This window comes from Artemia franciscana, chromosome 4, assembly GCF_032884065.1.
Source record: "Artemia franciscana chromosome 4, ASM3288406v1, whole genome shotgun sequence".
NCBI lineage: Eukaryota > Metazoa > Arthropoda > Branchiopoda > Anostraca > Artemiidae > Artemia > Artemia franciscana.
The window spans coordinates 41,662,802-41,734,890 of NC_088866.1; the positions used below are offsets into that span (position 1 = coordinate 41,662,802).

The 72,089-nt window shown below is 34.5% G+C and overlaps 2 protein-coding genes across 2 annotated transcripts; both read right to left on the reverse strand.

The window, feature by feature from the left end:
* Positions 1 to 509: 509 nt before the first annotated feature.
* Positions 510 to 47,353, reverse strand: LOC136026444 (dentin sialophosphoprotein-like). The gene is made up of 5 exons (XM_065703038.1): positions 47,226 to 47,353; positions 41,016 to 42,486; positions 35,779 to 35,932; positions 10,516 to 10,614; positions 510 to 1,057 (listed from the first exon to the last, which is right to left on the reverse strand). Coding segments are annotated over exons 1-5 (1,845 nt in total). The 5' UTR covers positions 47,228 to 47,353; the 3' UTR covers positions 510 to 938.
* A 7,804-nt stretch (positions 47,354 to 55,157) lies between these two features.
* On the reverse strand, positions 55,158 to 60,543 carry LOC136026446 (dentin sialophosphoprotein-like). Its single transcript, XM_065703041.1, has 2 exons — positions 60,525 to 60,543; positions 55,158 to 56,685 (listed from the first exon to the last, which is right to left on the reverse strand). Exon 2 carries the CDS (start codon positions 56,586 to 56,588, stop codon positions 55,173 to 55,175), a length of 1,416 nt encoding a protein of 471 aa, XP_065559113.1. The 5' UTR covers positions 56,589 to 56,685; positions 60,525 to 60,543; the 3' UTR covers positions 55,158 to 55,172.
* Positions 60,544 to 72,089: the final 11,546 nt, after the last annotated feature.

The window sequence follows — 72,089 nt, forward strand, 5'->3', positions numbered from 1 at the left end:
CTTATCTGTTAGATACCATGATTACAGTCAACCTTTCCCCTATTACCCACATGGTAAAAATCAAGTCTGGCAGTGGCGTCTAGTCTTTAAAAAACTATACGAAAGACCTTTTTTTCCCTATAAAACACTAGAGACTTATTTTTTTTCAATTGAAAAAGCCAAAAGAAGGTTAAAGTTTAGGGTGGAGGGAATTGTAAAATACCCCCCCCCCCCTCTGCCCTCACTGGCACCACTAATTCTAGAGAAACTCCTTTTTTTGGGACCATATGCGTCCCGGACAAGAAAAAAAAAGTCCAGCAGGTTGGATTTCTCTGCAAAATATGAGACAAACGTAGAAAAAACGCTGCAAATTGCCTTCTAAGGACAGCATTTGAATTTTGTAGAAAATCACATAAAATAAAGTAGTCTCATTTAGTTTCGACTTTGGGGAAATCATTTTTCATAGTAGCAACGGATACACGTTTGCGAAATAACCTACCCTCTCAATATAAAATGGATAAGACAAACAATAATATTAAATTTTTAATCAAAGATACAATATTAAATTATAATGAAAAATCAGGTCCATTATTAAGCAAAGATTCAAATTATCATAGACAAAAGTCGTTACATAGAAGCTAAGATTAGGTATTAGAACGACTGAGGACTAAGCAATATCGGATTCTTTTTTCTTTTCATTTAGATGCGGATCTCAATCTTTTCTTTCCAAATCTATAGATATTACCAGAATTATGCGAACCACTCTAATTTTGCAACGGCATTTTGGATGTTTCAGTAGCGTGTGTCAGTCAGGAAACGGCTCTCTTACAAGAGCAGAACATTTTTTGGCTGTGTTTTTGAATTTTTCAGAAGACTGACAGAAAAAGCCGAAAATTAAAATTATTTTATACACAAGTTGGAATGGAACAACCGTGTAGATTTTGATCACTTAAAAGCTTCTAGTCAGAATCAGACTCAATAAAACCTTTGAGTCGTTTGAAACGCGACACTTGCAATGCAGAGGTCTCTTCTGAGGGGCGCTTTCCCCATGACGCAGTAGTACAGCGAAGAGATCGACCTAAAAAAAAAAAAAAATTAACTTGCAAAAGAAAGACGCTAGAGTTCAAACATGAAGTTCAAAACCCTTAAACTCAGAAACTACAGGTTCAACATTTCACTTTCCCATTCCACAAAGTTTTGAGTTCATAACATTTCACAATAGTTTTCAGCTCATAACTGATTTATATTTTACACTTCGAATCTCTATACAAGTCATGTATTTCTAATAGTGAGGGCCAAAATAATCTATTATTACAAACGGCATCGCAGAAAAGTGCCTAGAGTTCGACAATGGACAACAATATTGTTAAAAAGTACAATTGGTAGCCATGCATATTTCGTCATTTAAAAAAGAATGCAGGCCATAGTCTCGGTATATCAACAGTCGAATCAGGTTTTTTCTTGTAAATAAAATCGATATGATAATGTGTATTTTTTTGTGTAAAAAGGCTAATAAAAAGTTTATTTTTCTTTTGCGTTGCTTTGTCTATGCTCATCAACAAGTTACAAGATCGAGGGAAAAAAGATTCCAAGCACATTTCACTGCTTCTATTTGCTCTTCCAGGTATGTGCAACCATACGGCGTTTATCGTTAGTCTATGAATTAACAATGACTAAGAAAAGAGCGATGTTCTCCCTTGTATTTTTATCGATCTCCTGGTACAGAACAGATGGTTATACAAAATTACGAGGGCTCACATTCTATCACATTATAAAAGTTCTAGTGGCTTTTTTAAGAGCCAAACTCGTTCACGGCACTGCCTGATGCCCCTTCTAGGCCACATGTGACCCCAACAACTACTGAAATCCAATAAGGTGTCAGATCCATCAGATAACAAATAATTTGAAGTTTTTATCTTAAATAATCTTGAACAAATTTTCCATTTCTCGTTTAGTAACATACTAAATTTTTAGTAACAATTTAACCATTAAACAACTAGTCTTTTACCCAGTTTAAAAGCAAAAATGTCAATTAATGGGAGAGTTTGTCATTTGTTACACCAATCAGGAAAGCTACACTTTCGAGAGCCCCAGGATATTTTTGTCACTCATTTTCAGCCGATTTTTCACACAAATTTTTATTTCTAAACTCGATGCCAACTAATTGTTAAGACTGCCTACTCGCATCAAGTCTTTCAGAGGCAACGCTATAGCGTTGCTAACAATAGAGGCCATAAGGCTCCAATGTTTTATTATTTCTTTTCTCCCAGGGGCACTTCATATAGAAAGAGTGATCGTAAAGAGGTTCAGAGGTGGCTCATTCAATTGGAAACAGGAAATTCTAGTGCGCTTCTTAAAAAAAAGCGATTGGAGGGCAACTAGCCCCCCCCCACACCCTTTCTCCCCCGAATACATCCGATTCAAATTTGGAGATAACCATTTTGTTAAAAAATAGTTCAAAGATATACAACAAAAACTCCAGGGTCTACACAACCTCCTAGGTCTCGGGGGCAGGCGTTGAAAGTTATGTCCTTGGGGCATATATGGTTCTTATAAAAGGGATGCTCGTATAAACTTTAGAGAGGGCTCATTTGATTTGAGATCGAAAGTTATATTTCACTTTTTAAGAGTCAAAAGAGATTGGAGGGCAACTAGCCTTCATTCACGCCCTTTTCCCTCCGATACATCTGATTAAAAATGTGAGATATCTATTTTGTTAAAAAATAGCTCAAAGATCTTATAACAAAACTCCGGAATCGACATAAACTCCTTGTCCCAGGGGTAGGCGCAGTAAGTTATGCCCTGGGGGCATATATGGCTCATATAGAAGCGATGCTTGAATAAACTTCAGAGCAGGGATCGTTTGGTTGGAAATGGAAAGTTCTAGTTCACTTTTTAAGAGTCAAAAGAGATCAGAGGGCAACTGGCTCATCCCAAACCCATCTGATCAAAATTTCGAGATAGCCATTTTGGTAAAAAAAAAAGTTGAAAAATAAGATAATTAAAACTCCGGGGTCAACACAACCCCCCACAGCCCAGGGGAAAGTGTTTAAATGACCCGGGGGCATATAAAGTTTTTTCAGAGCCGCTTCATTTGATTGGAAATTGAAAGTTCTAGTTATCTTTTTATGATTCAAAAGGGATCGGAGGACATCTGCTCCCTCCTTTCCCCCCAAACACTCTCTATTCCCTAAATGTATCCAATCAAAATTTTGAGATTGCCAGTTTTTTTTAAATAGTCCAACGATCAGAAAACAAAAACTTTGGAGTCTACATACCCCCCCCCCCCGAGCCTGGGAGAAGGATTGTAACGTATGCCCTGGGGACTGTGAAGTTTTATGGAGGAACTGGTCTTATAAACCTCGGAGGGGACTCAAATGATTAGAAATTGAAAGTTCTGATTCCCTTTTTAAGAGTCAACAGAGATAGGAGGGCAACTAGTCCCTCCCCAAGGCCCCCCTTCCCTAAACATATCTGATCAAAATTTTGAAAAAGCCATTTTGTTCAAAATAGTTTAAAGATCAAATGACAATAACCCCCCAGAACCCGGAGTCTTGTAAGTTATGCTCCGGGGGCGGCTAAGGTTTTATGTAAGAAGTGGTCGTATTAACATCAAATGAGGTTGCTCATTTGATTGAAAATTTATATTTACCTTTATAGGAGTAATCAGAAGTGATTGGCGGGCATATACCCCCCCCCCCCTCTTTGCCCTAAATATATTTGATCAAAATTTTGAGACGGCCATTTTGTTCAAAATAGTCCAACGATCAGATGACAAAACTTCGTGGCCAATATACCCTTCCCCCACTCGAAACCCAGGGGAAGGGTTGTAACTTGTGCCCCGGGGGCATAAGAGGTTTATATGAAAGAGAAGGTCATGTAAACTTCGCAGGTGATTCGTATGATTCGAAATTGAAAGTTCTAATTCAATTCTTACTATTAAGACTTACTTTTCTAGACTCACTTCCGACTTTTTCAGAGTGAAAATTGATCCGATGGCAACCAGCCTTCCCCCACTAATTCCAAGGCCATAGGGTTCTAATTTTTTCACCAAAGGGACTTCATATGAAATGGATGACCAAAATAAACCTTGGAAAGTTCTCATTCGATTGAAATCAGAATTTATAGTGCCCTTATTAGGAGTCAAAAGCGATCGAAGAGCAAATGGCACCCCCAGCCCCTTTTCCCCAAATGCATTTAATAAAAACTTTAATCTTAGTTCAAAACTCCGGGGTGGAAAAAAACCCAAGGCCAGGCATCATAGGTTATGCCCTGTAGCTATATATGATTTTTGTAAAAGAGCTGCTCGTATAAAATTCAGAAGACGTTCACTAGATTGGAAATTGAAAGTTCTAGTTCACTTTTAAGACTCAAAAGAGATCGAAGGTCAAATAGCTCCCCGCCCACTCCCTTTTCCTCAGAGGTATCCAAGAAAAATTTTAAGATAGCTGTTTTATTGAATAGTTCAAACAACAGATAACAAAACTCCAGGGTCAACACAACGCCCCAGAACCCAGTGTTTTAAGTTGGGCCTCGGAGGCATACAAGGTTTTTATGTAAGGAGTGGTCGTATTAAGTTCAGAGATAGCTCTAAATTAATTGGAAATCAAAAAGTTCCAGTTACCCTATTTAAGAGTCAAAAGTCATCAGAGGGCATCTACTTCCTCCCCCCACACCGTCTACTCTTTTCCTTAAGTTCATCCGATGGATTTGTGATAACCATTTTCTTTGAAATAGTACAACGATCAAACAACAAAAACTTCGGGTTCAACATACTCCCCCCCAGAGCGTGGGGGGACTAAGGATTGTAACTTATACAACGGGGTATACAAGGTTTAATGGAAGAAGTAGTCGTATCAACTTTGGAGAAGGCTCAAATGATAACACAACTCTCCAGAAACCGAGGGCAAGTGTTGTAAGTTGTACTCCTGGGGCATATAAGATTTTATGGAAGGGATGATAGTGACAATTTCAGAAGGGCTCAATCGATTGAAAATCAGAATTTCTAGTGCCCTGTAAGAGTCAAAAGTGATCAGAGGGCAACTAGCCCCCCCCCTCCAAGGTCCTTTTCTCCAAATGCAACCAATCCAAATTTTGAGATATCCATTTTGTTTAAATAATTAAAAAATAAAAGAAAAAAAAAACTCAGAGTTTGGCATAGCCCCCTAGAGCCAGTAGGCAAGTGTAAGTTATGCACCAGGGGCATATAAGGTCTTTATGTAAGGGGTGGTCACATAAACTGCAGGTGACTCATTTGATAGGAAATTGAAAGTTCTAGTTACCTCTTTGAGAGCCGGAAGTGAAAGGAGGCATCTACCCCCCCCCCCCGCCCGTTACACACACCCTTTTTTCCTCAAACGCATTCAATCAACATTTTTATGTAGTCATTTTATTTGAAATAGTCCAACAATCAGATAACAAAAACTTCAGGGGGTCAACACACTCCCCTCCCAGAACCCGGGGATAAGGTTGTAAATTATGCTCGGAGACATATGAAGTTTTTATAGAAGAGGTAAACTTCAGAGGGGACTGAAATGAATAGGAATTTAAACCTTAACTTCCCTTTCTTAAAGCCCAAAGTAATCTGATGGAAACTAGCCAACCCCCCTTCCTCCACCAACCATTTTTTTCCCCAAATGCGTCCAATCAAACTTTTGAGATTTTCATTTCGTCCAAAATAGACCAAAGTTCATAAAATAAAACCCCGGGATTTACATAGCCCCCGCAAAATCCGGGGCAGGTGTTGTAAATTATGCCCCCGGTGCATATAAGGCTTTTATGGAAGAAATAGTCGTATAACGTCGCCGGGGCTTATTCTATTGGAGATTGAAAGTTCTAGTAGAATCAGGGAAGACACTTCTCACGGAGACCCAGCGAAAAGTGACACGCTCTTTGAAGATAATCGAGGTGAGCATCATAAATTTCAATTTGAAAAAGCGTCAATTGAAGAATTGACAAAAATTGTGAAGAATTTAAAGTCAAATGTGCTGGTGTTGACGGTTTGAATCTGAAAGCATTCAAAGTAGTTTCAGTGTATCCACTACCATGTCTTCTCTACCTCGTTAACCTGTCACTTGAAGTCGGCCAATTCCCTGAAGCGCTTAAGCAAGCAAAGGTCCTACCATTGTTCAAATCAGGCAATAAGCAAGATATGACGAACTATCGACCTATAAGCTTGTTACCACTATTCTCAAAGATATACGAGAAAATAGTACATCGACAGCTGTATGAATATTTAGACAAGCTCGGAATATTAAGTGAGTCACAGTTCAGTTTCAGAACTAAACATTCAACTGTTCATGCGACATACCATCTAATGGAGTGCGTTAATAGTGCCCTAGAAAGGAATCTTATCCCTCTTACTGTGTTCATAGATTATAAAAAAGCATTTGATACCGTTTATTTTAATCTTTTATTAAGTAGGCTAGCTTGTTTGGGAGTCCGTGAGAAGTGTTTGGATTGGTTTAGGTCTTACTTGCATGGTAGGTCCATCAAAGTTATGATAGATGATGTGGTAGGGAAACCCTTCAATGTGAATTATGGAGTGCCCCAAGGTTCAGTACTAGGACTTTTACTATTTCTTATATACGTGGATACAATGCGTTTTTACATTCCAGGTGCCGTAGTTACATCATTCGCAGATGACACAGCGCTTACAGTGATTGGGGAATCTGTCGAAGATCTTATAGAGATACTTAATGTAGCTTTGGAGAATTTATCTCAGTTCACAAAGCATAGTTTTCTTGCAGTGAATACCGAGAAGACTAACTATATGATATTTAGTCGTATTGGTAAAGTTGTAAATAACTGTCATAGTATCCTTTTACAAGGTGTTTCCATTAGTCAGGTTTTTCAATGTAGATATCTAGGATTTTATTTTGATGTAAATTTTAGTTGGATTCATCATTGCAAAGTTTTATCTTCAAAATTGGCTCGCGGAGTCGGTATTTTAAGAAGATTTCATAATTTTTTTCCTCTACATGTCCTGAAAGCAATTTATTATTCAATTGTCCATCCTTATTTAGTGTATGGTTGTTCATTGTATGCAAGCAATTTATCTAGTCATGTAAAAAGGGTCCAGATTATGCAGAATAAGGCAATTAGAAGTTTGGGTGAGTATCTTGCGTGTGGTAGTACTAGAGATAGTTTTAGAGATTTAGATATTTTGAATATTGATTTTATTAAATCTCAACAGATTTTAATTTTTGTATACCAGGTTTTAAATGGATTGTCTCCTCAATATCTTAGAAGTTTTTATCGATATAATTCAAATTATCACGATCATTCTACTAGGAGCTCTGATCAGCTGACTAGTGAAATCAGGCATACAACGCGATCTGGGTTTATGATTAAACATGTAGGCGTTGTTATTTGGAACTCAATTCCAGAGAGTGTTAGGTGTTCTGAAAACCTTATGTTATTTAAAGTAAGAATAAAAAATTATTCTTTGAATAAATTATAAATTATATTGGTTAAATTTTTATCCCTTTTTTTTCTTTTTTTTATGATGAGAGATGGCTGTTTAGAGATTGTGTAGTGTTTTTTTTTTTTTTTTGCGTATTTCTTTGATTTTGAATGAATAGTTATCATTTATTTGTTGTAGTTTTGCTGCTGAGCAGGGACATTTTAGGTCCCTAAATTGAGCAGTATATTATTGATTGTAAGTGCAATTTTAGTAATTTTTATTTGATGAAATAAACACATACCTACCTACCTACCTACCTAGTTACCTTTCTAAGTGACAAAAGGGAACGAAAGACAACTAGCCCCCAGATGACCCCTGGTCCTCCCTCCATACCCCCCCCCCCACCAAAAAAAATATTAACAATATTCTATTCCAAAAATCATAAGAATTCAATTTAATTTTATTAGATCTTTCCAAAACTGTTTAAGACACATGTATTTTTCAATACAAACAAGAGTATGGCTAATGCCCGTTTCCTTAACGGTAGAAGCACAAGGCCTACTTCCTATTTGGCGCTTTACTAAAACGATTTATATTACAAATATTTTCGTTTATACTTATTACAGCATTGAAGATAAAATGAAAACAGCAGTGAAACCAGACCAGGATTTATAGGCAGTGCGGCTTTCACTATTCCCAAAGTTTTGGGGATTTCCCAGAAAATCTTACGAAAACGGAGCGGCGAAAACGCTTGGTCCTAGAAGCGTCAAAGCTTTAAATCTAGCTTCGGGCGATACAAAATCTTGAGCTGGTTAGCTTTCAGCAATTAATATTAATGTAATAAAGCAGTAGGATTTAGACTTTTACAGAGAGAGAAGGAGGCAAAACCAAAACTCTTTTTTGTGGAGATTTTTGTTCGTTTCAAGCTTGATTTGCATATTCAATTGAATTTTCACTCGTTTCAAGATTTATTTACTCATTTACATTAGTACCTATTGTATGTTTGTTTGCTATGATGGTTTATTTAGTTTCTGTTCGTTTTGAGTTTCGTTTATACCTCAATAGCAAATATATTTGTTCATTTGAATTATCTCTTATTTTTAAGACAAGAGTTTGCAGTGGCATGACATCCTTGATGGTGACATATCAGTTTTTCCTTACTCTTGTGGCACCAAACTCATGGTACCAATTTTTGGCCCCTTTCATTTCCATAATGCATTTAACAGGGTATTAATACAAATTAGAAATAACTATTTGACAATCTTAATTTTTGGTCAAACCATTTTCATTCTTAAATGAGCTAAAATAGCGACGAAGACCACACTGCCTTTCCATAACAAACAAATACAACGTAGAGACAATAGGGAAAATTTTCAAGACAGTGGAAATTATTTCTGTAGATATTTCGGCCCTATGTCCAAGGGCCGTCTTCAGCACAATACAAGAATAAGAGAGAAACTATATATATATATAAAAGAACTTACATCAAATTGTGAGGATTAAAAACTGAATAATTAAAAACACTTTTAAATTTTTTTTTAAAAAATAGCCCTAGCATCCTTACTTCAACGAAGTTCAACCAGGACTGGCGAAAAGAATGAAATGAGAATATAAGCTCATTCAAACTGAAGAGAATGAAATGATTAGATGCAATTTCTTAAAGCTAATCTTGCTTGTTTAGCAGCCTGTCTCAAAGGCCTTTTCGTAGTTGGTTCAGTACTATTATAAATCGGTTTAGTAAAATATTTTGTTAGATCATTTTTAATTAAATTTGAGTATAAAGAATTTAGTGAGTATTCCCCCAAGTCCCTGTTCAAAGAAATATTATTATTTATTTTGAGATTAATTTCGATTGATTCTCGAACCACCTGTTTTATTCCCAAATCATTACTAATGAGTGAAGAGTTTTCAAAATGTATCATGTGGGACGGATTATTAAATATATGCCAACCTAAAGCAGAATCAAAGGAGTTGTTGGAACTATTTGAAATTAAGGCCTTGTCTATGTCATTTTTATGCTGTTGTAACCGTTTGTCTAGATTCTGATGGGTCCTGCCGACATAGTATTTTCCGCAATCACATGGTATTTGATAGACCCCTCTTTGGCGAGTAACTGGGGTCTTATCTTTACCCGAATTTAAGAAATTGATGATTTTAAAATTATTAGTAAAAACTACGTACAGATTATTTTTTGTGCAAATATTTTTTAATTTTGTTGTGATCTTTGTGATATACGGAAGATAGACAATATTTGAGGGCTTATCAGTAGCCTCACATTGTGAAGTATCTTCTTCGATTTTACAAGAATGTCTTTTTATTCTACGGTTAATTATTTTATTGACAAAAGGAATGGGGTATCCATTACCAAAAAGAATATCTCTGATAAAGTTTATTTCTGCATTTATATATGAATTGGAGCAAATATTCAGGGCACGATCAATGAGGGAAGTTACAACTGCTCTTTTAACTTGTGGGGGGTGATTTGAATTAAAGTGAAGATGTCTATTGTTTTGTGTTGGCTTTCGATATATAGTAAAATCCAGTTGATCAGCATTGCGAATAATTAATACATCTAAAAACGGAAGTTTATTTTCAATTTCAACTTCTAGGGTGAACTGCAAATTTCGGTCATAAGTGTTAAGATGATCTAAGAAGCCCCGAAGCTCAGCTTCCCCATAATTCCAAAGTGAAATTACGTCATCCATGTAACGACCCCAATAGACGTGTTTAAAAAAATAAGAATTCAATGCCCAATTCTCAAGATTCTCGACGTAAATATTTGCTAGTAGCCCGGATAAAGGTGCTCCCATGGGTAACCCATTTTTTTGCTGATAAAAAGAATTGCGAAATTGAAAATACATAGAAAACTTATTACAAATTTTAACAAGAGTCATTAAAACTTCACCATCAATTCCTGTCGCTGAAGTCTCGATCAAGTGGTAATTTTCTTCTATTTTGTTTTTTAATAATTCCTCTGAAATAGTTACATCTATATTAATAGTTACAAATATTCGCTCCCTGTTGCTTGAACGTAAAAAGTGATACACTACCGTTACAAAAACTACAAAAACGACAGAGACAAAAAAATCATTTTCTATCATTTTGGCACATATTTATGATACCTATTTTACCTTGGCTTTCTATAATGTTTCCAATATCTAGCTCTTCTACTTCTTTTTTCTTTTCCAGCTTCAATCTAATCTTCTTACATTTTTCTAATGTGGGCTGACCTAAAAAAAAATATGGACCAGTCAATAATCTCCTAAACACTAAAATAAATAGTATAAATATTAATTCACTACAAAAATGTCCACGCAGTTTTCAATTTTCAAACTTTAAAAAATAGGAGAGTTAAATCCCTTTGGGTTCAAAACTACAACCGGAATGGGGGATAGTTTAGGGAGAAGAAAGGTTACAAGCTCTGTTAGAAATATTAAATAATTGAGATAGTATAAGAGACTCCAAACAGAGAATAGAACGCATAATATAAAAACGTTACACCGGAATTGAAGGATTTATCAAAAGTTTACTGATCAAATAAAAATATATGCATATGTCCGATAAATTGCTTGAGAAATAAATAAAAGTGAACAATTAGAAAGGCAGATAAAATGCATCATCGCTAGTAGCATCTCGAAGACTAGTTTCTCACCAGACGACGACAGACTAGCCTCTCGATCACGTCACACACTATCAGGAATCATACTCCGTGGGTAGAAAAACCAGAAAACGCGGTTATCACCTGTTATCTAAATTGACCCTGATTTCTGCGAGTGTAACTTTGATCCTAAGCTGCTTAAAAAAAGAACCCCATACCCGCTCAAGACCAGAACATATTTGCACTTTACTAACAAAAAAAAAAAAAAAAAAAAAAAAAAAAAAAAAAAAAAAAAAAAAAAAAAAAAAAAAAAAAAGTCAGTTTAATTGGCATATACTGATGTTAATTCCTTAAAGTTTTGATAGTTTTTTATTTATGAAAGTAAGAAAACTGAAAACATGTAAAACGTATTTTGTTTTCAGTAAAGCGCAAAATTGTGTTTGATCTTGAGAAGGCACGGGGGTTATCAGGCCTACTCGTCAGTTTTTTTCTATAAGACTGAATACTTTGTTTGCTATTAGTTTGTTGAAGAAACTTTTTCAGCCATTTTTGATCCTGGTATGATACAAACAATATTTCTTTTTATTTGATTTTATAGATTCTTAAGTTGACCTGAAAAATAAAAGTTCCCAAAAGATTTTATCCATGCTCTTTGACAACCTGGATACACTTACACCCTTTTTAATTACTTGAATTGTTAGAGCAGAAGTAGTAATAGTAGCATCCCCAAAAGTTTCAACTAAATATCCCCACTCGTTCTCGATATATTGCTGAGGTATGTTATTGGCAACCATAAACCCAATGCCTTCTGATTTATTTTAAAGCAACATTTATTTTTAAACCATAAGGGGCCAATTGCATAATTTTGGGGGTTAACATGCCTAATATCCCTAAAAAACAGTTTCTGGATCGTTCTACTATGCAGAACAAAATGGCTGTCTCAAAACTTTGACTGGATGCGTTTGGAAAATGAATGTGCTTGGGAGAAGGACAGCTTGTCCTCCAATCTCTTTTTAATTTAAAAAGGAGACCAGAACATTTAATTTTGAATCAAATTAGCTCCTCTAAGAGTTTCAAAGATAATTCTAGCTATTATAGTGGTGCTGCCTATGATATTGTTAACATGCCCTTTTGAAAACCTGCATGCATACAGGACATTGCCGATATATCCTTGTGATAATCTGTATGTTCGTATACTTCTTGAAATTTTCATCTCTATACTATTAGCCCTACAATTAGTTACAATAGAAATAGTCATAATAGTAAATGTAGCAGTAACAGTAGCATTAGCAGTAGTGTGCACATATTCCCTATTGGTGAGATCATCTTCCCCTTTAAATGTTCTCTATAAGTTCCAGCTTAATACCAAAATCAATTCTTGTGATACGTTATTTTGACAATGTGCATGCACATAGCGTATTTTTATTTAGTCCAGATTTCCCCTTAATGCTGAAAATGGAGTAGTTTCGTAGTAGTAAGGGCGGTAGTTGTAGTAGTGTTGGTAACATGCAAATACTGCCTTTCTGATCTTCTCCCTTATTATTTCCTGGATTTTCCAAATTAATATACTCAGTTATACCTGTGTTGCACACTTTTGAAAATCCCTATGCACATAACGTATTTTGATTCAGTTCAACACTCCACTCAACGTTCTCTGAAAGGCTCACCTGAATATCCTTCGTCATGTTCTCAATAGCATATACTATGTGTAACAATGAGCGAATTGCCAAAAATTATAGCCCTTGTCCTGAGGACTGTGGGAAGGTTAACATCCCCAAAGACATAATTACAGGACCTTTCAACAATGCTGAACAAAATAGCTCTCTTAAATTCTCCACCGGATATGTTTTGGGGAATGATAGGCTTTAGGGGGGGGGCTAAATTACCCTCCATTCACTTTCACTTCTTAAAAAGGGCAATAGAACTTCCGACTTCCAATCAAATGAGCCCCATCTGATCAAAAGTTTGCACGACTACCCCTTCCAGAAAAACCTTATGTGCCCCGGCAACAGCATACAGCCCTTGTCCATGGGCTATGGGGGATTGTGTCCACCCTAAGGACATTGTGATATATGGCTATATCACAATTTCAATTGAATGCGTTTTCGGAAAAGAGGATGTCACGGAGGGGGGCTAGTTGCTCTCCATCCTGTTTGACTCCTAAAAGGGAGCCAGAACTATACATTTCAAGTCAAACACTTCTAAAGTCCACAGAACCACCCCTTCCATAAAAACCTATATGCCCCTGGGGCATAGCTTACAACCCTTACGCAAGACTCTGGGTGATTCTGTCCACCCAATAGGCCTTATTATTATTATTAATTTATTACCCGTCAAAAACGGAAAAGACGGAGCATAAAAAAGAAAAAGAGAGAAAAAAATTAAATACACTTCAACTACAAACATTATAAAATAACGCTAGTCCAGGGGTGGTTGGCTCTTAAAACATTGGCACTGAATTTGGAGATTCTTCTCTCTATGGCCATGGAAGGGTTGGTGACCTTGTATTTCATGGAAATGTCGCCATAGCTGTGCCACAGAGGGAGACGCAGGAGAAACTTGGCATATCTGTAGAATGCACTACAAATGGCTTTCTTTTCGGTAGCTGTGAATATTTTCCAGAAGGGAGCCAGAGGAAGCAGATGGGGGGTAGTAAAAGCATTGTATAGCCGGGCAAGGAGAGGACGGTTGAAACGATACTTATTGGCAACAAGTAATCCGTAAGACGCTCGTAGATGGGAACAGAAGTGGTTTATCAGTGCTGAGCGCATGTTCTTCAATGTAGAAGAAATAGGGAGGCCAAGATAGGTAAGCGACTCACAGGGCTTAATCAGAGTGTCGCCAATTTTAACGGAGAGGTTAATTGAAAGCTCATTTTTGGAACCATTGAAGAAAAGAAGTTCTGTTTTAGATTCGTTGAAGTAGAGTCAGATCTGCTTTTATGCCGCTGCAAGTGAATCGTAATTTTGTTGAAATAAAGATATCAAACGAGAAACATGAATAATGTCATCAGCGAAGTTCAGCAGCGATAAATTGATCCCACGGAAAAAGCACGACGGCTTTATTACTTGTTGTGCTTCGATGATAGCGTTATTAAACTGTGATGGTGAAGTTTTGCCACCTTGACGTACGCCTTTCTTGACACTCACCATTTCTTTAGAAGGAAAAGTGCCGGACGGAGAGGGGATCAGGATGACAGTCGAGAGCTTGTTGTACATACTGTAAACAGTGGAAATGATGCAAGAGGAAACACCTCGCTGAAGGGCTTTGAGCAGGATATGGCCATGGATGCCAGAATCGAAGGCTCTACTAACATCAAGTGCTCCAAAGACGAGAAGATCACCATTTTTATCTGCATCAACAAGAAGATTTGCAAGAACGCTGTGAACGTGTTCCCGTCCTGAGTGCTTTTTGAAACCGAACTGGTCGTCCGGAGTAATACATCGAAGTGCAATTTCATCAAAAATTAGGGATTCAAATAGCTTACAAAAAGTGGTTGAAACAGTGATCGGATGATATGAAGCGCACTGGTCAGCTGGTTTACCTTTTTAGAGAATAAGATGGACCAACTCAACACCAAAGCTGTCTGGAAACGAAAATCATTTGAAATAACAGAGAAAGGTGCTCTAGGAGAAGATTGCTGGCAAAGCTTAAATGGGTGCCAGATATACCATCGATGCCCCTAGATTTCTTTTTTAGCTTAACAATTTTGGAACGCATCAAAGACGGAGTGACCGGGAAGCCAATATCCTTAACTGCAAACTGGAGCTCCTTATCGAGGGCCTGGCAAAAGGTGTTTTCTAGGTAGGAATTAGGGGCTGAAAATTGGTCTCTGAAGTAGTCGCAACAGTCTTTTTCTGGCATGCAGGGTGGGTCATTGGAAGATTTGTTCTTAGCTCGAAGACGCCATGAAGCAGGAGGCAAATTATCGACAATCTCGCTGGTACGTGCATTTTCGTTAGCCTTATGCTGTGCGATGGCTTTGGAAAATTTACACTTCGTATAAATACGAACAGTATTGACTACTCAGTGGCGCGGCTTCCCACAATCTGTCCATAATTGTATCCAGAATTTTGCGGCTAGGAGATTAGGATTATTCCGCTAGTTACGCACTTCCGTGTCGTGGAGAATTTTGCGGACAGAAACTGCAGCTTTCTCAGCTATATGGATAGCATGCGTTATCTCAGAGCAGTAGATGTTTAGTAGGATGTTTTTTTCTGAGTCTACTGTCATGTTCAGACAACCCAGAAGGGCGAAAGGAATTTGGATCTTCGACATGATGGACTCACGTGAGCTCTGGTACGAATCGATGTTAGCAGCTTCCCAGTTGAGGCTGTACAACCATTTAGGTGGATAGTTTGTGGGTGAAGTTTGCGGCAAGGGCTTTATTTGAAAAGAATTAGAGATCGGCATTTGGTCGGATATGGAGTAATAAAAAAGAACCGAAGTAAGAGGAGGGTTTAATCATAGAAGAACAAAAGAAATACTCCAGCTGAGACACGGAGCCAGATTGATGGATGTACGTAAAATCGCGATCATTTCCAACACAAGTGAGACTTGGACAGCCATGGAGTAAAACTTGAAATCTATTATTTTCAGGGTAAGACAGTTCACAGTTAAAGTCACCAAACAGGAGACAACTTTGGCCTTCATTTTCATATTTTGATGCTAGCTTGGCAATAGATGTACATGTGAGCGAGAACTTCCTCTCAGATATATCATTACAGTAGTTAGTAGGAAAATAAACTACGAATATGACCACATTCGAAACTTTAACCGTAAGGAAACTGTCAGACTTAGCAACTAGATAACCAAGTAGCTCTTTCCGTATCATCAGGGCCAAACCGCCTGAAGGCCTACCGCGATTGGACTTGACATGGTGGAATAACAGATTATGTGTAGACGTGAACTCCAACAGTTGTCGACTATCGCTTGACAAGAAGTGTTCCTAGAGAGCCATCAAGTCAAACAGCAAGCAAAATTCAGACAGAAGGTGATGTTTCGGTAGAGTTTTCCCATTGATTTTCCACGATACAATTTTTAAGGTTTCTTAAGATATTGGAATTCTTTAGAAGAGACTGAGCGACAGGACACTTAAAACTGTAACATAGGTGGTCGGGGGAGTTGCAAAGAGCACACTTAAGTGCCTTGGTACAAGGATTATCTTTGGTTTTGGAGTGGCCAGCCTCGCCACACCTGTAACATTTTCGGGTACCTAAGCACGCAGATGCAAAATGACCATATGACTGGTAAGAGAAGCATTAGGGTGGCAAGCGTTGAGATACACTAATGGGGAGTCTTTCGTGCCCTATGATCGGTGGAGAGTACAACCAAAAAAAAAAAAAAAAAACGGGCTTTTTTTCTCACTTTCAATGAAGTCCTTCAAATTATTGGAGATTTCTCTCACTTTTTGAGTAACAATAGCACTCAATTCACCAGGCGTAGTTTGACCTCCGTAGGATCAAAAATTACGAATTAGGGCAATTTGATCCGGTTACTCTCGCATAACTGGAACAGTTTAAGCATATCTAACACATTATCGGCAATCTTTTGGCGAGCAACGTTGCGACTCGAAGTATTCGAATAGTGCCAAAGTGTATCCTTAGAATTTATAATCGTATCCTTGTCATAAAATCCCACTGCCTTTTCGCAAATTTCATTGGTCGTATTTGCTTGGAACGCTCGCGATAAATAATTTAGCAAAGCATTATGCACAAATCTTTCCTTCTCACTCGACATTATGCTAATTTAGAAGTCCAGACACATTCAATGGGGAAAAATAACTGGTTTTTATGTGCACGCAACAGGAGCTCATTAGCGACTAAAACATAATTGATACTTGAAATATAATTAAATACCTGAATTTAGGTCAGTAGATCGTAATAATTTTAATCCGTATCAAGGTTTTTTTGAAAGAACAGAATAGTCACTGAATTAATACAAGTCATTGAATTAATTGTGGCTTGAAAGGAATTTCAAGTTCAATTCAATCACAAAAAAGGTGTTACCACGCTGATGACTAAATGAAGACTGATATGATCTTTGGACTATTTTTGAACAAAATGACTATCTCAAAATTTTTGTCGGATGAATTCGTGGAAAATACGATTAAAGGGGGGGGGCCGTCCCCGATCGCTTTGAATCTTAAAAAGGGAACTAGAACATCTGATTTCTAATCCAATGAGCTCCCTCCAGAGTTTATAAGACCACCCTTTCTATAAAACATACCCTAGGGGTATAACGTACAGCCCCTACACTAAGGGCTGTCGGGGGGGGGGGGGAGGGAGGTGTCATTCTCAAAAACATATTTTCCGAACCTTTCAATTACACTGAACAAAATGGCTGTCTCACAATTTTTGATTAGATGTGTTTGGGGAAATGGTGAGCGTGGGAGGTTAGCTGCCCTCCAATCACTTTCGACTATGAAAAGAGGCACAAGCCTTTCAATTTCCAATCGAAGTTTCTACGACAGTAAATGGCCATCTCGAAATTCCCGTCGGATGCATTTCAAGAAAATACAAGGTGTGAGGGGGTATCCACCCTCCGATCACTCTAAATCTTAAAAACGCCACTAGAACTTCTAATTCCAATCCATCGAGCCCCCTGGGAAATTTATAAGATTACACTTTCTATATAAACCATATATGCCCCCAGGGCATGGCTTACAGCCCTGAGGGCTGTGGGGGGCATCCTCAAAGACATAATTTCCGGTCCTTTCAACCATGTCGAAAAAAATTTATATCTAACATTGTTATTAGATGTGTTTTGGAAACTGATGGGCGTGGGGGGGAGGGGGGCTTGTTACACTTCAATCACTTTGACTGTTAAAAATGACACTTTCAATTTCCAGTCGAATGACCTTTTTATTGAAGTTTCTACGACAAAAATGGCTATCTCAAAATTTCTATCAGATGCATTTCGGGAAAATACGTGGTGTGTGGGGGGAGGAATTCACCCTTCAATCACTCTGAATTTTAAAACAGGCACTAAAATTTCTGATTACCAATTTAATGAGCTGCCTCTGGAGTTTATACGATCACCTTTTCTTTATCAACCTTGTAGACAGGGCACAACTTACAATACTTGCCCTGAGGGCTGTGAGGGGTTGCCATCCACAAAGACATAATTTCCATACCTTTCAACTACGTTGAACAAAATGTCTATCTCAAAATTTTGCTTGGATGTGTTTGGGGAAATTGTGGGCGTGGGAGGGGGTTAGTTGCCCTCCAATCACTGTAAATTATTTAAAAGAGCAGTAGCCCTCTTAATTTCCAGTCAAATGAGCCGTTTTAGAAGTTTCTACGACCACTCCATCGATACAAAATGCTTGGTCTAAAACAAACCAAAAAAAGGCTGTAAAAGTATACCATCTGTAAAACAATTTTTCACGATTTCTACAGACGTACATAAAAAATAGAGAGTAAAATAAGACTACAATCCTCGAGGGCAAAAGATCAGAATCAATGGCATAATTGCTCTTTTCACAAGTTTTGGTAACGAACGATATATATATATATACATATATATGTATATATCTATATATATAAAAATAAGTTGTCTGTCTGTGGATCAGGTGACGTCATGTTTCTGTGTCGGCTGACGTCATGAAATTAGTTGTCAGGTGACGTCATGTTTCTGTGTCGGCTGACGTCATGAAATTAGTTGTCGTCATTTTTGCTTTGACGGTGACGTCATTCAAGTTATATAAGACATATGTTCACGTAGAAATCTATTAATGTTTAAGTTTACAATGACTAATGAAGATGCTCAAAGAGTCTATGCCAAAAAACTTGCTGCTGATAGTTCCTCGGCACGCTTTCTTTTCTGACTTTCTCTATCAGCAGCAAGTTTTTTGGCATAGACTCTTTGAGCATCTTCATCAGTCATTGTAAACTTAAACATTAATAGATTTCTACGTGAACATATGTCTTATATAACTTGAATGACGTCACCGTCAAAGCAAAAATGACGGCAACTAATTTCATGACTTAATTTCAGAACTTAATTTCTGTGTTGACTGACGTCATGAAATTAGTTGTCGTCATTTTTGTTATGACGATGCTTAGTATATTGTAAAACACATTAATTTGGTTAATAATATACCATTTAAAACACCAAAATGAACATGCTGGAGTAGTCACTCGGTGAGAGAGGGTGTCAGAACGGAGAATGAAGGTCCCAGGTTCAAATCCTGGTTAGGCTAAAAAAGGTAAAAATCTAAAAACTAAAAAAAAAAACTGAAAAAACTAAAAAAGGCAAAAACTACAAAAAAAACTAAAAACTAATAAAAAAAAAATTAAGAATAAAAATAAAAAAAAATAAAAAAGATAAAAACTAAAAAAAAAGTAAAAAGAAAAAACGAAAAAAACTAAAAAAGCTAAAAAAAAGGTAAAAACCAATAAAAAACTGAAAAGAAAAAAAGGAATAAAACTAAAAAAATTTTCATCTAAAAAACTAAAAAAAACTAAAAAAGGTAAAAACTAAAAGAACTAAAAAGAAAAAAAAACTAAAAAAAGGAAAAAAACTGAAAAATATATAAAAAATATATGAAATATATATATAAATGACGATGGCGACTCAGGGAATGGTCGATTAGCAATCACCATCAACAAAGCTCAAGGGCAATCATTAGAATCATGAGGTATAGATCTGAATACGGATTGTTTTCCCATTGACCATTATATGTTGCATGTTCAAGAGTCGGTAAACCTGGCAATCTATTTATATGCACAGACAATGGGACAGCAAAGAATGTTGTATATTCGCAAGTTTTACGTAGTTAAAAACATATATATATATATATACTAGCTGTTGGGGTGGCGCTTCGCCCCACCCCAACACCTAGTTGGTGGGGGCGCTTCGCGCAACCCCCCAAGCCCACCCGCGCGCGTAAGTCGTTACGCGCCATATTAGTTACGCGCCATTGTAGTTGTGTCCCTATGTCCCACCTGTGAATATATATATATATATATATATATATATATATATATATATATATATATATATATATATATATATATATATATATATATATATATATATATATAGATATATATATATATATATATATATATATATATATATATATATATATATATATATATATATATAGATATATATATATATATATATGTATATATATATATATATATATATATATATATATATATATAGATATATATATATATATATAGATATATATATATATATATATATATATATATATATATATATATATATATATATATATATATATATATATATATATATATATATAGATATATATATATATATATGTATATATATATATATATATATATATATATATATATATATATATATATATATATATATATATATATATATATATATATATATATATATATATATATATATATATATATATATATATATATATATATATATATATATATATATATATATATATATATATATATATATATATATGTTTTTAACTACGTAAAACTTGCGAATATACAACATTCTTTGCTGTCCCGGTCGTCATTTGTGTCCCGGTGTCCCAGTCTCTGATTTCTCTTTGAGTGTCCCGGGCGTCATTTATATTCCTTGTGTCCCGGTGTCCCGGTCGTCATTTATATTTTTAGCTTTTTTAGTTTTTTTTCATTTTTTCTTTTTACTTTTTTTTTAGTTTTTATCTTTTTTATTTTTTTTATTTTTATTCTTAATTTTTTTTTTATTAGTTTTTAGTTTTTTTTATAGTTTTTGCCTTTTTTAGTTTTTTCAGTTTTTTTTTTAGTTTTTAGATTTTTACCTTTTTTAGCCTAACCAGGATTTGAACCTGGGACCTTCATTCTCCGTTCTGACACCCTCTCTCACCGAGTGACTACTCCAGCATGTTCATTTGGTGTTTTAAATGGTATATTATTAACCAAATTAATGTGTTTTACAATATACTAAGCATCGTCATAACAAAAATGACGACAACTAATTTCATGACGTCAGTCAACACAGAAATTAAGTTCTGAAATTAAGTCATGAAATAAGTTGCCGTCATTTTTGCTTTGACGGTGACGTCATTCAAGTTATATAAGACATATGTTCACGTAGAAATCTATTAATGTTTAAGTTTACAATGACTGATGAAGATGCTCAAAGAGTCTATGCCAAAAAACTTGCTGCTGATAGAGAAAGTCAGAAAAGAAAGCGTGCCGAGGAACTATCAGCAGCAAGTTTTTTGGCATAGACTCTTTGAGCATCTTCATCAGTCATTGTAAACTTAAACATTAATAGATTTCTACGTGAACATATGTCTTATATAACTTGAATGACGTCACCGTCAAAGCAAAAATGTCTATGCCAAAAAACTTGCTGCTGATAGAGAAAGAAAGAACAGAAAGCATGCCGAGGAACTACCAGAGCAACGCGGAAGCACACTTGCTGCTAAAAGAGAATGTGAAAAAAGAAGGCGTGCCGAGGAATTACAAGAACAGCAAGAAATCAGGCTTGCTGCTGATAGAGAAAGTAAGAAAAGAAAGCGTGCCGAGGAATCACAAGAACAGCAAGAAATCAGGCTTGCTGCTGATAGAGAAAGTAAGAAAAGAAAGCGTGCCGAGGAATCAGAGCAACCTGAAAGTTATCGCCTGGCATTCAGGTACAACCCAGTCGATGATTATAGCTTGAGTAGATGTGTTCAAATCGGGACAATGTCTAAAATTTGTCCCTATTGCAAGGCCTTGAAATTCAATGGTGAAACAATGGGAATGTGTTGCGCCTCAGGAAAAGTTAAACTTCCTCTATTGGCTGCACCACCAGAGCCATTGAAGACTTTCCTTACTGGAACTACATCAGAATCTAAGCGTTTTTTGTCAAAAATCAGACAATACAACTCATGTTTCCAAATGACGTCGTTTGGAGCCCAAATCGAAAATCCAGATCAATTTATGTCTACTTTCAAAGTAAAAGGGCAAATTTATCATAAAGCAGGGTCCCTTCTACCATTCTCAGGCGAGAATCATAAATTTTTACAATTGTACTTCATCAGTGATAGAAATTCTGAATTGAATGCACGTTGCGAAATTTCTCCCAACGATGAAAGGACAATCGTTTCCCAATTGCAACATCTTTTCCACGAAAATAATAATTTAGTGCGTCTGTTCAAAACAGCCATCGATTTGATGCCTACTGATACGCATAAAATTGTTATTTCCGCTGACAAAACGCCTCCTGGCCAACATGTGCGTAGAAACAATGCTCCGACTATCGACGAAGTGGCAATCGTTATGGTCGGTGATCAGTTTTTACCTCGAGATATTATTCTTCATAAGCGAAACGCTCAATTGTTAAGAATTGCTGAAACTCATCGATGCTACGATGCCCTACAATATCCTATCATTTTTTGGGATGGAGCCGACGGCTATCACTTTAATATTAAATTGATGAATCCAGCCACTAACAAAGAAATGAATAAGAAATGCAGTGCAATGCATTATTATTCCTATAGACTAATGATTCGGCAGGATGAAGAAAATTATATTTTAAAATGCCGTGAATTGTTTCACCAATTTGTCGTGGATATATATGCTAAAATTGAATCAGAACGTTTGCTATATATCCGCCAGAATCAGACCAAGCTCCGCTCTGAACAATACATTCATTTGCGAGATGCAGTTATAAATGACGGTAATACCACAAACGTTGGAAGATTAACAATTTTACCTTCGTCATATGCTGGCAGTCCCCGTCATATGCATGAATATGCTCAAGATGCTATTGCGTATGTTCGTCTCTATGGTCGTCCAGATTTATTTATTACATTTACATGTAATCAATCTTGGGACGAGATACTGCAGCTTTTACTTCAAGGACAATCGGCGGTTCATAGGCATGACATTACGGCACGTGTCTTCCGGCAAAAGTTGAAATCACTGATAAACTATCTTGTAAAACATGAAGTGTTTGGGTCAGTGCGATGCTGGATGTACTCAGTGGAATGGCAAAAACGAGGTTTGCCACACGCACGTATACTAATCTGGCTACATAAAAAAATTACTTCGAACGAAATTGATGATGTGATTTCCGCTGAAATACCTGATAAAAATGTCGATAAGGGGTTACATGATATTATTGTAAAAAATATGATACATGGACCTTGCGGTGCACTGAACGAAAATTCACCATGCATGGCCAAAGGAAGGTGCACAAAGCAATATCCTCGACTTTTAGTACCCAAAACAATTACTGGCAATGATGGTTACCCACAATATAGAAGAAGATCTACTGAAGATGGCGGTAAAACAGCAATAATAAAGAAGCGTAACGGTACCACCATCGAAGTAGATAACCAGTGGGTTGTTCCATATTCCCCATTATTATCAAAAACATTTAATGCACACGTAAACGTTGAATACTGTAACTCCGTAAAGGCAATCAAATACATATGTAAATACGTCAACAAAGGCAGTGACATGGCAGTTTTTGGCTTGCAGTCCGAAATCAAAGATTTCGATGAAATCGTAGAATATCAGGCTGGAAGATACATAAGCAGTAATGAAGCTGTTTGGCGAATTCTTTCATTTCCGATACATGAACGTAGTCCAGCTGTTGTTCACTTAGCGGTACATTTACAGAATGGTCAACGTGTTTATTTCACGGAAACCAACGTGCAACAAAGAGTCCTGAATCCACCGGATACAACATTAACAGCTTTTTTTTCGCTTTGCAAAAATGATTCTTTTGCAAAAAAACTGCTGTATACTGAAGTGCCTTCGTATTACACGTGGAATACTAAAAATAAAGTATTTGAACGTCGAAAACAGGGTAAGTCAGTCGACGGCCAACCTACCATCTTCAAAGATACCACGATAGGAAGACTCTACACCGTTCACCCCAATCAACATGAATGCTTCTTTCTACGCCTGCTTTTGGTGAATGTACCCGGTCCGACATCCTTTGAGTATTTGAGGACTGTAAATGGTACTATACATGACACTTACCGTAGTGCATACCAAGCTCTGAATTTATTGGAGAATGACCAACACTGGGATAACTGCATCAATGACGCGTGCGAAACGTCAAACCCCAAGTCAAATTCGTGCATTGTTTGGCATCATTTTAACAACTTGCTCTCCATCAGCTCCTACAGAGTTATGGGAAAAATATAAGTCAAAAATGTCCGAAGATATACTTCATCGAAAACAGTTAGAGACGTCAGATACGACTTTTGATTTTACATCAGAAATTTATAACTACACTTTAGTTGTTATAGAAGATTTGTGCGTAAGTATGGCAAACAAACCTCTTCAGGATTTGGGAATGCCTTCACCTAACCGTATCGCTGCTGTTTCGGCATGTGTAGAATTGGATCGTGAACAAAGTTACAGTACGAGTGATCTATTGTCGTATGTACAAAATAACATTTCCAAGTTAACGTCGGCACAAAAAGACATTTATGATACGATAATGCATTGTGTCGATAACAACGTTGGAGAAATTTTCTTTTTGGATGCGCCAGGAGGTACTGGTAAAACGTTTGTGATAAAACTGATTCTGGCATCAATTCGATCAAAAAATGATATAGCGTTGGCAATTGCGTCGTCCGGAATAGCCGCAACATTGCTACCTGGTGGAAGAACTGCTCATTCCGCTTTGAAATTGCCTCTGAACTTGCATTCTACAGAAACTCCCACGTGCAATATTTCCAAATCATCTGGGATGGGTAAAGTATTGCAGCAATGCAAACTTATTATTTGGGATGAGTGCACAATGGCACACAAAAAATCGCTCGAGGCTCTGGATCAATGCTTGAAAGATTTGCGAGGGAAGTCGAAACCCTTTGGCAGCACCTTAATATTGCTTGCGGGAGATTTCAGGCAAACATTACCTATAATACCTAGATCAACTCCTGCAGACGAAATGAATGCTTGCCTGAAAAATTCTAATTTATGGGCACACGTAAAAACATTAAAATTAACTACAAATATGCGTGTCCGATTGCAAAACGATGACTCTGGTCAAACATTTTCAGATCAATTGCTGGCAATGGGAAACGGAAAGCTCCCAGTAGACTCAATTTCAGGACGTATACAACTACCTGCTGATTTCTGTAATTTAGTGACGTCCAAAAATGAATTGATTGAAAAAGTATTTCCGAATATTCTAAAAAATTATAAAAATAATAAATGGCTAAGTGAAAGAGCGATTCTCGCACCCAAAAATATAGACGTCCACGAAATCAACAATATTGTTTTGACCAAGATTCAAGACCAGGCAGTCCTTTACAAGTCAGTCGACACAGTTTTGGAACCAAATGAAGCGGTTAATTATCCATCTGAATTTTTAAATTCCATAGATCTTTCAGGGTTTCCACCACACGTGCTACAACTAAAAATAGGCGTACCAATAATACTTTTAAGAAATATAAACCCACCAAAGCTTTGCAATGGCACTCGACTTGCCGTAAAAAAAACAATGGAAAACCTAATAGAGGCCACAATCTTGACAGGGCCTTTTGAGGGTGAGGCTGTTCTTATTCCTCGCATTCCCATGATTCCAACGGATCTGCCTTTTCAATTTAAAAGATTGCAATTCCCAATTCGATTAGCATTTGCAATCACTATTAACAAAGCTCAAGGTCAATCATTAGAAAAATGTGGTATTGATCTTAATACTGATTGTTTTTCCCATGGACAATTGTACGTTGCATGTTCGAGGGTCGGTAAACCTGACAATCTATTTATATGCAGCGACAATTGGACAGCGAAGAATGTTGTATATTCGCAAGTTTTACGCAGTTAATTTGTATTTTGGAACCAAATGAAGCGGTTAATTATCCATCTGAATTTTTAAATTCCATAGATCCTTCAGGGTTTCCACCACACGTGCTACAACTAAAAATAGGCGTACCAATAATACTTTTAAGAAATATCAACCCACCAAAGCTTTGCAATGGCACGCGACTTGCCGTAAAAAAAACAATGGAAAACCTAATAGAGGCCACAATCTTGACAGGGCCTTATGAGGGTGAGGCTGTTCTTATTCCTCGCATTCCCATGATTCCAACGGATCTGCTTTTTCAATTTAAAAGATTGCAATTCCCAATTCAATTAGCATTTGCAACCACCATCAACAAAGCTCAAGGGCAATCACTAGAAAAATGCGGTATGGATCTTAATACAGATTGCTTTACCAATGTACAATTGTATGTTGCATCTTTGAGGGTCGGTAAACCTGACAATCTATTTATACGCACAGACAATGGGACAGCGAAGACTGTTGTATATTCACAAGTTTTACGTAGTTAATTTGTATTGTATCTATCTATCTATATAAAAACGAGTTGTGTGTATGCATGTTTGTGTGTTTGTAAAAAGAGCGTTTGCATATGACGTCATTATTAGTACATACGGCGTTGTATATGGACAGACACTGGGAAAGCCAAGAATGTTGTATATTCGCAATTTTTACGTAGTTTGAAACACATATATAAATCTATCTATATTCACAGGTGGGACACAGGGACACAACTACAATGGCGCGTAACTAATATGGCGCGTAACGACTTACGCGCGCGGGGGGGCTTGGGGGGGCGCGAAGCGCCCCACCAACTAGGTGTTGGGGCTAGTACATATATACAGCTACAACAGCTAGTACATATATATATATACTAGCTGTTATATATATATATATATACTAGCTGTTGGGGTGGCGCGACGCCACCCCAACACCTAGTTGGTGGGGCGCTTCGCGCCCCCCCAAGCCCCCCCACGCGCGTAAGTCGTTACGTGCCATATTAGTTATGCGCCATTGTAGTTGTGTCCCTGTGTCCCACCTGTGAATATAGATAGATTTATATATGTGTTTCAAACTACGTAAAAATTGCGAATAAACAACATTCTTGGCTTTCCCATTGTCTGTGCATATACAAAGCCGTATGTACTAATAATGACGTCATATGCAAACGCTCTTTTTACAAACAAACAAACATGCATCCACAAAACTCGTTTTTATATAGATAGATAGATAGATAGATACAATACAAATTAACTGCGTAAAACTTGCGAATATACAACATTCTTCGCTGTCCAATTGTCGCTGCATATAAATACATTGTCAGGTTTACCGACCCTCGAACATGCAACGTACAATTGTCCATGGGAAAAACAATCAGTATTAAGATCTATACCACATTTTTCTAATGATTGACCTTGAGCTTTGTTAATGGTGATTGCAAATACTAATCGAATTGGGAATTGCAATCTTTTAAATTGAAAAAGCAGATCCGTTGGAATCATGGGAATGCGAGGAATAAGAACAGCCTCACCCTCATAAGGCCCTGTCAAGATTGTGGCCTCTATTAGGTTTTCCATTGTTTTTTTTTTTACGACAAGTCGCGTGCCATTGCAAAGCTTTGGTGGGTTGATATTTCTTAAAAGTATTATTGGTACGCCTATTTTTAGTTGTAGCACGTGTGGTGGAAACCCTGAAGGATCTATGGAATTTAAAAATTCAGATGGATAATTAACCGCTTCATTTGGTTCCAAAACTGTGTCGACTGACTTGTAAAGGACTGCCTGGTCTCGAATCTTGGTCAAAACAATATTGTTGATTTCGTGGACGTCTATATTTTTGGGTGCGAGAATCGCTCTTTCACTTAGCCATTTATTATTTTTATAATTTTTTAGAATATTCGGAAATACTTTTTCAATCAATTCATTTTTGGACGTCACTAAATTACAGAAATCACCAGGTAGTTGTATACGTCCTGAAATTGAGTCTACTGTTTGACCAGAGTCATCGTTTTGCAATCGGACACGCATATTTGTAGTTAATTTTAATATTTTTACGTGTGCCCATAAATTAGAATTTTTTAGGCAAGCATTCATTTCGTCTGCAGGAGTTAAACTACGTAAAAATTGCGAATATACAACATTCTTGGCTTTCCCATTGTCTCTGCATATACAAAGCCGTATGTACTAATAATGACACCATATGCAAACGCTCTTTTTACAAACAAACAAACATGCATACACACACCTCGTTTTTATATAGATAGATAGATAGATAGATAGATACAATACAAATTAACTGCGTAAAACTTGCGAATATACAACATTCTTCGCTGTCCAATTGTCGCTGCATATAAATAGATTGTCAGGTTTACCGACCCTCGAACATGCAACGTACAATTGTCCATGGGAAAAACAATCAGTATTAAGATCTATACCACATTTTTCTAATGATTGACCTTGAGCTTTGTTAATGGTAATTGCAAATGCTAATCGAATTGGGAATTGCAATCTTTTAAATTGAAAAGGCAGATCCGTTGGAATCCTGGGAATGCGAGGAATAAGAACAGCCTCACCCTCAAAAGGCCCTGTCAAGATTGTGGCCTCTATTAGGTTTTCCATTGTTTTTTTTTACGGCAAGTCGAGTGCCATTGCAAAGCTTTGGTGGGTTTATATTTCTTAAAAGTATTATTGGTACGCCTATTTTAGTTGTAGCACGTGTGGTGGAAACCCTGAAAGATCTATGGAATTTAAAAATTCAGATGGATAATTAACCGCTTCATTTGGTTCCAAAACTGTGTCGACTGACTTGTAAAGGACTGCCTGGTCTCGAATCTTGGTCAAAACAATATTGTTGATTTCGTGGACGTCTATATTTTTGGGTGCGAGAATCGCTCTTTCACTTAGCCATTTATTATTTTTAAAATTTTTTAGAATATTCGGAAATACTTTTTCAATCAATTCATTTTTGGACGTCACTAAATTACAGAAATCAGCAGGTAGTTGTATACGTCCTGAAATTGAGTCTACTGGGAGCTTTCCGTTTCCAATTGTCAGCAATTGATCTGAAAATGTTTGACCAGAGTCATCGTTTTGCAATCGGACACGCATATTTGTAGTTAATTTTAATATTTTTACGTGTGCCCATAAATTAGAATTTTTCAGGCAAGCATTCATTCGTCTTCAATGGCTCTGGTGGTGCAGCCAATAGAGGAAGTTTAACTTTTCCTGAGGCACAACACATTCCCATTGTTTCACCATTGAATTTCAAGGCCTTGCAATAGGGACAAATTTTAGACATTGTCCCGATTTGAACACATCTACTCAAGCTATAATCATCGACTGGGTTGTACCTGAATGCCAGGCGATAACTTTCAGGTTGCTCTGATTCCTCGGCACGCTTTCTTTTCTTACTTTCTCTATCAGCAGCAAGCCTGATTTCTTGCTGTTCTTGTGATTCCTCGGCACGCTTTCTTTTCTTACTTTCTCTATCAGCAGCAAGCCTGATTTCTTGCTGTTCTTGTAATTCCTCGGGACGCCTTCTTTTTCACTTTCTCTTTTAGCAGCAAGTCTGCTTCCGCGTTGCTCTGGTAGTTCCTCGGCACGCTTTCTGTTCTTTTTTTCTCTATCAGCCTCAAGCCTGTTTCCTTGCTGTTCTTTTGATTCCTCGGCACGCTTTCTGTTCTTTCTTTCTCTATCAGCCTCAAGCCTGTTTCCTTGCTGTTCTTTTGATTCCTCGGCACGCTTTCTGTTCTTTCTTTCTCTATCAGCCTCAAGCCTGTTTCCTTGCTGTTCTTTTGATTCCTCGGCACGCTTTCTTTTCTGACTTTCTCTATCAGCAGCAAGTTTTTTGGCATAGACTCTTTGAGCATCTTCATCGGCTTTTGCCATGGTAAGTTCATCAGTCATTGTAAACTTAAACATTAATAGATTTCTACGTGAACATATGTCTTAAATATCTTGAATGACGTCACCGTCAAAGCAAAAATGACGACAACTAATTTCATGACGTCAGTCAACACAGAAACATGACGTCACCTGATCCACAGACAGACACACAGACAGACAACTTATTTATATATATATAGATATATATATATATATATATATATATATATATATATATATATATATATATATATATACATTTGTTTTAAGTGAGCAATAATTGTGAATTTAGTTACTAATTTTTCCTCAAAAACAGCTCGATATATTTTCAGGAAAATTGCCATCCTGGGATATTCTGGCAAAACAAAAAGCACCTAGATAGGTCAGAAGTTTGAGAATAATTCGTAAGAGCCTTAATTTTAAATGAAAAATAAATATATGTGAGCGATGTTATCTTTATATACATCAGTATTGCAATAACGTTGTCACACTTATTTGAAAAAATCAAAGATTTTCATGTATGGAAAAGTTTACATTAAATTGCTTACAAAGCAAAATACTGGTAATTACATATTTGTACATATTTTGACTAGGGATTACAACAATTCAAAAATCTTGAAAAAGAAAACCAAAATGTTGCTATTCTAAAAAAAAAACCGTGCAGCATACGTCAGTTCGGAATTGCTAAAGTTATTACGTCAACTACAAAAATATTTATGGTGCCGGAACAATAATTTTAATGTTTTAGTTCAAACATGAAAAATATCTGAAAATTTAAAAAAATCAGTTTGATTTTTTTGTTAGATAAGTGACTTAAAAGTGACTCGCTACGTGGAACGTAACCAATTGCATAATGTCAATAAGAAGGCCCAACAAGCAAAAATTTACAATTATCACAAATGATGATTCTTTGGAACCAAATGAACTATCAAACGTGATAGAACCGAGAGAACGGCCTAACACAATAAATTTACAGTGGGTAAAAACGAACAAACTGGACGAACAATACGGGCAGCTAAAGCAAAGTGCATTGCTAAATTATCTAAAATAATCAAAATTCAAAATAAAGAAGGCAGACAAATGCGGTTAGAAGATATACAACAGCGAGTATTAAAACGTTTCGAAAATGTATAGCAAAAACACAGGTGGTTAGAAAATATGCGAAAACGAAAATCTGAGCTAGTTAAAAATGAAAACGAAGAAGAAAGACACAGGCGGTTAGAAGATATGGGAAAACGAGAATTAGAGCGTGTCAAAATTGAAAATAAAGAGCAAAGACACAGGCGACTAGAAGATATCCGAAAACAAGAATTAAAGCATGTCAAAAATCAAACATTTCGTGATAAAACTATTTTAAAATTGTGTCATCAAAAGCCTGCTTGATGCAGTGGATATATTGTTGGTATTCTACTCCGAAGGTCAAACATTCAATTCCTGCCACAGGGAGGTTTTTAGGGGGGGGGGGCTAGCTGACACTCCACGTGTTGCTGAGGCGCGCAGCGTTACAGCAATGCTTGGCAGGGGTCAGCTAGTATTTATATATATATATATATATATATATATATCTATATATATAAAAATAAGTTGTCTGTGGATGGATGGATGGATGGATGTGTGGATGGATGTGTCAGGTGACGTCACCTGAAAAAACTGGATTAGGTGACGTCAAAACTGAAAAAACTAAAAAAAGGCAAAAACTACAAAAAAAACTAAAAACTAATAAAAAAAATAAAAAAGCTAAAAAACTAAAAAAACTATAAAGGTAAAAACCAATAAAAAACTAAAAAAAAAACTGAAAAAACTAAAAAAAGGCAAAAACTACAAAAAAAAACTAAAAACTAATAAAAAAAGTAAAAAAGCTAAAAAACTAAAAAAACTAAAAAAACTAAAAAAAGGTAAAAAACTAAAAAAAATAAAAAATAAAAAAAAACTAAAAAAAAGGAAAAAACTGAAAAATAAGCTAAAATAAAGGTAAAAACCAATAAAAAACTAAAAAAAAAAGGAAAAAACTAATAAATGACGACACTCAAAGAGAAAGCGACCAGGACAAAAAACTAAAAAAAAAGGCAAAAACTACAAAAAAACTAAAAACTAATAAAAAAAATAAAAAAGCTAAAAAACTAAAAAAACTAAAAAAAGGTAAAAAACTAAAAAAACTAAAAACTAAAAAAAAACTAAAAAAGGTAAAAACTAAAAGAACTAAAAAAGAAAAAAATAAATGACGACACTCAAAGAGAAAGCGACCAGGACAAAAGGAATGTTCGATTAGCAATCAACAAAGCACCGGGACACAGGGAGTATAAATGACGACCAGGACACAAGTAAAAAAAAAAATTAACAAAACTAAAAAGAAGGTAAAAACTACAAAAAAACTAAAAAGAAAAAAAAAACTAAAAACTAATAAAAAAACTAAAAAATCTAAAAATCTAAATAAACTAAAAAAGAAAAAAAAAGGAAAAAAATAAAGGAGAAAAACAAAACTAAAAAACGAATGTATATACAGACCGGTACACCGGGATACAAATGACGACCGGGACACAGGGAATATAAATAACGACCGGGACACAGGGACACAACTACAACGGGGACACCGGGGGAAACAGGGGGATATAAATGACGACCGGGACAAAAAAACTAAAAAGAAATAAAAACTAAAAACTAATAAAAAAAACTAAAAAATCTAAAAATCTAAATAAGCTAAAAAAGAAAAAAAAAGGAAAAAAATAAAGGAGAAAAACAAAACTAAAAAACGAATGTATATACAGACCGGGACACCGGGATACAAATGATGACCGGGACCCGGGACACAGGGAATATAAATGACGACCGGGACACAGGGACACAACTACAACGGGGACACCGGGGGAAACAGGGGGATAACCTGACAATCTATTTATATGCAAAGACAATGGGACAGCAAAGAATGTTGTATATTCGCAAGTTTTACGTAGTTAAAACCATATATATATATATATATATATCTATATTCACAGGTGGGACATAGGGACACAACTACAATGGCGCGTAACTATTATGGCGCGTAACGACTTACGCGCGCGGGGGGGCTTGGGGGGGGCGCGAAGCGCCCCCACCAACTAGGTGTTGGGGTGGCGCGAAGCGCCACCCCAACAGCTAGTATATATATATATATATATATATATATATCTTCTATATATATAAAAATAAGTTGTCTGTCTGTCTGTGGATGGATCAGGTGACGTCACCTGAAAAAACTGGATCAGGTGACGTCAAAACTGAAAAAACTAAAAAAAGGCAAAAACTACAAAAAAACTAAAAACTAATAAAAAAAATAAAAAAGCTAAAAAACTAAAAAAACTAAAAAAAGGCAAAAACTACAAAAAAAACTAAAAACTAATAAAAAAGCTAAAAAACTAAAAAAACTAAAAAAAGGCAAAAACTACAAAAAAACTAAAAACTAATAAAAAAAATAAAAAAGCTAAAAAACTAAAAAAACTAAAAAAACTAAACAAAGGTAAAAAACTAAAAAAACTAAAAACTAAAAAAAACTAAAAAAAAAGGAAAAAACTGAAAAATAAGCTAAAATAAAGGTAAAAACCAATAAAAAACTAAAAAAAAATGAAATAACTAAAAAAAGGCAAAAACTACAAAAAAAAACTAAAAACTAATAAAAAAAGTAAAAAAGCTAAAAAACTAAAAAAACTAAAAAAACTAAAAAAAGGTAAAAAACTAAAAAAAATAAAAAAGGAAAAAACTAAAAAAAAATTTCATCTAAAAAACTAAAAAAAACTAAAAAAGGTAAAAACTAAAAGAACTAAAAAATAAAAAAATAAATGACGACACTCAAAGAGAAAGCGACCAGGACAAAAGGAATGTTCGATTAGCAATCAACAAAGCACCGGGACACAGGGAGTATAAATGACGACCAGGACATAAGTAAAAAAAAACAAACTAACAAAACTAAAAAGAAGGTAAAAACTACAAAAAAACTAAAAAGAAAAAAAACTAAAAAAAGGCAAAAACTACAAAAAAACTAAAAACTAATAAAAAAGCTAAAAAACTAAAAACTAATAAAAAAAAATAAAAAAGCTAAAAAACTAAAAAAACTAAAAAAACTAAAAAAAGGTAAAAAACTAAAAAAACTAAAAACTAAAAAAAAACTGAAAAATAAGCTAAAATAAAGGTAAAAACCAATAAAAAACTAAAAAAAAAACTAAAAAAAAACTGAAAAAACTAAAAAAAGGCAAAAACTACAAAAAACTAAAAACTAATAAAAAAAGTAAAAAAGCTAAAAAACTAAAAAAAATAAAAAAACTAAAAAAAGGTAAAAAACTAAAAAAAATAAAAAATAAAAAAAAACTAAAAAAAAGGAAAAAACTGAAAAATAAGCTAAAATAAAGGTAAAAACCAATAAAAAACTAAAAAGAAAAAAAGGAAAAAACTAAAAAAAATTTTCATCTAAAAAACTAAAAAAAAATAAAAAAGGTAAAAACTAAAAGAACTAAAAAAGAAAAAAATAAATGACGAGACAAAAGGAATGTTCGATTAGCAATCAACAAAGCACCGGGACACAGGGAGTATAAATGACGACCAGGACATAAGTAAAAAAAAAAAAATAACAAAACTAAAAAGAAGGTAAAAACTACAAAAAAACTAAAAAGAAAAAAAAACTAAAAACTAATAAAAAAACTAAAAAATCTAAAAATCTAAATAAACTAAAAAAGAAAAAAAAGGAAAAAAATAAAGGAGAAAAACAAAACTAAAAAACGAATGTATATACAGACCGGGACACCGGGATACAAATGAAGACCGGGACACAGGGAATATAAATGACGACCGGGACACAGGGACACAACTACAACGGGGACACCGGGGGAAACAGGGGGATATAAATGACGACCGGGACCCCGGGACAGGGAATGGTCGATTAGCAATCACCATCAACAAAGCTCAAGGGCAATCATTAGAATCATGAGGTATAGATCTGAATACAGATTGTTTTCCCATGGACCATTATATGTTGCATGTTCAAGAGTCGGTAAACCTGACAATCTATTTATATGCAAAGACAATGGGACAGCAAAGAATGTTGTATATTCGCAAGTTTTACGTAGTTAAAACCATATATATATATATATATATATATATATATATATATATATATATATATATATATATATATATATATATATATATATATATATATATATATATATATATATATATATATATATCTATCTATCTATATTCACAGGTGGGACATAGGGACACAACTACAATGGCGCGTAACTATTATGGCGCGTAACGACTTACGCGCGCGGGGGGGCTTGGGGGGGGCGCGAAGCGCCCCCACCAACTAGGTGTTGGGGTGGCGCGAAGCGCCACCCCAACAGCTAGTATATATATATATATATATAGGCTACATGTTTCTATAGTCTCATCTGATAATAACTTTCCCAGCTATATCCAGGATATTCAGTGGTTAGACAGGATGACAGACGTTTTTATCTGGAGAAATGCTAAACAGTCACTTGCGACTGATAAGACCAAATTTAATAAATTTCGGAATTGGAGCCATACGGTTGCAATGGGCGAAGATCACCTAACCTTCATTGCTTGGTCTTTGGTCTCTCCCAGAATCAGAAGACGTGGACTATAAAAAAAAATAGAAAAAAAAAAACAACAGAAAAACGATTACAATGTAACGATAGCAATCATGCATAGTCCAAAGGCCTAAACCTGTTGACTAGGCCTGAAAACCAAAGCTACCAATCATATCGAGTGGAGGGAGGCGGCATCAAGGTAATTTGCAAGGTTCAAAGTCCCAAACAAACAGAGTAAGCCTACAAAAATCATGCAATATATAAGAGCTGACAAAACCCGTACGGAGATAACAAAGAGATAAAAAACAAACAAACAGAAAAACGATTACGATGTAACGATAGCCACCATGCATAGTCCAAAGACCTAAACCTGTTGACTAGGCCTGAAAACCAGCACTATCAATCATATCGAGATATATATATAATAGACTGCCCATGCGTACAACTGCGTGCACTTACAATCATGTACTGAACTATACGCCGGCTTGTTCACTTAGCCATCCCTTGTTCTTATTTATTCGAAGAATAGTTTAGTAATAAAATTTAAACTGCTTAAGCTACCTTTTATTCCAAGTTCTTCCAGTTTTGCCAGAAGTTTCCTAATTTTTGCTGCTTCTGATTTGCAGTCTTGGAAGAAAGTTTCATAGTTTTTCATTCGGTATCCACATTCCCTAAGGTACTTTTTCAGCTTCTTCATCCTTCTTTCTGAATTGCTCTAAAATCAAACAGAAACTATGACCATGATATGTCTTAATTAGATATTGGCACTATTTCTATTATATTATCATACTCGTCAATCCAGCCGGAGATCCCCACCTCGTAAAAACCAAACAGGCCAGACATTTACAATTTTTTTACTATAAACCAAAATCTGGTACTAAAAAAGAAAAAAAGAGAAAAATCCCAAGCATTACTCCTATCACAATGAGTTTTAAGCAAATGATGAATGACATCCTATAGTAATTTCCAATGGTTGAGTATCTGTTTCACTTTTTTGTAAAATTTAGTTACTTTGTCATGAACGTTTTGAGCACATTTAAAAGAACTAACTAAATACACTAATGACATAGAAATATATCCCGACCCATAATATTGCTTTGGGGGAGAGATTGCATGATAACGCGTTTTTAACCTCTGCTGAGCTAAACGCCGTAATCATGGCATTAGAGTCCTCACAAATAATGAATTTATGATTGTTAATTTAAAAAATATTATAGTTTATTCTGACTCTTTATCAAGCCTAGAGCTGCTTTCTTCAGCTTTTCTGTATAAGATGGGCATAAACACATTTCACTGTTTAAGTATTATTGATAATCTTGCTTCATGAGGAATAAGAACTTATCTCCAGTATGTTCCAAGCCACTCAGGTATAATTAGTAACCATAAGGCGGATGAAATTGCAAAAAATACTTTAAATATTGACCAGCCAAATGGGAGACCAACCCCCATTACAGATATTTACCGCCGGAACCTACCACAGGTACTGTTAAAAGAGGAATAATCCAATCCTATCGCCTTTCCCCAACAAGCACCTTTCTAAGATTTATCACAGAATTCAGTCTGGCGGTAATGGGCTAAATTTTCAAGCGTTTTCATATCAGTTCCCGAATTCCAGTGGCGAAGTTCTCTCTTCCCCCCATTGCAGGTCTTGTAGTTTTAAATATGAAACAATTGACCATTGCCTATTCGAATGTGCAATGCTGACGTCTGCACCTTTTATCTGCAATGTACACTGTTAGAATGCTTCAAACACCACAAAATCTGACTATCAGCCAAGAGTCTAGCTGACCGTATTTGCACATAGAGCACAGAACTCAATCTATATCCTCTTATACTTCGACTCCTAGAATCAGAAAATTTACTACAAGAAATCTGAGCAGATTCAAGATACATAAGAAAAAACCTATTCAGTAGCTCTGTTCATGTCACAGAGTGAGTAAAAAGGAAAAGGGCTGAATAGTCTCGACTGAAAAGCCCGTGTTTGCTGAAGTAAAAGAAGAAGAAGTTCCTAAATTGCCAAATTTGCCATTAGTATTTTATTCAATTATAGTCTGACATTAAATTATGATCGACTCTCAATTGGCGATATCTCAGCTGGTCCAGCCAATTGTTCTGCAACTGACTCTAATCTAAAGAGATTTTGTGAACTTATTTGCAAGTTAAGGAGCAAGGGAAATATGATCAAGATCCAGTGAATCCCTAGCCACAAGGAGAACAAATGGAAATAAACTGCCAATATACTAGCCAATAAGGCAGCAAGTAACCCACAGTCAGATTCTCCTTTGAAGTGGAATATTAGGGATACTTGGAGGTACAGAACTAGGGATACTTGGAGGTATTGTTCTACAGACCATCCTTTTGAGGTGAAATGATCTTCATGGTGGTCTGTATACCTTGCTATATTAAAGAAGACAGAGAATCTGAGCTTCTTATTCAGTAACATTTCCAGCTATTGCTACAACACAAGGGCGTGATAATAAAATACTGATCAGCTAAAAATAAGAGTCTTATAAAATGTCATATAGTCAGATTCAGGCTTTATAAGGTCTAGGGACCCAAACTAGCCAGTTTTCATGATATTAATTATATTTAACATTGTATAGGTGACTTTTATTGTATCAAAAAGGAGCAATATCTCTTCCATAGACTATAAGTGACTTTATTACAAATGAAATCTTGGACAAAGAGAGGCAAAACGCAATTACAAAAGGACCTAAGTCCTCAAGAGAGCAAAAACAAACAAATAAGGGTAAGGGAAGCTGTTCCCTATACAATTGCAACAGTAAAACAAAAACAAACAAAAAGAAAAGCGAGAAATAGTTTGAATAGTCTAATAAAACCTCACTTAGTTTATCTCTTCAAAGTCAAGAAGAGGCCTTAGTAAAATTGGAAGAAAAAATGCAATGATTTATTTAAGAATACTTTGCAGTGGCACAAAATAGAAAATCTATTCAGAAACACAAATAAACACACAAATAAATGCAGCAAACTTTCTGAAGATTTTGCAAAGAATTTGAAAGAAAATATCTAGGAGCGGCTGATTACTAAACTAAAAAGTTTAAAATTTGAAAATGTAAAAGATGGAAGGGGTGATTTAAGGAAAATAGTTTATGAAGTGGCTGAAGGTGTCTTAAAAGAAGAAAGTTAGAAACACAGCTACGGCTATTAGTGAATGAATATTTTACTAATAGATCATATGAAAACAAAAGGAACGTAAAGAAAATAGAGAAAGCATTATATGAGTTAAGGAGGTGTAAAGTCGAGGTCATGAACAAGATTGCCGAAGATTGGAAAGATGAAGCAAGACGGCGGAATAGTATGATATTGCACTGTCATGTTAATAACTAGAGAGGAAATAATCAACCTGGACCTGTCCTTGTTAAAGATAGAATCAGGCCATAATTAGTGAGAAGGAGAGAGTCAATAGAGATGGGAAGAACATTTTGAGAATATCCAAAACCATGATAGAGTTACAGGGGAAGGAGTAACTATGATATATAGGAGACCAAAAAAGCTTGTGACACTTTGGATGTGAAGGAAGATTTGTTGACAGTGCTGAGAAGATTAAAAAATAAACAAAGCCCCAAATGCTGATAGCGTGGTAAATGAGTTTCTTTTTTTAATATGGCGGCTGTGAGGTTAGAGATAAATCACCGAAGGTTATGAATATAATTTTTTGAAAAAGGGAAGTACCGAGCGATTCTATGAAAACCCTAAATAGACCCCTCATTAAGAAAGTGATATGAGTGAGTATGGTAATTATAGAGGCATCAAGCAAATTACTTAGTAAAATAATAGTTTGTTTATTTAAAGATGTTGTAGATAAATTTTTGAGAGAAGTTGTTTTAAGGAAAGGTGGAGGGAACATATACCAAATTTTAGCTTTTAGATTAATAATTGAGAAGTGCCAGAGTCATTAAGGGCCTGTAGTCCTCAGTTTTATAGATTACATTCAAGCGTTTGATTCAGCTGATAGAAGAGCTTTAGCGAAGATCCTCTCCTTGTATGGTATACCAGATAAATACATTAAAATCATTAGTACTATGTAAAAGAAAACACTACTGCGGTTAAAGTAGGAAATGAGGCTAGTAACTGGTTTTCTACAAAACTAAGAGTTAAGCAGGGTTGCGTTCTCCCCTTAAATATGGATAAATTTGACAAAACTTTGTCCTAAGAAGCAGAGCAAATGCAATGGGAGATCACGGAATCAAACGGGGAAGTAAAACTAATATAGACTTAGATAATGCTCATACATGGATGAAATTGTTAGTGAAATGAATGAGGAGCTTTTTCGAGTTTAGGTTTAAGAATAGGTTTGAAAATTAAATCAAGAAGGCTAAATTGCTAAAAGGAACAAGTGAAGTTGAAGATGTAATGTTGGGTAACAAGAAAATTGGTCAAGTGGACAGCTTCACTCACCTACGTATAATAATTAGCAATAAATGGTGGATGAGATTAAGATGTAAAAAACAGAATTATCAGGACCCAAGGCGTTTTTCCATAGTTGAAAAATGTTTGAAAGAATAGGAAGATAAATCTACGACTCAAGATTAGAATGCTGGAAGCTACAATGATGACAGCAGTCAAGTATGGTCCTAAAACATAGACCCTCTGAAAAACGGAGGAGCATTTGCAAGATGCTTACCAGAGAAATTGCCTACAGACTGTTTTGGGAACTCAATTGACTGACAATATCTCAAACAGTAAGCTGCGTGAAAAAAGTAGTTCAATCCCGCTTTCTAGGGCTTTAATGAGATAAAGGATGAAATGGCTATGATGCTTTCTGCAGATGAAGAATTACAGCTTGCCAAAGATTGTCCTCGTCAGCCATCCACCTAGGACCAAATAAAAAGCAGATTGCCCCCGAATGGGGTGGGAGAATGTCGTAAGGAAAGATTTAAGCGAATGGGAACTTCTTGGGAGAATGTGAAGAGGGTGTTTTGAATAAATTGGGATGGAGCAAGAGCATTTACAGTAGTGCTGGCCTCAAATGACTTGGTGGTATAGTGAGTTGTTATTAGTAGTACTTAACTCTCTTGACTTTTGAGAACATAAAAATTATTTCCACAGAAATAACGAAACGTGAAAACGTAAAATAAATATAAATTTGGGTTGGTTATAAAAGCTGAAAAAAACTCTTTGTTTGGTTATTACCAAGCACTGTCCCTTTGTCTCTCTCGTCCTCTTCAGTAGCTTAACTTCACAAGCCATTAGGTGTACTGAAGGTTGTGTAATAGGAAGAACCCTTTTCTAATGCCTTTTTCATGTATCTTGTAAACTAGCAGAAAACAATAGAATGACTAGAATATGTAGCTTGATCGTATTAATATGAAATATGCCTGTTTTTGTGCAAAACTTCAGTTTCTTCAACTAATACATCATTATTATGTGAGTCTAGGATAGAGAGCCTTTATCATACAACAAGAAACAAAATTTAAAATTTGAACAAAAGAAAGTTGCTGCAATCTAAACATCATAATAATACATATACATGCTGTTTTAGCAGTATAAGTACAAAGCATCGCAAACAAAGCTAAGGTACTGTAAAGTAATATAATTTTCCTATGGAACATATGCAAGGTGGACTGGGGACATACTCTCTGCATTGGGAACTTTCTCGTAATTTTTAATGGACAACAAAAAATTTCCAGAAGAGAAAATAAGTAATTTTTTGGTTGAAAAGAAAGCAGGCTTGTAACCAATGTAACCACGCCATCAAAAAGAAGATATTATATGTCAAAATTGTACCGAAATCATCAAGTACAATTTAACAAAAACAAAGCAGAAAATCTTAATACCTTTGATTTCGAAGGCTGTGTCTTTTGAGGTCTATCCTTATCTGTTTTTTTATTTCTCAGCAAAACATCTCTATCTGAACTACTTAAGGATTCCTCTTCAGATTCATCCTCATTATCAGAACGATTGTCATTTCTCTGAGTTGTGTTAGATCTTGAATCTAAAGGAGTTGATTTTTCAGATTTGTTGATTTTGTTCAGACCTGCTAGTTTCTTTATTAATGGGACATCTTCATCTGAACTACTTGAAGATGGTCTTTTAATTATCTTCTGAATCTTGTCGGAACTTGATTTTGAAGACATTGATTTCCTAGATAAAATCTTTTTTTTGGGTTCAGTTTTGAGCAAGACGTCATCATCTGAATTGCTTGAAGACAGTTTCGCATATTGATCCTGTTCATTAAAATGGTCATCAATTTTTGGATTTGTGTCGGAATCACTGGTATTGTTAGGATTTGTTAGTTGGGTGTTTGTTTTCTTCTCTTTCAGGTTCTTACCTAGTTTACTTACGCACATATTTAAAACATTTCTGTTCATGGTTTCTTTCTTTTCTATACTTTGTTCATCATTTACTTCTAATTCATCTCTAATGTTATTCATTACATTTGTTTCTGATTCAGTTTCTTTTCTATTTTTCTTTACTTCAGACAAACTTGGACCATCCTCTGAAGATATACCATCATCGGGCTCTACTTCCAGTACAAATTCAGATTCATCTGTTATTGATGATGTTTCCTTCGAATTTATCCTCTTATCAGCTTCATCAGAGCATGGAGAAACAGACTTGTCATCTTCCTGGCTTGAATTTTTATTCTGCTTTTTTGAGGAGACATCTTGATCCCCTGAATTCTCTCTTGTTTTGGTTAAATCATATCTTTTTCTTGGATTTATATGCAAATTTGTGTTCCTTTTCTTTGTCTCTATTTCTGAACTGTTACTACCATCAGTATCTGATATAATGTGCCTTGTTTTTATTTTTGACCCGTTTTCTACTCCAATATTCGATTGTGAAGTCTTTTTACATTCCATTTCATCATTACTGTACAATGAAAAACCTATAGATTTTTTATTGCTGATCTTTTGCTTAACTTCTTTGTTGGCAATTTTTCTATTCTTCTTCAGTTTTACCTCGGGGGAATTATCTGAACTACAATTTGGCCCCCCTTCACTCTGTTGGTTGTTATCAGACTCATCAGTATCAGATTCATTCACCATACGCTTCAAATCATCTTCATGCAGCCTTTGCTTTCGTATTTGAGTTCTTTTTTTAAGACTCAATACATCATTGTTCTTCTTTTTTCCTACTTTATCTTTTGTGCACTGCAATTGCTGGAAAGAAGAAGCATCATCTGAGGTGGAGCTACTTTCACTTTCCATGTGTTGATTTCCATCAGTTTCATCACTAGTAGAATGATGTAACCACTGTTTTACATAAGCTTTATCCAGCCTTTGTATTTGTACTTGTGCTTTTTTCCTAAAATAAAATTTGTACAAGATTAAATTCGCATGGTCACTGATATAAATCAGTATAATATTAAGCCTTTTCTAATCAAACATCTGTGACAGTTCTTTACAGGAAATACGATTTTTAAAAATGAGAAAAAATAAAAACAAAAAAAGGTCTATATTAAACTTGAAACTAGCCAAAATAAAGTCCTACTCAAAACGGCCAGAAATTACAATCAAAGAACAAACAAAACCCAAATTGAATAGAAATTAAATGTCCAAATCAAACATAAAAATAGAAGATACTGAGGCAGATGAGTAAATGAATCTTAAAACGAATAAAACTAAATTAAATATTCAAGTTGAGCTTAAAACAAATTAAAATTACTGCAAAAAGGAGTTTGAGTTCTGCCCCCTTTCCTCTCCCCTAACCGTAAGTATTATGCATCATTTGTGTTTTACTGAAAACTTTGCGTATTATGAATAGAGTGCTTTAGTTTATCAAACAGGGAGAAAATAATAAAATCACTACAATAATCAAGATGACTGGAAAGAACCAATGATAATAAACTGAATATTCAATATATGTATTATATTAATTCATAGAATTCCCAGCAATTCAAGATTTTTTTTTCATTGTAATCTTTTTTTTTATTTTTCAATATTATAAATATAAAAAAAAAATGTTCAAAACAGAAATGACACAATAGACCTTACAAATTTTACAGTTAGGGAATTGGAAATTGGAAAGAGGTTGTATTCCTTTTAGATTTGACTTATATATTCTGTTGGATTATTATTCTTTTTAACATTTATTTATTCACCTGTATCAGTATCTCTTATCTTTATGTTTAATATGATTGTTTATTTTAATTTCCTCAAGTTTTTCATGTCTTTGCTTAAGAATTGAAGAATGCGATTTTAATTTATTAGTTCTATAGGTTTCTTACTATTTATTTCAACATCCCCTTCAATCTTTCCCAAAAGTTCCAACTAAATGTCATTAGCTGTTCCTAAAGTATTGCATTTACATCCTTTTGACAACTGGGATACATAAAGTGTTCAACGCTGGAGTCAACATTCCCTGAAAGCTTAAAATTAATATCCTTAACTGTTCTTATGATATACCAAACACGATTTTAATAAGTTGGATATACCTAGTATATTTTGATTTAGTTCAACATCTCCTGAAAGTTAACTAAATGCTATTAGCCAATTCTGAGATATTGCAGATACGACTTTTTGACAAAAAAAATACATATAATTGTATTTTGATCCAATTCAAAATACCCCCCCCCACATTCTCTGAAATTTTCAGCTTTGTATGCTTAATTATTCCTGAGATGCTCCAGATATACCATTTTGACAAAAAAAAAATGCATATGGTTTCTTTTGATTTAGCTCAACATCCCCATCAACATTTTCTGAAAGTTTTTAACTGATTAGTCTTAGCTTTTGCTGAGATCTTGCAGTTATATGCATTGACACATGGAATGAGCATGGCATCTTTAAGTTTATAATCCAACTTAAAATTCTCCAAATGTTTCAACTTGATATGCTTCCCTAACTGTCCTTGAAATATTAGAGATATGCTATTTTGACAATCTGGATGTATATAGTGTATTTTATTTTGCTTAACATCCCCTTAGATTCCATGAATGCAGTTATTAGCCCCCTCAACCTTCCCTGAAATTCGGAAAACCTGGATGAACTATCTCATTTTCAAATGCATGATCCGGTTGAACTCTTGATTTTCCAAATGCTGTTCAAAATTGCCTGAAAGTTCCAAATAGGTGCCATCAGCTATTCCTGATATGTTGCTGATGCATGCTTTTGCTGCAAGTTGTTGCACTGTAAGTCACAAGTAGTTACCATAGTGGTAGCAGTGAAAAACACCAAAAACAAGAAGAACAATAGGGAATTCTTTTTGCAAGACAGTGGGAAACAAATTAGAATGAATATTTTTCAGCCCTATGTCCAAGGGCCATCCACAGCAAGACATAAATATAAGAACAACTTACAATAGGATACAATCAATACAACTAAAATGAAAAAACTTTCAAAACAGCACCAGCATCCTTACCTCAGCAAAGTTCAACCAGGAATGATCAATAAATTGTGATGAAACAAGGCAATTCATTGAAATGAAAGAGAATGATTTAAAAAGACACTTTTAATGCTAATCTGGTTTTTTTTTGGCTGCTGATCTTGTAGGTCTATTTGTGACAGGTTCTGTGTTAATATCTATTGTTTTTTTTATAATAATTTCTAATATCATTTCTTAATTCAATTTATGTATAGAATATTTACTGAATATTCTCCCAATTCCCTATTTATGGAAATATCATTATTAATCTTAAGTCTGTTTTCAATTGCTTCTCCAACTACTTGCTTTATGCCTAGGTCATTGCTAATAAGGGCAGATTCTTCAAAAAGTATTTTGTGGCTAGGATTTTCAAACACATGGCTGCTTAAAGCAGAATCAAAAGAAACAGAAGTAATATTAGAATTTAGTGCTTTGGTGATATCTGACAACCTGGATGAACTATGTCATTTTCAAACACATGATCCAGTTAAACTCTTGATTATCCAAGCACTGTTCAGTATTGCCGGAATATTCTAAATAGGTAACATCAGCTATTCCTGAGATATTGCTGATGCACCCTTTTATCACAAGTTGTTGTACTGGAAGTCACAAGTAGTATTTTTAGCAGTAGCAGTGGCAAACACCAAAAACAAGAAGAACAATAGGGAATTCTTTTTGCAAGACAGTGGGAAACAAATTAGAATGAATATTTTTCAGCCCTATGTCCAAGGGCCATCCTCAGCAAGACATAAATAGAAGAACAACTTACAACAGGATACAATCAATACAACTAAAATGAAAATTTTTTTCAAAACAGTCCCAGCATCCTTACCTCAGCAAAGTTCAACCAGGACTAATGAAGAAATTGTGATGGAACAAGACAATTCATTGACTTGAGAGAGAATGATTAAAAAAAAAAACTTTTAATGCCAATCTTGCTTTTTTGGCAGCTGATCTTGTAGGTCTATTTGTGACAGGTTCAGAATTAATATCTATTGGTTTTTTTGTAATATTTTGTAAGATTGTGTTTTAATTAAATTTGTGCATAGAGCATTTAGTGAATATTCTCCCAAACCCCTATTTAAAGAAATATCATCTATTAATCTTAATCCTGATTTCAATTGCTTCTTCAGCTACTTCCTTTATGCCTAGGTTATTGTTAATAAGGGTGGATTCTTCAAAAACTATTTTATGGCTAGGATTTTCAAACATGTGGCTGCAGTATGTCCTAGGAAGGTGCTTAGAAGTACCTACCTCTACTCCCTCTCCCTCTAGAGGGTCTTGACCTTTGAAAATATGTGTGTTACAGAAGTTGAACCTTGCAAAATAGATTTTCTGCTTGAATGAGGTAAAACAAAATTGTTTTCAGCTTCACAAATTTCCTCAATACCAATTTATAAGGTTTTAAAGATATACAAATACATTTCCTAAACTAAAAAAAAAAAAAAAAAAAAAAAAACATTGGTATGGCTCAGAATTCTATTCAAATAATAGGAATTACATTTTGAGAACTGAAGGCAGAGAAAAAGTAACTGGTAACTGAAAATTAAAGTAAAAAGTTGTTTTGTCAAAATTTCAATAGGTATAGAACCTGTCATGTAAGAAAATTTCAGGATCCTCTAGAGGGAGAAGGGGTGGAGATGTGGTGGGTACTTTAAAATACCTTCCCAGGATATACTTTAGCCTGTAGACCCATCCCTGAAAGTTTCATTTTCCTAACCTAACCCCTTTCCGAGATAGCAAGAAGTCACTAAACTAGAATTTTACTGAACATTTACCCAAGCTTCAACCCAAGAATGACATAGGTCCTAGGTCAATGTTCATGTTACCTGAACAATTGTTTGGGGTCATGAAACTATTGTTAATAAATGCATTTTGACTTTTGGAACATCTTTTCTATCTTGCAAAATTACTGCAAACTCACTGTTATGGAGTTATTATACATCTGCACATTAGGGGGTGGGGTAAAGCATAGCATATATTAAATACAGCACTGGTTAGTTTATGTATTTAATATATGCTATGCTTTACCCCCACCCCCCTGATGTGCAAATATATAGCCTAAATTTGTTTCTAAACTATTGCAGATTAGCGATTTTGAATCTCCAATCAACAAAAACAGAAATGATTGCAATTCTATATGTGTAAATACAGGATATTTGGGCTGGAATAACTTCATAACAGTGAGTTTGCAGTAGTTTTGCAAGAGAGAAAAATGATCTAAAAGTCAAAATGCATCTATTAACAATAGTTCATGACCCTAAACAATTGTTCAGGTAATAGGAACATTGACAAGGCCTCAAGCCTAGGCTACTGTAATTATTCTTAAGCTTAGAGCTATAATTCATACATTCCTAGGGATAGTACATATCTGGGACCATGAAAATGGAGATTTCTAAGAAATCTAACAGTAGGCTACTAGACTAGGCCTATTTGTATTTTTTTCAGCATAGACCTAGCCTATTTCTTTTTGACAAAGTACTAAATCACATATAATTTATAGCTTATATAGGCTAGTCTATGGCTATTCCAGGCTCCATTGGGGGAGGGGGCTGCATTTGTGATGGTGGTAATTAGCCACCATTCAAAGATGAATTCAGTGGTATGATTGTAACTCAGCTGTCAATATAATCGAAAAATATTAGACTATTCTATAAACAATAAAAAGGGTCGAAGCCCACATTGTGAGCGTGTCCGAAAGCTCAAGTATGCAGAATTAATTTCGCATCCGTCTGGAATTCTTCGAAGAATTCTCAGTCCAGACTAGAATTTCATCTGTAATTATCGCAGGGTTATGACGTCAAAAAACCCTACGAAAGATTCTACGAAATTGCAGCATTTATATCTGAGGTTTTTCAGAAGAAACTAAAGAAAGATAGTGGCGATCCATATCCAAGCATAAGGAAGACCAGAGCATAAGGAAGAAAGGTCTGTTTCCAGAGAGAATTCCAGAAATGTGTGATAAAAAAAACTTCCAATGTAAGTGGCTAAGAATATCTCAGTTAAAAAAATAATCATTTGTGAACAGCAGCTTTTAGATTATTATCATTAAGTATGTAGATCTTCACCTCGTTCTTTGATCATAGAGCTTTAATTTTATGATAACTGCTAAATACAATGATCATTGACTTCTTGTTTTGTTATTCTTGAAGCAAAAAAATTAAGCTGTTTCAAACAAAGAGAAAACAAAATTTCTCATGCCCTGCTAAAGGTTATCTCTAAGCAGAGTGATAACGTATCAGCAGTTGTTGATAGTTGTTTAATAAAGTGATTGTTAATATTCTAGTTGAGTGACTTCTTGTTATCTCACAGAGGGGTAAGGTTAAGAAAATGAAACTTTCAGGGGTGGGTCTACAGGCTAAAGTATATCCTGGGAAGGAATTCTAGAGTACCCACCTCCACTCTTCCCTCTAGAGAGCCCTGAAATTCGCCTACATGACAGGTTTGACAGTTTTAACAGGTCTGTCAAAATTGAAATTTTGACAAAACAATATTTTATCTTAATTTTTAGTTACCAGTTGCTTTTTCTCTGCCTTTAGTTCTGAAAATGCAATTCCTGTTATGAGTAGAATTCTGAGCCATATCAATGTTTTTTTTTTCAAAATTTAGGAAATGTATTGGCATATCTTTAAAACCTTATAACTTTGGATTCAGCAAAGTTGTGAAGCTGAAAACAATTTTGTTGTACTTTATTCAAGCAGAAGATCTATTTTGCAGTATTTCACTTTTATAACACATATTTTGAAGGTCATCAAAGGTCAGGGCCCTCTAGAGAGAGAAGGAGTAGAGGTAGGCACTTCAAAATACCTTCCCAGGACATTCTTTAGCCTGTAGATGCATCCCTGGAAGTTTCATTTTCCTAACATAACCCCTTTTTGAGATAGCAAGAAATCAATCAACTAGAATTTTACCAAGTGATTTTCTTTCAAGTAAAATTGATCTGCCCTAAATACGGTGATAATCCTGTCTTCAAGCAATCATCACATTAAAGCTGCAAACCCATTGTTAACATCACAATGCAAATAAGGTGAAATAGCAGTATAATTCACTAAGTATCAGTGCAGTATTAGCATTTTAACCATGGTCTAGCTCCTTTAGAATTATGTTTGAGTAACCTGATGTGAGCTACCTCTTCTAATCAGGACAGGGCTTTAAACTAATTTCCCAGGGAGGAAAAATATGGTAGCTTTTCCTTTAATTACATATATTTAACTATATTGTGTATCAGACACAAATTTATTTTGAAGCTTTTTGGTTAGAAAGGATTTTTTTTTAACTTGGTCAAATATCAGAGACAGCACCTTACCTATGCTTGAAATTAAAATAAACAAATCTGATAAATCCTAGTAGGATCCAATTTGGTGATATTTTGCTATGTACATTTTTTCCATCTTTCATTTAAATTTTTATACTCCTTTCACTGACTTCAGCAAATCAACAAAACATTCTACTTTTTGTTTATAGAACCCCCTCCTGTTTCCCTATTTGACCTAAGGTCAATGAAAAAAACTTAAAAGCCTTAGCTTTTTTGACTTTGGGTCATAGTCTCAGAATTTCAATCAAACAGATGGATGGACAAATAGATATTGCAATATCTGTGTTATCTATAGCTAACACATTTGATCCCAGAAAAGATTTAACAAATCTTATCATTGACACATCAAATTTAGCATGCTGATGAACCTGATATTTGCCTTGTAGTGTCTTTATCAAAAATAAAAAAAGTCTTTTATTTTTGCTGCTTAAGATGTTTATGATTTTACTGAATGTTATACTTGAGTATGGGTGTGTGCTAGGATTAACAATGCTTATGACAGCAAAGGTCCTTCCATGTGTGGCACCACAGAGTGTTGAATCCCTGACCCTTAACTCCTGAGTCAACTGTCATATTTGACATATGTGAAAAAATGTATTTAATTTTTTTTTTGCTCCTAAAGGTGTGATTGAAAATAGTCAGAGCTTTGGGGTGTGAATCCCCTTATTTGTCCTGTTTGAAGGAGGCTAGTACTGTACTTGCAATTTTCATAATTTCTTGTTAATCCTATAATCTCAACTTTTGCAATTTTCTTGTTTCTTTACCACTTCAATGGTATTCTATGAACCTGTTCTTGTTCTTTGTAATATGCCTTTACTGTATTTGGGATATACCTGTATAGACTTCTATTTGATACTCTACAATAGCATCCTCATTTAGATCAGGTTGCATGTAGCTTTTTCTAAATGTTGTGAAGTCTCTTAAGTCACTTATACCTGATGCTTTCCCCACTGTTTTTAGTTGGTCAAGAAAAATCCAAAGAAAGTTCCCATTGAAAAGAGCCCAAAAGTAAGATTGAATTTGTCAAAGCTTGAAGGTTTGCCCCTTCAGTCTGTTAAAAAAAACAGATTCATAATTGAAGCTTTGTTCATTTCAATCTTAAGAGTGACCTACAATTTGTGACAATTCATTAAATTGTTATAAAGGGATACTTTTATTTATTTATTTGTCTTGTTTGAATTCTAAATGATTGTTTTTTAATCTTTAAATTGATTTGTAATTATGTTTGATAAGTTTAAAAGAAAGCTTATATGGCCAAGTCAGTAGGCAAGTAAAGGACCAGGTGCTCCTTTAGCCACGAAGTACAATAGGAAGCTAGGGGCCAGCCATCCTATGCTTTTGCATGCCCTTCCTGCTCCACATTTCTTTAGGTAACCTTTTAAAGTTGGGCCAATTCTAGCCAAGCTGACAGAGTCACATCACTGATCCCTGTCCCAAACCAAATAAACTGGTAATGCCAGGAATTAAACCTGTGCCCTTTGGACAAGGACTCTCAAGCTAGAGAGCCAGCCACTTAGGAAAGAACACAAATGTGACCACAGAACAACAATTGTTTGAAAAAAGTAAATATTGAAAAAAAACTCAAGTCATAGTTGCTGCCCATAAACAATATGCATTTTATTTAAACAAAGTAAATTGAAGACAGGTATCAACAAAACTCCATCAGGAATTGTATTTACTTAAGATACATCAAGCAATATGAAAGCTTAGTTTTGTGATATTCTAGTCTTGAAATAATGCAAAATAAGAAAAAATTATATTTCCTATTTGTTTTCCACAAGCTCATTTGAGACTGCAATATGCCCATAGTGCACTTATAAACTCTCTGAAATGCTTTTAACGGAAAGAATTGTAAAGACAATTGTTCTGATCAGCAAAAAAATATTAACATAACTCTCTAAACTTGGCACTTTTTAAGACAACTTTTTAGCAAAGCAAATTCAAAACATAAGAATTCAGCTAAAAGTTGGTGAAATATATGACAGATCTTATTGGTCTAAATAATCAATGCCTATAAAAACAACAGTTTTCTATTCTGAATTCTTTGTGTTTCTGATTCTTAGCAGCAGCTTGGCAACAGACAATCTCAGTTCTATTAGCCTACTACATATGGTCTAGATGGTTATGGAGACATTTACATTTTATTTTCTCTAGAGATATATTTAGCGCATAAGTGGATATGCACTATGTTACAAATCTAATGATCACCCAATTTGCATGACCACTAGATTTCAAGGGCCAGAGAAAATTTGATCCTTGAATCTAGTGATGACCTTCGATCTTGATTGACATTATAAGAAAGTCTTGGGCTTTACTTATTGTTAGGCATAGGCCTACCAAAGACTATGGTAAATGCTAGATATACCCAGTGTCTGACCTAAGCTATACAAAATCTTGACAATTGTGCATGCATTATCTGTAAGAGAAAAATTGCTCTTCCATCAGACAGAGCAAAAACATGTCCAGTACTTTAATTTGCAGTAGTAGCAAAGTGATTAGGAGCTACATAGAAGCTGTTTTCAATCTGATGGTTGATTTCTGTTTCTTCTCCTACTACTGAGTTGCTGTTGAGTAGAGATTTGCAAGCTTCAAAGAACAAATGACGAAAACAGCTTTCGGACTGAGTATTCAGAATTAACCCTGCATCTGGATGCAGCATTCTTTGTGAAATAAGCTTTCGGACACGGTCTGTATTGGCATTAAGGGTGCGTTTGTTTACTTGTCCGATTACTAGTCTGATTAATCCTAGCGTTTTTGAGTCAAATAAAATAAACGGAAATAAACTGCCAATATACTAGCCAATAAGGCAGCAAGTAACCCACAGTCAGATCCTCCTTTGAAGTGGAATATTAGGGATACTTGGAGGTACAGAACTAGGGATACTTGGAGGTATTGTTCTACAGACCATCCTTTTGAGGTGAAATGATCTTCATGGTGGTCTGTATACCTTGCTATATTAAAGAAGACAGAGAATCTGAGCTTCTTATTCAGTAACATTTCCAGCTATTGCTACAACACAAGGGCGTGATAATAAAATACTGATCAGCTAAAAATAAGAGTCTTATAAAATGTCATATAATCAGATTCAGGCTTTATAAGGTCTAGGGACCCAAACTAGCCAGTTTTCATGATATTAATTATATTTAACATTGTATAGGTGACTTTTATTGTATCAAAAAGGAGCAATATCTCTTCCATAGACTATAAGTGACTTTATTACAAATGAAATCTTGGACAAAGAGAGGCAAAACGCAATTACAAAAGGACCTAAGTCCTCAAGAGAGCAAAAACAAACAAATAAGGGTAAGGGAAGCTGTTCCCTATACAACTGCAACAGTAAAACAAAAACAAACAAAAAGAAAAGCGAGAAATAGTTTGAATAGTCTAATAAAACCTCACTTAGTTTATCTCTTCAAAGTCAAGAAGAGGCCTTAGTAAAATTGGAAGAAAAAATGCAATGATTTATTTAAGAATACTTTGCAGTGGCACAAAATAGAAAATCTATTCAGAAACACAAATAAACACACAAATAAATGCAGCAAACTTTCTGAAGATTTTGCAAAGAATTTGAAAGAAAATATCTAGGAGCGGCTGATTACTAAACTAAAAAGTTTAAAATTTGAAAATGTAAAAGATGGAAGGGGTGATTTAAGGAAAATAGTTTATGAAGTGGCTGAAGGTGTCTTAAAAGAAGAAAGTTAGAAACACAGCTACGGCTATTAGTGAATGAATATTTTACTAATAGATCATATGAAAACAAAAGGAACGTAAAGAAAATAGAGAAAGCATTATATGAGTTAAGGAGGTGTAAAGTCGAGGTCATGAACAAGATTGCCGAAGATTGGAAAGATGAAGCAAGACGGCGGAATAGTATGATATTGCACTGTCATGTTAATAACTAGAGAGGAAATAATCAACCTGGACCTGTCCTTGTTAAAGATAGAATCAGGCCATAATTAGTGAGAAGGAGAGAGTCAATAGAGATGGGAAGAACATTTTGAGAATATCCAAAACCATGATAGAGTTACAGGGGAAGGAGTAACTATGATATATAGGAGACCAAAAAAGCTTGTGACACTTTGGATGTGAAGGAAGATTTGTTGACAGTGCTGAGAAGATTAAAAAATAAACAAAGCCCCAAATGCTGATAGCGTGGTAAATGAGTTTCTTTTTTTAATATGGCGGCTGTGAGGTTAGAGATAAATCACCGAAGGTTATGAATATAATTTTTTGAAAAAGGGAAGTACCGAGCGATTCTATGAAAACCCTAAATAGACCCCTCATTAAGAAAGTGATATGAGTGAGTATGGTAATTATAGAGGCATCAAGCAAATTACTTAGTAAAATAATAGTTTGTTTATTTAAAGATGTTGTAGATAAATTTTTGAGAGAAGTTGTTTTAAGGAAAGGTGGAGGGAACATATACCAAATTTTAGCTTTTAGATTAATAATTGAGAAGTGCCAGAGTCATTAAGGGCCTGTAGTCCTCAGTTTTATAGATTACATTCAAGCGTTTGATTCAGCTGATAGAAGAGCTTTAGCGAAGATCCTCTCCTTGTATGGTATACCAGATAAATACATTAAAATCATTAGTACTATGTAAAAGAAAACACTACTGCGGTTAAAGTAGGAAATGAGGCTAGTAACTGGTTTTCTATAAAACCAAGAGTTAAGCAGGGTTGCGTTCTCCCCTTAAATATGGATAAATTTGACAAAACTTTGTCCTAAGAAGCAGAGCAAATGCAATGGGAGATCACGGAATCAAACGGGGAAGTAAAACTAATATAGACTTAGATAATGCTCATACATGGATGAAATTGTTAGTGAAATGAATGAGGAGCTTTTTCGAGTTTAGGTTTAAGAATAGGTTTGAAAATTAAATCAAGAAGGCTAAATTGCTAAAACCAGGAACAAGTGAAGTTGAAGATGTAATGTTGGGTAACAAGAAAATTGGTCAAGTGGACAGCTTCACTCACCTACGTATAATAATTAGCAATAAATGGTGGATGAGATTAAGATGTAAAAAACAGAATTATCAGGACCCAAGGCGTTTTTCCATAGTTGAAAAATGTTTGAAAGAATAGGAAGATAAATCTACGACTCAAGATTAGAATGCTGGAAGCTACAATGATGACAGCAGTCAAGTATGGTCCTAAAACATAGACCCTCTGAAAAACGGAGGAGCATTTGCAAGATGCTTACCAGAGAAATTGCCTACAGACTGTTTTGGGAACTCAATTGACTGACAATATCTCAAACAGTAAGCTGCGTGAAAAAAGTAGTTCAATCCCGCTTTCTAGGGCTTTAATGAGATAAAGGATGAAATGGCTATGATGCTTTCTGCAGATGAAGAATTACAGCTTGCCAAAGATTGTCCTCGTCAGCCATCCACCTAGGACCAAATAAAAAGCAGATTGCCCCCGAATGGGGTGGGAGAATGTCGTAAGGAAAGATTTAAGCGAATGGGAACTTCTTGGGAGAATGTGAAGAGGGTGTTTTGAATAAATTGGGATGGAGCAAGAGCATTTACAGTAGTGCTGGCCTCAAATGACTTGGTGGTATAGTGAGTTGTTATTAGTAGTACTTAACTCTCTTGACTTTTGAGAACATAAAAATTATTTCCACAGAAATAACGAAACGTGAAAACGTAAAATAAATATAAATTTGGGTTGGTTATAAAAGCTGAAAAAAACTCTTTGTTTGGTTATTACCAAGCACTGTCCCTTTGTCTCTCTCGTCCTCTTCAGTAGCTTAACTTCACAAGCCATTAGGTGTACTGAAGGTTGTGTAATAGGAAGAACCCTTTTCTAATGCCTTTTTCATGTATCTTGTAAACTAGCAGAAAACAATAGAATGACTAGAATATGTAGCTTGATCGTATTAATATGAAATATGCCTGTTTTTGTGCAAAACTTCAGTTTCTTCAACTAATACATCATTATTATGTGAGTCTAGGATAGAGAGCCTTTATCATACAACAAGAAACAAAATTTAAAATTTGAACAAAAGAAAGTTGCTGCAATCTAAACATCATAATAATACATATACATGCTGTTTTAGCAGTATATGTACAAAGCATCGCAAACAAAGCTAAGGTACTGTAAAGTAATATAATTTTCCTATGGAACATATGCAAGGTGGACTGGGGACATACTCTCTGCATTGGGAACTTTCTCGTAATTTTTAATGGACAACAAAAAATTTCCAGAAGAGAAAAGAAGTAATTTTTAAGTTGAAAAGAAAGCAGGCTTGTAACCAATGTAACCACGCCATCAAAAAGAAGATATTATATGTCAAAATTGTACCGAAATCATCAAGTACAATTTAACAAAAACAAAGCAGAAAATCTTAATACCTTTGATTTCGAAGGCTGTGTCTTTTGAGGTCTATCCTTATCTGTTTTTTTATTTCTCAGCAAAACATCTCTATCTGAACTACTTAAGGATTCCTCTTCAGATTCATCCTCATTATCAGAACGATTGTCATTTCTCTGAGTTGTGTTAGATCTTGAATCTAAAGGAGTTGATTTTTCAGATTTGTTGATTTTGTTCAGACCTGCTAGTTTCTTTATTAATGGGACATCTTCATCTGAACTACTTGAAGATGGTCTTTTAATTATCTTCTGAATCTTGTCGGAACTTGATTTTGAAGACATTGATTTCCTAGATAAAATCTTTTTTTTGGGTTCAGTTTTGAGCAAGACGTCATCATCTGAATTGCTTGAAGACAGTTTCGCATATTGATCCTGTTCATTAAAATGGTCATCAATTTTTGGATTTGTGTCGGAATCACTGGTATTGTTAGGATTTGTTAGTTGGGTGTTTGTTTTCTTCTCTTTCAGGTTCTTACCTAGTTTACTTACGCACATATTTAAAACATTTCTGTTCATGGTTTCTTTCTTTTCTATACTTTGTTCATCATTTACTTCTAATTCATCTCTAATGTTATTCATTACATTTGTTTCTGATTCAGTTTCTTTTCTATTTTTCTTTACTTCAGACAAACTTGGACCATCCTCTGAAGATATACCATCATCGGGCTCTATTTCCAGTACAAATTCAGATTCATCTGTTATTGATGATGTTTCCTTCGAATTTATCCTCTTATCAGCTTCATCAGAGCATGGAGAAACAGACTTGTCATCTTCCTGGCTTGAATTTTTATTCTGCTTTTTTGAGGAGACATCTTGATCCCCTGAATTCTCTCTTGTTTTGGTTAAATCATATCTTTTTCTTGGATTTATATGCAAATTTGTGTTCTTTTTCTTTGTCTCTATTTCTGAACTGTTACTACCATCAGTATCTGATATAATGTGCCTTGTTTTTATTTTTGACCCATTTTCTACTCCAATATTCGATTGTGAAGTCTTTTTACATTCCATTTCATCATTACTGTACAATGAAAAACCTATAGATTTTTTATTGCTGATCTTTTGCTTAACTTCTTTGTTGGCAATTTTTCTATTCTTCTTCAGTTTTACCACGGGGGAATTATCTGAACTACAATTTGGCCCCCCTTCACTCTGTTGGTTGTTATCAGACTCATCAGTATCAGATTCATTCACCATACGCTTCAAATCATCTTCATGCAGCCTTTGCTTTCGTATTTGAGTTCTTTTTTTAAGACTCAATACATCATTGTTCTTCTTTTTTCCTACTTTATCTTTTGTGCACTGCAATTGCTGGAAAGAAGAAGCATCATCTGAGGTGGAGCTACTTTCACTTTCCATGTGTTGATTTCCATCAGTTTCATCACTAGTAGAATGATGTAACCACTGTTTTACATAAGCTTTATCCAGCCTTCGTATTTGTACTTGTGCTTTTTTCCTAAAATAAAATTTGTACAAGATTAAATTCGCATGGTCACTGATTAAGATAAATCAGTATAATATTAAGCCTTTTCTAATCAAACATCTGTGACAGTTCTTTACAGGAAATACGATTTTTAAAAATGAGAAAAAATAAAAACAAAAAAAGGTCTATATTAAACTTGAAACTAGCCAAAATAAAGTCCTACTCAAAACGGCCAGAAATTACAATCAAAGAACAAACAAAACCCAAATTGAATAGAAATTAAATGTCCAAATCAAACATAAAAATAGAAGATACTGAGGCAGATGAGTCAATGAATCTTAAACGAATAAAACTAAATTAAATATTCAAGTTGAGCTTAAAACAAATTAAAATTACTACAAAAAGGAGTTTGAGATCTGCCCCCTTTCCACTCCCCTAACCGTAAGTATTATGCATCATTTGTGTTTTACTGAAAACTTTGCGTATTATGAATAGAGTGCTTTAGTTTATCAAACAGGGAGAAAATAATAAAATCACTACAATAATCAAGATGACTGGAAAGAACCAATGATAATAAACTGAATATTCAATATATGTATTATATTAATTCATAGAATTCCCAGCAATTCAAGATTTTTTTTTCATTGTAATCTTTTTTTTTATTTTTCAATATTATAAATATAAAAAAAAATGTTCAAAACAGAAATGACACAATAGACCTTACAAATTTTACAGTTAGGGAATTGGAAATTGGAAAGAGGTTGTATTCCTTTTAGATTTGACTTATATATTCTGTTGGATTATTATTCTTTTTAACATTTATTTATTCACCTGTATCAGTATCTCTTATCTTTATGTTTAATATGATTGTTTATTTTAATTTCCTCAAGTTTTTCATGTCTTTGCTTAAGAATTGAAAAATGCGATTTTAATTTATTAGTTCTATAGGTTTCTTACTATTTATTTCAACATCCCCTTCAATCTTTCCCAAAAGTTCCAACTAAATGTCATTAGCTGTTCCTAAAGTATTGCATTTACATCCTTTTGACAACTGGGATACATAAAGTGTTCAACGCTGGAGTCAACATTCCCTGAAAGCTTAAAATTAATATCCTTAACTGTTCTTATGATATACCAAACACGATTTTAATAAGTTGGATATACCTAGTATATTTTGATTTAGTTCAACATCTCCTGAAAGTTAACTAAATGCTATTAGCCAATTCTGAGATATTGCAGATACGACTTTTTGACAAAAAAAATACATATAATTGTATTTTGATCCAATTCAAAATACCCCCCCCCACATTCTCTGAAATTTTCAGCTTTGTATGCTTAATTATTCCTGAGATGCTCCAGATATACCATTTTGACAAAAAAAAAATGCATATGGTTTCTTTTGATTTAGCTCAACATCCCCATCAACATTTTCTGAAAGTTTTTAACTGATTAGTCTTAGCTTTTGCTGAGATCTTGCAGTTATATGCATTGACACATGGAATGAGCATGGCATCTTTAAGTTTATAATCCAACTTAAAATTCTCCAAATGTTTCAACTTGATATGCTTCCCTAACTGTCCTTGAAATATTAGAGATATGCTATTTTGACAATCTGGATGTATATAGTGTATTTTATTTTGCTTAACATCCCCTTAGATTCCATGAATGCAGTTATTAGCCCCCTCAACCTTCCCTGAAATTCGGAAAACCTGGATGAACTATCTCATTTTCAAATGCATGATCCGGTTGAACTCTTGATTTTCCAAATGCTGTTCAAAATTGCCTGAAAGTTCCAAATAGGTGCCATCAGCTATTCCTGATATGTTGCTGATGCATGCTTTTGCTGCAAGTTGTTGCACTGTAAGTCACAAGTAGTTACCATAGTGGTAGCAGTGAAAAACACCAAAAACAAGAAGAACAATAGGGAATTCTTTTTGCAAGACAGTGGGAAACAAATTAGAATGAATATTTTTCAGCCCTATGTCCAAGGGCCATCCACAGCAAGACATAAATATAAGAACAACTTACAATAGGATACAATCAATACAACTAAAATGAAAAAACTTTCAAAACAGCACCAGCATCCTTACCTCAGCAAAGTTCAACCAGGAATGATCAATAAATTGTGATGAAACAAGGCAATTCATTGAAATGAAAGAGAATGATTTAAAAAGACACTTTTAATGCTAATCTGGTTTTTTTTTGGCTGCTGATCTTGTAGGTCTATTTGTGACAGGTTCTGTGTTAATATCTATTGTTTTTTTTATAATAATTTCTAATATCATTTCTTAATTCAATTTATGTATAGAATATTTACTGAATATTCTCCCAATTCCCTATTTATGGAAATATCATTATTAATCTTAAGTCTGTTTTCAATTGCTTCTCCAACTACTTGCTTTATGCCTAGGTCATTGCTAATAAGGGCAGATTCTTCAAAAAGTATTTTGTGGCTAGGATTTTCAAACACATGGCTGCTTAAAGCAGAATCAAAAGAAACAGAAGTAATATTAGAATTTAGTGCTTTGGTGATATCTGACAACCTGGATGAACTATGTCATTTTCAAACACATGATCCAGTTAAACTCTTGATTATCCAAGCACTGTTCAGTATTGCCGGAATATTCTAAATAGGTAACATCAGCTATTCCTGAGATATTGCTGATGCACCCTTTTATCACAAGTTGTTGTACTGGAAGTCACAAGTAGTATTTTTAGCAGTAGCAGTGGCAAACACCAAAAACAAGAAGAACAATAGGGAATTCTTTTTGCAAGACAGTGGGAAACAAATTAGAATGAATATTTTTCAGCCCTATGTCCAAGGGCCATCCTCAGCAAGACATAAATAGAAGAACAACTTACAACAGGATACAATCAATACAACTAAAATGAAAATTTTTTTCAAAACAGTCCCAGCATCCTTACCTCAGCAAAGTTCAACCAGGACTAATGAAGAAATTGTGATGGAACAAGACAATTCATTGACTTGAGAGAGAATGATTAAAAAAAAAAACTTTTAATGCCAATCTTGCTTTTTTGGCAGCTGATCTTGTAGGTCTATTTGTGACAGGTTCAGAATTAATATCTATTGGTTTTTTTGTAATATTTTGTAAGATTGTGTTTTAATTAAATTTGTGCATAGAGCATTTAGTGAATATTCTCCCAAATCCCTATTTAAAGAAATATCATCTATTAATCTTAATCCTGATTTCAATTGCTTCTTCAGCTACTTGCTTTATGCCTAGGTCATTGTTAATAAGGGTGGATTCTTCAAAAACTATTTTATGGCTAGGATTTTCAAACATGTGGCTGCAGTATGTCCTAGGAAGGTGCTTAGAAGTACCTACCTCTACTCCCTCTCCCTCTAGAGGGTCTTGACCTTTGAAAATATGTGTGTTACAGAAGTTGAACCTTGCAAAATAGATTTTCTGCTTGAATGAGGTAAAACAAAATTGTTTTCAGCTTCACAAATTTCCTCAATACCAATTTATAAGGTTTTAAAGATATACAAATACATTTCCTAAACTAAAAAAAAAAAAAAAAAAAAAAAAACATTGGTATGGCTCAGAATTCTATTCAAATAATAGGAATTACATTTTGAGAACTGAAGGCAGAGAAAAAGTAACTGGTAACTGAAAATTAAAGTAAAAAGTTGTTTTGTCAAAATTTCAATAGGTATAGAACCTGTCATGTAAGCAAAATTTCAGGATCCTCTAGAGGGAGAAGGGGTGGAGATGTGGTGGGTACTTTAAAATACCTTCCCAGGATATACTTTAGCCTGTAGACCCATCCCTGAAAGTTTCATTTTCCTAACCTAACCCCTTTCCGAGATAGCAAGAAGTCACTAAACTAGAATTTTACTGAACATTTACCCAAGCTTCAACCCAAGAATGACATAGGTCCTAGGTCAATGTTCATGTTACCTGAACAATTGTTTGGGGTCATGAAACTATTGTTAATAAATGCATTTTGACTTTTGGAACATCTTTTCTATCTTGCAAAATTACTGCAAACTCACTGTTATGGAGTTATTATACATCTGCACATTAGGGGGTGGGGTAAAGCATAGCATATATTAAATACAGCACTGGTTAGTTTATGTATTTAATATATGCTATGCTTTACCCCCACCCCCCTGATGTGCAAATATATAGCCCAAATTTGTTTCTAAACTATTACAGATTAGCGATTTTGAATCTCCAATCAACAAAAACAGAAATGATTGCAATTCTATATGTGTAAATACAGGATATTTGGGCTGGAATAACTTCATAACAGTGAGTTTGCAGTAGTTTTGCAAGAGAGAAAAATGATCTAAAAGTCAAAATGCATCTATTAACAATAGTTCATGACCCTAAACAATTGTTCAGGTAATAGGAACATTGACAAGGCCTCAAGCCTAGGCTACTGTAATTATTCTTGAGCTTAGAGCTATAATTCATACATTCCTAGGGATAGTACATATCTGGGACCATGAAAATGGAGATTTCTAAGAAATCTAACAGTAGGCTACTAGACTAGGCCTATTTGTATTTTTTTCAGCATAGACCTAGCCTATTTCTTTTTGACAAAGTACTAAATCACATACAATTTATAGCTTATATAGGCTAGTCTATGGCTATTCCAGGCTCCATTGGGGGAGGGGGCTGCATTTGTGATGGTGGTAATTAGCCACCATTCAAAGATGAATTCAGTGGTATGATTGTAACTCAGCTGTCAATATAATCGAAAAATATTAGACTATTCTATAAACAATAAAAAGGGTCGAAGCCCACATTGTGAGCGTGTCCGAAAGCTCAAGTATGCAGAATTAATTTCGCATCCGTCTGGAATTCTTCGAAGAATTCTCAGTCCAGACTAGAATTTCATCTGTAATTATCGCAGGGTTATGACGTCAAAAAACCCTACGAAAGATTCTACGAAATTGCAGCATTTATATCTGAGGTTTTTCAGAAGAAACTAAAGAAAGATAGTGGCGATCCATATCCAAGCATAAGGAAGACCAGAGCATAAGGAAGAAAGGTCTGTTTCCAGAGAGAATTCCAGAAATGTGTGATAAAAAAAACTTCCAATGTAAGTGGCTAAGAATATCTCAGTTAAAAAAATAATCATTTGTGAACAGCAGCTTTTAGATTATTATCATTAAGTATGTAGATCTTCACCTCGTTCTTTGATCATAGAGCTTTAATTTTATGATAACTGCTAAATACAATGATCATTGACTTCTTGTTTTGTTATTCTTGAAGCAAAAAAATTAAGCTGTTTCAAACAAAGAGAAAACAAAATTTCTCATGCCCTGCTAAAGGTTATCTCTAAGCAGAGTGATAACGTATCAGCAGTTGTTGATAGTTGTTTAATAAAGTGATTGTTAATATTCTAGTTGAGTGACTTCTTGTTATCTCACAGAGGGGTAAGGTTAAGAAAATGAAACTTTCAGGGGTGGGTCTACAGGCTAAAGTATATCCTGGGAAGGAATTCTAGAGTACCCACCTCCACTCTTCCCTCTAGAGAGCCCTGAAATTCGCCTACATGACAGGTTTGACAGTTTTAACAGGTCTGTCAAAATTGAAATTTTGACAAAACAATATTTTATCTTAATTTTTAGTTACCAGTTGCTTTTTCTCTGCCTTTAGTTCTGAAAATGCAATTCCTGTTATGAGTAGAATTCTGAGCCATATCAATGTTTTTTTTTTCAAAATTTAGGAAATGTATTGGCATATCTTTAAAACCTTATAACTTTGGATTCAGCAAAGTTGTGAAGCTGAAAACAATTTTGTTGTACTTTATTCAAGCAGAAGATCTATTTTGCAGTATTTCACTTTTATAACACATATTTTGAAGGTCATCAAAGGTCAGGGCCCTCTAGAGAGAGAAGGAGTAGAGGTAGGCACTTCAAAATACCTTCCCAGGACATTCTTTAGCCTGTAGATGCATCCCTGGAAGTTTCATTTTCCTAACATAACCCCTTTTTGAGATAGCAAGAAATCAATCAACTAGAATTTTACCAAGTGATTTTCTTTCAAGTAAAATTGATCTGCCCTAAATACGGTGATAATCCTGTCTTCAAGCAATCATCACATTAAAGCTGCAAACCCATTGTTAACATCACAATGCAAATAAGGTGAAATAGCAGTATAATTCACTAAGTATCAGTGCAGTATTAGCATTTTAACCATGGTCTAGCTCCTTTAGAATTATGTTTGAGTAACCTGATGTGAGCTACCTCTTCTAATCAGGACAGGGCTTTAAACTAATTTCCCAGGGAGGAAAAATATGGTAGCTTTTCCTTTAATTACATATATTTAACTATATTGTGTATCAGACACAAATTTATTTTGAAGCTTTTTGGTTAGAAAGGATTTTTTTTTAACTTGGTCAAATATCAGAGACAGCACCTTACCTATGCTTGAAATTAAAATAAACAAATCTGATAAATCCTAGTAGGATCCAATTTGGTGATATTTTGCTATGTACATTTTTTCCATCTTTCATTTAAATTTTTATACTCCTTTCACTGACTTCAGCAAATCAACAAAACATTCTACTTTTTGTTTATAGAACCCCCTCCTGTTTCCCTATTTGACCTAAGGTCAATGAAAAAAACTTAAAAGCCTTAGCTTTTTTGACTTTGGGTCATAGTCTCAGAATTTCAATCAAACAGATGGATGGACAAATAGATATTGCAATATCTGTGTTATCTATAGCTAACACATTTGATCCCAGAAAAGATTTAACAAATCTTATCATTGACACATCAAATTTAGCATGCTGATGAACCTGATATTTGCCTTGTAGTGTCTTTATCAAAAATAAAAAAAGTCTTTTATTTTTGCTGCTTAAGATGTTTATGATTTTACTGAATGTTATACTTGAGTATGGGTGTGTGCTAGGATTAACAATGCTTATGACAGCAAAGGTCCTTCCATGTGTGGCACCACAGAGTGTTGAATCCCTGACCCTTAACTCCTGAGTCAACTGTCATATTTGACATATGTGAAAAAATGTATTTAATTTTTTTTTTGCTCCTAAAGGTGTGATTGAAAATAGTCAGAGCTTTGGGGTGTGAATCCCCTTATTTGTCCTGTTTGAAGGAGGCTAGTACTGTACTTGCAATTTTCATAATTTCTTGTTAATCCTATAATCTCAACTTTTGCAATTTTCTTGTTTCTTTACCACTTCAATGGTATTCTATGAACCTGTTCTTGTTCTTTGTAATATGCCTTTACTGTATTTGGGATATACCTGTATAGACTTCTATTTGATACTCTACAATAGCATCCTCATTTAGATCAGGTTGCATGTAGCTTTTTCTAAATGTTGTGAAGTCTCTTAAGTCACTTATACCTGATGCTTTCCCCACTGTTTTTAGTTGGTCAAGAAAAATCCAAAGAAAGTTCCCATTGAAAAGAGCCCAAAAGTAAGATTGAATTTGTCAAAGCTTGAAGGTTTGCCCCTTCAGTCTGTTAAAAAAAACAGATTCATAATTGAAGCTTTGTTCATTTCAATCTTAAGAGTGACCTACAATTTGTGACAATTCATTAAATTGTTATAAAGGGATACTTTTATTTATTTATTTGTCTTGTTTGAATTCTAAATGATTGTTTTTTAATCTTTAAATTGATTTGTAATTATGTTTGATAAGTTTAAAAGAAAGCTTATATGGCCAAGTCAGTAGGCAAGTAAAGGACCAGGTGCTCCTTTAGCCACGAAGTACAATAGGAAGCTAGGGGCCAGCCATCCTATGCTTTTGCATGCCCTTCCTGCTCCACATTTCTTTAGGTAACCTTTTAAAGTTGGGCCAATTCTAGCCAAGCTGACAGAGTCACATCACTGATCCCTGTCCCAAACCAAATAAACTGGTAATGCCAGGAATTAAACCTGTGCCCTTTGGACAAGGACTCTCAAGCTAGAGAGCCAGCCACTTAGGAAAGAACACAAATGTGACCACAGAACAACAATTGTTTGAAAAAAGTAAATATTGAAAAAAAACTCAAGTCATAGTTGCTGCCCATAAACAATATGCATTTTATTTAAACAAAGTAAATTGAAGACAGGTATCAACAAAACTCCATCAGGAATTGTATTTACTTAAGATACATCAAGCAATATGAAAGCTTAGTTTTGTGATATTCTAGTCTTGAAATAATGCAAAATAAGAAAAAATTATATTTCCTATTTGTTTTCCACAAGCTCATTTGAGACTGCAATATGCCCATAGTGCACTTATAAACTCTCTGAAATGCTTTTAACGGAAAGAATTGTAAAGACAATTGTTCTGATCAGCAAAAAAATATTAACATAACTCTCTAAACTTGGCACTTTTTAAGACAACTTTTTAGCAAAGCAAATTCAAAACATAAGAATTCAGCTAAAAGTTGGTGAAATATATGACAGATCTTATTGGTCTAAATAATCAATGCCTATAAAAACAACAGTTTTCTATTCTGAATTCTTTGTGTTTCTGATTCTTAGCAGCAGCTTGGCAACAGACAATCTCAGTTCTATTAGCCTACTACATATGGTCTAGATGGTTATGGAGACATTTACATTTTATTTTCTCTAGAGATATATTTAGCGCATAAGTGGATATGCACTATGTTACAAATCTAATGATCACCCAATTTGCATGACCACTAGATTTCAAGGGCCAGAGAAAATTTGATCCTTGAATCTAGTGATGACCTTCGATCTTGATTGACATTATAAGAAAGTCTTGGGCTTTACTTATTGTTAGGCATAGGCCTACCAAAGACTATGGTAAATGCTAGATATACCCAGTGTCTGACCTAAGCTATACAAAATCTTGACAATTGTGCATGCATTATCTGTAAGAGAAAAATTGCTCTTCCATCAGACAGAGCAAAAACATGTCCAGTACTTTAATTTGCAGTAGTAGCAAAGTGATTAGGAGCTACATAGAAGCTGTTTTCAATCTGATGGTTGATTTCTGTTTCTTCTCCTACTACTGAGTTGCTGTTGAGTAGAGATTTGCAAGCTTCAAAGAACAAATGACGAAAACAGCTTTCGGACTGAGTATTCAGAATTAACCCTGCATCTGGATGCAGCATTCTTTGTGAAATAAGCTTTCGGACACGGTCTGTATTGGCATTAAGGGTGCGTTTGTTTACTTGTCCGATTACTAGTCTGATTAATCCTAGCGTTTTTGAGTCAAATATGACGTCAGAGGTTAGTCGGATTACCCCCACAAACGCTCAGGATTACTTGTCCGTGGGCTGGCACTTTATAACCCCCAAATAAAAAGATTATTTGAGGATTGTGACGTCAATGCTATATATTTTTTTAAATGGATAAACATGTTAAATCGTTAAGTCTAGAGAAAAGACAAGGAAACTGTAAATAATAGAAATAATCTTAGCTTTTCAGTGACCTGTAAGTAATATTATGCATATTCCTTAGTATCTAAAGAGTTTTTGGTGTTCTAGGCCTGTCTTGCATAGGCTAAGCTTCATAAGGAGTCAGAAGAAAAGTTTTTTTGTTATTAAAAATGTTGATTCTTAGGGAGGCAGCTATCACATTGGTGAGTTAGTCAAATGCTATTATATCAAACAGGCCTAGTTTCTAAACCATCCTATAATTATTAGTTGAAAAAATTTTAGAATAATTAGGCCAATACCTATAGCCTTTTATATAGTCTATATTTGTTGAGATTGCTATTTAAACTGGATTTTTAAGATAGAGTAGGGGTAAAATTTTACTTTAGCTACTTTTGGCTATCTTTGAAAGAGGTTAGGCTAGAAAAATGAAACTTTCAGGGATGTGTCTACAGGCTAAAGTATGTCCCAGGAAGGTATTTTGAAGTACCTACTTCTACTTCTTTTCCCTCTAAAGGGTCCTGAAATTTTTGGGTGCCTTATTTTTGGTTATCAGTTTCTTTTTCTCTGGCCTTAGTTCTTAATTATTCTGGCCTTAGACAACTCCTGTTGATTGAGCAGAACTTTAAGCCATAACACTGTTTTTTTCTAATTCTAGAAATAATCTTTTATGCCACCTCTATAGGTTAAATATATGGCTTATATTATTTATTCTCCATGAGTTTTTGTTTTATTTGATTTCATTGATGTCAGTTGCTTTCTGTTAAAAATATATTTATTTTTTTACATCAAGCTTCTTCTTTTGTGAAAAAATTTGAACTGTTTTTCTTTTTATATATTGTATAAAATGTAAAGGAATACCTGGCCCTTCATTTCACAGATTCAACTGAAAGTATTTGAGGCATCTTACATCAAAATTCATTTGACACATTTTAATGTTTTTTTTTTTAGATGACATAGGACACCATTAAAGTTTTGCATTTGCTTTGCTAAAAATTGTCTTAAAAAGTGCCAAGTTTAGAAAGTTATGTTAATATTTTTCTTGCTGATGAGTATAATTTTTTTTTAAATTCCTTCTGTTTAAAGAATTTTAGAGAGATTCTGAGCCAACCATGGGTATATTGTTGTTACAAATGATTTTTCTCAAATGGGCTTGTGGAAAACAAGTAGAACATATAATTTCTCTTTTTTTATTATTTCAAAACCAGAATATCACAAAACTAAGCATTAATATTGCTGATTGTACCTTAAGTAAATACAATCCCTGATGGAGTTTTGTTGATACCTGTTTAAAGATTTATTTGTCTTAATGAAATACATATTGTTTGTGGGACAGCAATGAGCAACTATGACTTGAGTTATTTTTTTTTTTCAATATTTTCTTTTTTCCAAATAATTTTTGTTCTCTGGTGACATTTGTGTTCCTTCCTAAGTGGCTGGCACTCTAGGTTGAGAATCCTTTATCAAAAGGGCACAGGTTTAATTTCTGGCATTAGCAGTTTATTTTGTTTGGGACGAAGGTCAGTGATGTAACTCTGTAAGTTCAGCCAGAATTGGCCCAAACTTAACAGGTTACCTAGAGAAATCTGGGGTCAGTAAGCAGGAAGGACATGCAAAAGCATAGGATGACTGGCCCCTAGCTTCCTATTGCACTTCCTGTCTAAAGGATTACCTGGTCCTTTACTAGGCTTCTGACTTAGCCATAGGAGCTTTCTTTTAAACCCATTAAATATTAGTACAAAGGAAGAAATGTCAGTAAGGTGGTCCTTCCTTTTCCATGAATTTTTTATGTACAGACAACAGTGTAGGTCATAAGAATTGGCTGGTGAATGTTTTGCAAGGTTTAAAAATTTAGGGCAATTGCTCAGGTTGGCAACTGAGCACAAAAGTAAAATTTTGTGAATGGTTTTTCTTTGTGAATGTCATATTTATGTCATGTCCAGAATTTTAATGTTAATCTTCATTGTTTTTTTTTTTTAATTTCCATGGCCCTAGGACTTTAGCGTATTAAAACCTACCTATGTCCATCCATTTTCTTTTAACAGAGAGGAGTTCTATGTTTCCTAGCTTCAATAAATTTATATGCAACTTCGAGACCAGGGTTACAAAGTAGGTCAAAACTTGCAAGTGGAACTATGATATGACTATTTAATTTGTAAGAAATGTATATCAATTTAAAGATTAAAAAATTATGTAGAAAACAAACAAGACAAATAAATAAAAGTATCCCTTTACAACCATTTAATTAAGTGTAAAAAATGTAGATTATCCCTAAGATTGAAATGAACAAAGCTTCAATTATGAATCTGTTTTCTTTAAACAGACTGAAGGGACAAACCTCCAAGCTATGACAAATTCAATCTCACTTTTGATCTCTTTCCTTTTCAATAGGAACTTTCTTTGGATTTTTTTTCAACCAAGTAAAAACATTAGGGACATGATCAGGTATAAGTGACCTTCCACTAAGCCTACATACCCAGGGGAAAATTGTGCAGCTATACTAATAATTGGTAAATTTTTTGTTGTTCATATGTTTGATTTACAAATAAAGTGAACATACTCCTTGATGCCCTTTTTTATTTTTTACAAACATAATAAGTGCTTCAAGTACAAGTTTTTGAGCTCTTGAAAATGACCAAAGTATACTCAAATAGTTTTTGGGTATAAGAAAGCTTAAAACATTGGTCTCAAACTTACTGTTTCATTATTAATCCATTTTTTACATGTTGTATATTCTATGAGCACTGATTTTACACAATTAAGTTGGATTAATAAATTTTACAATATTATGCTGTATTTCTTCTTCTTTGATGCCAAATTTTCAATTAAGGTACGTGTTTTTGGTCATTTTTGACAAAATAATGTATGTTTTTCACTGCCAAAATTTGTTAGGTTAAGTAAGGTCAAAAAGTGCTTAAACTTGAACTAGCAAAATAAGCAATTATTATATTTGTAAAGAACATACAAAAAGGCATCAAGTGGTATATTCATTTTATTTGTAAGCCAAAATATGAACAACAAAAAATTTACCCCTAACATGCCTAATTTGCAAATATATAGCCCAAATTATGTATTTCCAATGTTTTCTGCCACCTTTTTCTGCCACCTTTTTTTTCCAGTTCTTGTTTTGCCACGACTGCTTCAATTAACAGGTACTAGGGTTGAGGGATAGATTGGCAGAATCAATAGAAAATATGTAATTTCAGCTATAGATTTCCATATTAGGAGGGTTGGGGCTAAAGTAGAGCAGGGCTGCATGTAGAATGTGTTAGCTATAATTATTATGTAAATTACAAAAAATCATCTTCTTTTAATAGGTTCTGTTCTATAGGTCTACAGGCCCTTCTCTTGGCTTATACCACATCAAGCATTATATAACCAGGGAAGAACAAGAAGCAAAAAGCTATATATACATAAGCACATGCTATTTAACAATGACTTCTCTAGTGCTTAACTATGACCCCTTAGTAGTATTGACAAGACATGAGAAACAGAAAAAGTGAAAATTAGTGTAAATGACAATCAGGAACTGGGATACTGGCTCAAGGAGGCCAAAAACAGGGCTATATAATTGGAGTTCAAAGAAGGTGGTGATTTTTTAGTGAATAAAACACTTCCCTGGCTAATATAGGACTTACAATTGATAAGCCTACTGAAATTTTCATATCCTATGCAATTGAAATATTTTTCCTTTTTCAGAGCATTAAGACAATTTATCACAATAAAAATGTCCAAAGCATCTTGAATGGAATGACTTAAAAAGGCAAATGACAAACACAATTTGTAATCTTACAATTAAACTTCTGGCCACACAAATTGTATTAGGGAACCCAGCTCTGAAATAATTGCTGCAGGTGTATTTGCCTGTAAAATTAGAAACAGGCCCGAAGCCCCAGCCTCTTCCTTGTCAGAACTTCACATAGCATTAAAGTAATAATGTGCATGTCCAAAAGCTCAAGTATGCAGAATTAATTTCGCATCCATCTGGAATTCTTTGAAGAATTCTCAGTACGGACTAGAATTTCATCTGTAATTATCGCAGGGTTATGACGTCAAAAAACCCTACGAAAGATTCTACGAAATTGCAGCATTTATTTGAGGTTTTTCAGAAGAAACTAATGAAAGATAATGGCGATCCATATCCAAAGCATAAGGAAGACCAGAGCATAAGGAAGAAAGATCTGTCTCCAGAGAGATTTCAAATTCCAGAAATGTGTGATAAAAAAAACTTCCAATGTAAGTGGCTAAGAATATCTCAGTTAAAAAAAAAAAAATCATTTGTGATCAGCAGCTTTTAGATTATTATCATTAAGTATGTAGATCTTCACCTTGCTCATTTATCATAGAGAGCTTTAATTTTATGATAACTGCTAAATACAATGATCATTGACTTCTTGTTTTGTTATTCTTGAAGCAAAAAAATTAAGCTGTTTCAAACAAAGAGAAAACGTAAAATTTCTCTTGCCCTGCTAAAGGTTATCTCTAAGCAGAGTGATAACATATCAGCAGTTTTTGATAGTTGTTTAATAAAGTGATTGTTAATATTCTAGTTGAGTGACTTCTTGTTATCTCACAGAGGGGTAAGGTTAAGAAAATTAAACTTTCAGGGGTGGGTCTACAGGCTAAAGTATATCCTGGGAAGGAATTCTAGAGTACCCACCTCCACTCTTCCCTCTAGAAAGCCCTGAAGTTCGCCTACATGACAGGTTTGACAGTTTTAACAGGTTTGTCAAAATTGAAATTTTGACAAAACAACATTTTATCTTAATATTTAGTTACCAGTTGCTTTTTCTCTGCCTTTAGTTCTGAAAATGGAATTCCTGTTATGAGTAGAATTCTGAGCCATATCAATGTTTTTTTTTCAAAATTTAGGAAATGTATTGGAATATCTTTAAAACCTTATAAATTTGGATTGAGCAAAGTTGTGAAGCTGAAAACAATTTTGTTGTACTTTATTCAAGCAGAAGATCTATTTTGCAGTATTTCACTTTTATAACACCTATTTTGAAGGTCATCAAAGGTCAGGGCCCTCTAGAGAGAGAAGGAGTAGAGGTAGGCACTTCAAAATACTTTCCCAGGACATTCTTTAGCCTGTAGATGCATCCCTGGAATTTACATTTTCCTAACATAACCCCTTTTTGAGATAGCAAGAAGTCAATCAACTAGAATTTTACCAAGTGATTTTCTTTCAAGTAAAATTGATCTGCCCTAAATATGGTGATAATCCTGTCTTCAAGCAATCATCACATTAAAGCTGCAAACCCATTGTTAACATCACAATGCAAATAAGGTGAAATAACAGTATAATTCACTAAGTATCAGTGCAGTATTAGCATTTTAACCATGGTCTAGCTCCTTGAGAATTATGTTTGAGTAACCTGATGTGAGCTACCTCTTCTAATCAGGACAGGGCTTTAAACTAATTTCCCGGGGATGAAAAATATGGTAGCCTTTCCTTTAACTGCATATATTTAACTATATTGTGTATCAGACACAAATTTATTTTTAAGCTTTTTGGTCTAAAGGATTTTTTTTTTAACTTGGTCAAATATCAGAGACAGCACCTTACCTATGCTTGAAATTAAACTAAACAAATCTGATAAATTCTAGTAGGATCCAATTTGGTGATATTTTGCTATGTACATTTATTCCATCTTTCATTTAAATTTTTATACTCCTTTCACTAACTTCAGCAAATCAACAAAAAATTCTACTTTTTATTTATAGAACCCCCTCCTCTTTCCCTATTTGACCTAAGGTCAATGAAAATAACTTAAAAGCCTTAGCCTTTTTGACTTAGGGTCATAGTCTCAGAATTTCAATCAAACAGATGGATGGACAAATAGATATTGCAATGTCTGTGTTATCTATAGCTAACACATTTGATCCCAGAAAAGATTTAACAAATCTTATCATTGACACATCAAATTTAGCATGCTGATGAACCTGATATTTGCCTTGTAGTGTCTTTATCAAAAATAAAAAAAGTCTTTGATTTTTGCTGTTAAGATGTTTATGATTTTACAGAATGTTATACTTGAGTGTGGGTGTGTGCTAGGATTAACAATGCTTATGACAGCAAAGGTCCTTCCATGTGTGGCACCA

Excerpts from the sequence above, each read along its gene's own strand:
- LOC136026444 (XM_065703038.1), bottom strand. Across the intron at positions 10,615-35,778 it reads GGAAGAACTTGGAATAAAAG|GTCAGCCCACATTAGAAAAA; the intron begins GTAGCTTAAGCA and ends ATTTTTTTTTAG. Across the intron at positions 1,058-10,515 it reads AAACATTATAGAAAGCCAAG|GTCGATCTCTTCGCTGTACT; the intron begins GTAAAATAGGTA and ends TTTTTTTTTTAG.
- LOC136026446 (XM_065703041.1), bottom strand. The coding sequence starts at position 56,588 with ATGGAAAGTGAAAGTAGCTCCACCTCAGATGATGCTTCTTCTTTCCAG.